The sequence below is a fragment of the Malaclemys terrapin genome, chromosome 14 (genome assembly GCF_027887155.1).
Source record: "Malaclemys terrapin pileata isolate rMalTer1 chromosome 14, rMalTer1.hap1, whole genome shotgun sequence".
NCBI lineage: Eukaryota > Metazoa > Chordata > Testudines > Emydidae > Malaclemys > Malaclemys terrapin.
The window spans coordinates 44,040,874-44,112,962 of NC_071518.1; the positions used below are offsets into that span (position 1 = coordinate 44,040,874).

The 72,089-nt window shown below is 48.0% G+C and overlaps 1 protein-coding gene and 1 pseudogene across 1 annotated transcript in view; both read left to right on the top strand.

The window, feature by feature from the left end:
- The first annotated feature begins 33,336 nt into the window (after positions 1-33,336).
- LOC128848982 (uncharacterized) lies at positions 33,337-60,534 on the top strand (annotated as a pseudogene).
- A 7,575-nt stretch (positions 60,535-68,109) lies between these two features.
- The window catches only part of LOC128848648 (C-factor-like), an 18,014-nt gene continuing 14,034 nt past the window's right edge, over positions 68,110-72,089 (top strand). Inside the window, exons 1-2 of the mRNA XM_054048690.1 lie at positions 68,110-68,445; positions 70,188-70,239. Coding sequence (XP_053904665.1) covers positions 68,299-68,445; positions 70,188-70,239 — 199 coding nt within the window. The 5' untranslated portion in view covers positions 68,110-68,298. The remainder of the gene's footprint in view (positions 68,446-70,187; positions 70,240-72,089) is intronic.

Here is a 72,089-nt window from a genome sequence, read left to right on the forward strand (position 1 = left end):
CAAACAAATTCCAGTTCAAGACACCTGAGAACTCCACAGCAGGGCAGCATCCCCAGAGCGCAGCAGGGCGGGGTTAGGGGGAGCAGTCGGTAGCAGCACCTGCCCCTTGTACGGCAGGAGCAAGAAGTGCCAGCCTCTCTGCACAGAGCAGCAGCGTTCAGCCTGGGCCAGACGTGCTGCGGTTATGGGTAAGAGTGGGCTGGGAGAGCCAGAGGGTCTCTGGGGCAGCGCTGGGCCCTTCTGCTCCGCACTAGGGCCGGGTGGGCGTGTTTAGCTGGGATTGGAACCCACCAGCACTTGTGGGTGCGAATGTGGGGCTGGAACGCAACGTGGGGCACTCCCACCTCGCCCGGGGGCGACTGGGGGGAAGGGCAGAGAGACACCTGGGCTGAGACCCCAGCTCCAGGGAGACAGTCACCCCAGCCCAGCTGGGTTAAATTGCCCAGCTGTGTGACAGCCCCCGCATCCCCGAGGGTCCCCCCTCCGGTATGTCACAGCAGGGTAATGTGCGTATTGAACGGCAGGGGTTGCCAGAGACTGGCTGGGAGAGGCCTTTGGGGATGGAGGAAGCAGCACTAAGGTACATGCCAACCTCCCTACAGAGGAGGGGCCGTGCCCCGCAGGTGTGGGGCAGGGAGCTGGGAAACTGCGCGGTGGGTCATTGTCTGGCCCAGGCTCTTCCTAGCCGGAGGCCGAGGCCGAGGCATTTCCTTCAGGTCACCTTCCGCTGCTGCTTGGCCACGGGCCCCCATAGCCACTAGCCCAGCCAGGGATCCCAAGTGGGGATTGTCACGGCTGGCTCCTCCCTGCCGCCAGCAGCTTTTCACTGCCAGGGAATTCCTGAAATCCTGTGTGCCCCTCCCCCACCCACCTCCTGGGGCTGTGAGTGCCCCCCCGGACAGCCCCCCCGAGCTCTGAGTGCCCCTGGCCAGTCCCTCCCCTCAGCCCCCCTCCCCCCACTTCCTTGGGCTCTGAGTGCCCTCAGCCAGTCCCCCTCCCACACCCCGGGGCTGAGTGACCTTGGCCAACCCCCGTTCCTTCAGGAGGAACTCCCAGTACCCACCCAGCCCTCACACCTCAGGGTTCCCCTCCCTGCGGCTCTGTGGCCATACCCCCACCAGGGCCGGCTTTAGGCCAATTCAACCAATTCCCCTGAATCGGGCCCTGGGCCCAAGCCCCGGTACGGTGTACCGGCAAGAGCCGGTGCGCTGTACCAGGGTGGCCCGGCTTCCCCAGGGGGCAATTTAAAGGACCTAGGGATCCCAGCAGGGGCTGGAGCCCCAGGCCTTTAAATTGCTACCAGACCCCCACTGCTGGAGCCCTGGGGTAGGGCTGCGGGGCTCTGGGGGCTATTTAAAAAGTCTGGGGCTCCTGCTGCCTCTACCGCCCCAGCCCTTTAAATAGCCACTGGAGCCCCGCTGCTTCCCCAGGGCTCCCGCGGCTATTTAAAGGGCCGGGACGGTAGAAGCAGGGCAGCCCTGGGCCCTTTAAATAGCCCCAGAGCCCTGGGATAGCGGGGGACTCGGGGGCTATTTAAAACTGCCTCTGCTGCACCCCGTCCCCGCACCAGCCCCGCCCCCCTGCCCTGCCTGCAGCCAGCCCTTCACCCCCTGCCCACAGCCAGCCTCTGCCGCACCCCCTGCCCTGTCTCCAGGCAACCCCTGCCGCACCCCCCTGTGGCCCTGCCCAAAGCCAGCCAGCCCCACACACCCCTGTCTCCAGCCAGCCCCGCACCCCTTGCCCTGCCTGCAGCCAGACCCTACCTCCAGTGAGACCCTGCCCTGCCTCCAGCCAGCCCCATGTCCACTGGTACCCTGCAGTTCCCAGGGCAGTAACCCTGCACACCTGCTTCAATGAGGGGGGCAGGGAGCAGCTGGGACCCACACATGTGCACACAACTAGGGTGACCAGACAGCAAGTGTGAAAAATCGGGACAGGGGGTGGGGGATAATAGGATCCTATAAGAAAAAGACCCAAAAATCGGGACTGTCCCTATAAAATCAGGACATCTGGTCACCCTAGCACACCCCCAGGGAGTGGCGGGGACCCACACACGTGAAACGGAGCTCATTAATAACCGATCAACAGCATATATGATGCAATGTACATAATATATAATTTTATTATTTATATAGTTATGGAAAGTAAATAATACATGGAAGAAATGAAAGGCTTGTTTTTACATTTTTTTTTTGTTAGTCATCCCTGCCGGGGCCCCGCCAAAAATGTTCGAATTGGGCCCCGCCCTTCCTAAAGCCGGCCCTGCAGGCGAGCCACATAAGGGCCAGGGCAGAAGCCAGAGTCTTGGAGAAGACCCTCCAAAAAGAAATGAAGAACTAAGGAGGACTTTCTGTGTGATGTTATGAAGCACTCTGCGGCTGAAAAACAAGAATTCAAGGAGTGGCGGGACAGCGAGAAGAGGGACCAAAAGGAGAACGCAGTGCACCAGAATGAAGCCAGAAAGCCAGGAAGCAGCTCTTATTCATAGATTATAGGACTGGAAGGGACCTCGAGAGGTCATCGAGTCCAGTCCCCTGCCCGCATGGCAGGACCAAATACTGTCTAGACCATCCTTGATAGACATTTATCTAACCTACTCTTAAATATCTCCAGAGACGGAGATTCCACAACCTCCCTAGGCAATTTGTTCCAGTGTTTAACCACCCTGACAGTTAGGAACTTTTTCCTAATGTCCAACCTAGACCTCCCTTGCTGCAGTTTAAACCCATTGTTTCTGGTTCTATCCTTAGAGGCTAAGGTGAACAAGTTCTCTCCCTCCTCCTTATGACACCCTTTTAGATACCTGAAAACTGCTATCATGTCCCCTCTCAGTCTTCTCTTTTCCAAACTAAACAAACCCAGTTCTTTCAGCCTTCCTTCATAGGTCATGTTCTCAAGACCTTTAATCATTCTTGTTGCTCTTCTTTGGACCCTTTCCAATTTCTCCACATCTTTTTTAAAATGCGGCGCCCAGAACTGGACACAATACTCCAGCTGAGGCCTAACCAGAGCAGAGTAGAGCGGAAGAATGACTTCTCGTGTCTTGCTCACAACACACCTGTTAATACATCCCAGAATCATGTTTGCTTTTTTTGCAACAGCATCACACTGTTGACTCATATTTAGCTTGTGGTCCACTATAACCCCTAGATCCCTTTCTGCCGTACTCCTTCCTAGACAGTCTTTTCCCATTCTGTATGTGTGAAATTGATTTTTCCTTCCTAAGTGGAGCACTTTGCATTTGTCTTTGTTAAACTTCATCCTGTTTAACTCAGACCATTTTTCCAATTTGTCCAGATCATTTTGAATTATGACCCTGTCCTCCAAAGTAGTTGCAATCCCTCCCAGTTTGGTATCTTAAACGTTATGGAGCGCTAAGCAGACTTTCCCACGCTGAAGTGGTTAGCAACTGATTGGTAGCAGTCTGGAGTAGCCAGCTTCCACAGTCAGGAGCGCCGCCAGCTTTTCTGCCACACTAGGCGGTGGAAGGTCCCGCCCTGAAATGCCGCCCCCCACAGAGGCAATGGAAGGTCCTGCCGCTGAAATACCGCCACGGTCACCGCCCCCAAATTGTAGCGCCCTAGGCGACCACCTAGGTCGCCTAATGGGTTGCGTTGGCCCTGTCCACAGTGCAATCACCATGCACTTCTCCAACGACAGGGCAGCTCTCATTCTCATGTCCTTGAACCCAGGGCTGGGGCGAGCTCATCACACAGTCCCATGAGTGTGGCTTTCCTCATCCAAAAGTTCTGCAGCCACTGCTCATCATCCTAGACATGCATGACGATCTGACCCCACCACTCAGTGCTTGTTTCCTGAGCCCAGAAGCAGCATTCCACTGTGGTCCGCACCTCCGTGAATGCTCTCATGTCGTAGCTACTACGCGTGGCGAGATCAATGTCGCATTCCTCTTGCCTTTGTAGTTTAAGGAATAACTCCACTGCCACTGGTGACGTGTTGGTCAGAGTGAGCAGTATACTAGTCAGCAGTTCAAGATCCATTCCTGCAGACTGAAGAGGCAGTTCATAAACCATTGAAAGATGGTGCCAAATGCAGATGGAAGACAGGGATTGCTGGGATGCGAAGCAATGCATGACGGGGTATTGGGACAGGATCCAGGATGTCCCGCGACCCCCTCTGCCTTCCCACAACTCTTAACCACAGAAGAGGAAGAGATACTCTGGGGGATAGCTGCCAGAGTGCACTGCTCCGAATACCACAGCAAGGGCCGCAGGTGAGAACATGCTACTGTGCAGGCAGCTGACAGTGCGAACACACAACAGCGGTTTCCCTTCAGCGCTCTCTGAGCGGCGCTGTGACTCTGCCGGTGTAGACATGTCCTAAATATCCACAGATAAATACAAAAATTGTTGAGTTAAAAGTGACTCAGGAAAACGGGATGCATTTTCATAAACTCTGATGAGTGATTCCCCGAGAGCCACTGTGGTTAAAGACTATCTTTAGAAATAACTGGCTCTGTGGATGAGGGGAAAGCAGTGGATGTGTTATTCCTTGACTTTAGCAAAGCTTTTGATACGGTCTCCCACAGTATTCTTGCCGCCAAGTTAAAGAAGTATGGGCTGGATGAATGGACTGTAAGGTGGATAGAAAGCTGGCTAGATCGTCGGGCTCAACGGGTAGTGATCAATGGCTCCATGTCTAGTTGGCAGCCGGTTTCAAGTGGAGTGACCCAAGGGTCGGTCCTGGGGCCGGTTTTGTTTAATGTCTTTATTAATGATCTGGAGGATGGTGTGGACTGCACTCTCAGCAAGTTTGCAGATGACACTAAACTGGGAGGCATGGTAGATACACTAGAGGCTAGCGATCGGATACAGAGGGACCTAGACAAATTAGAGGATTGGGCCAAAAAAAACCTGATGAGGTTCAACAAGGACAAGTGCAGAGTCCTGCACTTAGGACAGAAGAATCCCATGCACTGCTACAGACTAGGGACCGAATGGCTAGGCAGCAGTTCTGCAGAAAAGGACCTAGGGATTACAGTGGATGAGAAGCTGGATATGAGTCAACAGTGTGCCCTTGTTGCCAAGAAGGCTAACGGCATTTTGGGCTGTATAAGTACGGGCATTGCCAGCAGATCGAGGAACGTGATTGTTCCCCTTTATTCGACATTGGTGAGGCCTCATCTGGAGTACTGTGTCCAGTTTTGGGCCCCACACTACAAGAAGGATTTGGAAAAATTGGAAAGAGTCCAGCGGAGGGCAACAAAAATGATTAGGGGTCTGGAGCACATGACTTATGAGGACAGGCTGAGGGACCTGGGATTGTTTAGTCTCCAGAAGAGAAGAATGAGGGGGGATTTGATAGCTGCTTTCAACTACCTGAGGAGGGGTTCCAAAGAGGATGGAGCTCGGCTGTTCTCAGTGGTGGCAGATGACAGAATAAGGAGCAATGGTCTCAAGTTGCAGTGGGGGAGGTGTAGGTTGGATATTAGGAAACACTATTTGACTAGGAGGGTGGTGAAGCACTGGAATGCGTTACCTAGGGAGGTGGTAGAATCTCCTTTTTTAGAGGTTTTTAAGGCCCGGCTTGACAAAGTCCTGGCTGGGACGATTTAGTTGGGAATTGGTCCTGCTTTGAGCAGGGGGTTGGACTAGATGACCTCCTGAGGTCCCTTCCAACCCTGATATTCTATGATTCTATGATTCTATCTTCTGACTGGTTCAGCCAAGAAGGCACAATGTTTTTCACAAGGTCCCAGAACAGGGGATGTAACAGTCTGAGGTTTGAGATGCTTTTCTCTTCTCTCTGCTTTTTTCCCTTCCCTCCTGTTTTAAAACGTTCTTGGTCATCCCTGAAAGGTGTCTGTCCCCTGTAATAGGTAACTAGCTCTGAGACTGTAGTTTCTCACTCTACCACTAATATTTTGTGACCTCTGTGGAATTGTTTAATCACCTTTATTTAGAACTGCATAAAATTATTTTCCTAAAAAGGGATGATTAGGGTAGATTGGCTGAGGCCCTGGAGGTTTTTCGCCTTCCTCCGCAGCATGGGGCAGGGATCGCTAGCTGGAGGGTTCTCTGCCAATTGAAGTCACTAAAACACAGGATCTGGGGACTTCATCAGCAGAGTCAAGGAAAGGGTAGGGACGGTTATGTGGCCTGCAGCATGCAGGGGGTCAGACCAGATGATCATAATGGTCCCTTCTGACCTTAAAGTCTATGAGTCTTAACACTTCTTTATTCTGCAGTTACTAAGATTTTGTAAATTATTTAAATTTATTGAAAATGCACTAATTGTCTTTAAATTATTTTTCTCTAAAAATGCATGTTAACACTTCTCCTTTACTCTTCTGTCATTCAGACTTTGTATACCTGTTTACTGGACTTTATTTAGAAATGCATTAAACATATTTTCCTCTAAAAATGAGGAAAAGGCATGAAAGTTTTATTTAATCATATTGTTCTAAGGCACCCAATAAGTACCAATTAAATAAAAATTAAAAAAAAAAAAGATTTTTCAAAAAGGCTGAAGGACCGAAAAATGCAAGTGTCCAAGAAATGAGCCCTAGGAATGGGACATAAAGCAAAAAGGGAGAGTGGAAAACTGTTCAAATTTCTATGATGAGAAAAGTTATAGACATAAAACTACTCTGAAAGGTTCTAAAGGGAAGAAGCTGTTCTATTTGCTCTGTCTCTTTGGCCATTTTTCACCAGTTTAAGATGATGGAATGTCCTGCAAGAGTTGAATGAGTTGGAGAATGGGGGGATCCTGCCTGCCTGAACACAAGTTGTGGTGCAATCTAAGGGTATGTCTACACTACGAAATTAGGTCGAATTAATAGAAGCCGGTTTTATAGAAATCGGTTGTATACAGCCGATTTTGTGTGTCCCCACATAAAATGCTCTAAGTGCTCTAGTCGGCGGACCGCGTCCACAGTACCGAGGCTAGCGTCGACTTCCAGAGCATTGCACTAGGGGTAGTTCCTGCAGTCTCCGCCGCCCATTGGAATTCTGGGTTGAGATCCCAATGCCCGGATGATGCAAAACAGTGTCGCGGGAGGTTCTGGGTACATGTCGTCAGGCCCCTCCCCCTCCGTCAGAGCAACGGCAGACAATAGATTCGCGCCTTTTTACCTGGGTTACCTGTGCAGACAACATACCACGGCAAGCATGGAGCCCGCTCAGCTCACCATCACCATATGTCATCTGGGTGCTGGCAGACGTGGGACTGCATTGCTACACAGCAGCAGCAGCTAACTGCCTTTTGGCAGTAGACGGTGCAGCATAACTGGTAGCCTTCATCGGTGATCTGGGTGCTGGCAGCTGTGGGGCTGGCAGCCGTAGGGCTGCATTGCACCAGCCCCTTGCCTTTTGGCAGTAGATGGTGTATTACGATTGGTAACCGTCCTATTACAAGTTGGATCATCGCACATTAGCAGAGTCTTCCCTGAGCAGCAGATCATGCAATAGGCCTGAAGGCCATCGTAGTACACTAACTGCCAAGCGCCCAGTATTTGCTGCCAAGCACCCAGAAGATGCCGAGGGCTATCAGTCATGCTGCACCGTCGTCTTAAGATGTAAAAAATAGATTTGTTCTGTATTCATTTGCTTCCCCTCCCTCCGAGAAATCAACGGCCTGCTAAACCCAGGGTTTTCAGTTTAATCTTTGGGGGGACCATTCTGTGTGACAGTTGTTTGTGTTTCTCCCTGATGCACAGCCACCTTTCTTGATTTTAATTCCCTGTACCTGTACGCCATGTCGTCACTCGGCCCTCCCTCCCTCCCTCCCGCCCTCCTTCTTCTGGTCCTTCAGATACTAGTTTCGCCCCTTTTTTCAGACCAGGCCCCATAGCTAGCACTGGGATCATGGAGCCCGCTCAGATCAACGCGGCAATTATGAGCACTATGAACACCACGCGCATTGTCCTGGAGTATATGCAGAGCCAGGACATGCCAAGGCGAAACCCGGACCAGCCGAGGAGGCGATTGCAAAGAGAGTGATGAGGAAATTGACATGGACATAGACCTCTCACAAGTCTGAAAGACAAAAGAACAGAGGTCTACCCCTTCTGGGCAGTCAGTCATTGCTTAAAATATTTCCTTTATATACACATACTCTTGTTAACATAAAGGCTGCTCCATTAAGGGGAGGGGTCACTAGTAACTTTCACAGTCCCCCCTTCGGGCCTGACAAATTCAAAAATTGTCAGGCCCGTTATGCAATTTGCGATCAAGCTGGAGGGACAGATACTGGGTTTTCTTATGGACAGCAGAGCTTTTGATCATAGCATTACACAGGCATTTGGCACATTGTATCATTGTCCAAATAACACATAGAAAGAAAAGAATCCATTTAACAATTGTTTGAAAGAGCCCCGTAAACCATGACCCAAGGTCTGGAAGGAGGTCCTCAAAACTAAAGGTGTGATCAAGAGATAAAGCACAGAAAACAACAGCAGCATTCTTAATGGCTTGTAAATCCTGCTCAATTAAGCCAGAATGATTAACATAGAAACAACATTTTCCCCCGATGCGAGCACAAGTCCCCCCCTAATTGGTTCATATGCTTGGAAGGAGCATTGAGAATGTCCGCACTTCCACCCAGAAAGTTTTGTCAAAGTTAGACTCAGGACTCATAGTTTGTCAGACCACTCTGTTTTATTAGCACAGCGCTCTGCTAATACATTCAGATAATGTGAGCCCCCATGCAAGATTCAAACAGTCTTATTTATACAGATAAAAGGGTGCAAACTAAACAAAGGGACAGAGAGAGCAAAATTGTAAAATTTGCATAGGGCACAATATGCATATCCTGCTTCCTTATTAATTCTTATCGATCTAAGGCTAATGCTTCACCAATTGCCCTTAAGTGGGGCAATTCATTAAGCAGTTAATGTCTGCTTTCCTGCCCCCCTGGCTTGCAGCATTTCTCATTTCTACTTAAAGGTACATACAGCATTCTTTAATTCATTCTATTTCTTTAATATAATTCATTTCACTTTCACAATCCCTCCTTTTGGTCAAGCTTACGCAAAGACCAACAATTACTGGGTTCCACATATTAATCGTTCTTTATCTCTTCGTTCATCAGTGATATTTCGAAATCATATTAGCACTCTGTTTTGGGGCAGTCACTTAGGTGGCATACCTTACACAATTCTGGATACAACAGGAGATTAGCTGAAAGCATACAAAAATCATTAGGATTTCAAACAGGATAGTCAGGGCTCCCTGAAACAACCAGTTTCCTATGCCAGAGAAATTTAACAGGTTACTTAGCCACTTCCATAAAGAACTCGGCTCTTCATGGGGAAGATATGCGATTTGTTCTAAGTGACTAGCGCGATCTATTACTTCCTTGGGTTCATCAGGTATGAACACACAACATTCTTTTCCAATGGGAGCACAGGTCCCTCCTTTGGCCGCCAGCACAATGTCCAATGCCTGACGGTTTTGGAGGGCCATCTGTCAGATCGCCCCCGTTTCTTTGGCCAGGGTTTTTTAAACTCTCTCCGATTTCATTTGCCATTATTTCAACTACTGCTTGTAACCTCAGGAGCCTTTTTGCATGGTGTTGAAAGATTGTATTGTTTTCACTAAGGTTACTGTAGGGGGAACATGAAATTGATTTTTTTTCTGTTTGATCCTCAGGTCAAGAAAAAAATTCATATCCTCATACCCAGCCCGCCCCTTTTTAGTTTTGTTCGAATAATCCCACACACCATTGGCCACAATATGCTGAAGGCAACGGCTTTTTCCCAGATCCAGCCTTGTCCATTACACATTCAACACCAATGACCTTTTCCCTCCATCACACTTATCCATTTAGATACATTTATTCCCACTGCTTCCCAAGTGTCATTATTGTTCCGTGTTTTGTTAAACGGACGAGGTCCTCCAGTGAGGTCTGGGGAATTGAGTGGGATTGCCAGGACAGGAACACAAGCTTGAGAGGGGGCTGGGATGTGGCTGCAGATCCAGCAATTAGAAATATTAAGGGTCTGAGCTATCCACACTTGCTGCTGGATAAAAGAATTGTCATTGTGGACTCCCCAGACCTTAAGACACCAGCAGCAGAGGAACAGGCACCACCAGAGGCTCATGTTGGAGGCAAGGCCCTTCTGGTTCTGACAACCTCAACTGAGGGACCCACAGTCACGGTTTTACATCCACCAGGCAGCAGGCGCTAGGCTCACTACTGCTTCTTTTTGGGCCTTGCTTTAGGTCCTTGTCTGCTTCTGGCAACCCTTACGAGAGCGTAGATGGTAAGGTATTGCAGGCTGTTCCTCTACCTCATCTTCTGGAGTCAAAATTGACTCTGCGTGGTCCTGAGGTGATTGGTTTGCTGGGGGGGTGTGGGGGGGTGCCTTCTTACATTGCGATGCACGTATGCACGCTGTGATGCCAGACAGTTTAACAGCCATCTGGATAGTAAGCAGTACCTGATGATTCTTTGATGTCCTTTAAGTCTCTTTACTTCTTCTTCCTTGACTCTGGCTATAACAATGGCCTTCACACCTTATCTTTTCCTGATGCATACATTCCTTATTCACAGATTGAGAATACAAACAGTAGTATTTTATATGGAACAAAAAGGCATTGCAAATTAAACCTTGCTAAGTTTTACAATCAATAACCAAGACAATTTACATTGAGACCCAGGCCTTCAATGTTCCTCTAATCTACTTAACATAGACACAATAGAGAATCCTGTTTCTTACTTACTAAACCTTAAAACAAAGAAATGTATATTTAACTAGAGGCCTACTTTGTAATACATATAGGAAACCATAGTAGACATTATAACTTATTCTAAAACAAAAGGGTGACCATAATCAGTCATAAGGATTGTTCTGGTCTGTCATTCCTTTCTGCTATTCAAAAAGGGTGGCTGACAGGGATGAAATCAAATCATACATTAATTCTTATGGGACATTATAAAATCCTGCTCCTACATATCCCCCTTTTGACACTAAGATTATTAATCGCCAGTGTCACTTCTTATTTAGTCCACATAATAGAAAATACTGGGAGGTGATTTGGGCCTGTGGCTCTAGCTTTGCATACATTTGTTTTATCCAACAGCACATTTTAAACGTTACAATTAAACACATACAATTTAAAATAAAAAACAATTAGGGTTAGTAACATTAGTTCGCCAGTAGTTGTGGGAGACCATTCAGAAAATACATTATACCAATGGTAAGCTGTTATGTCTTTCTGCAGTGGCAATTCTTAACATGTTGCTATTTGCATGTATAATATGAATGGTTCGGTTTCCCACATTGCCTTTTTGTTTGTTTTAGGAACTATGTTACCTTTTTACCTTTTGTAAACACATTACTTACGTTACATTTACATTTGTCTATTGGAAGGTTGCTAACACTTCCATTCTTTTAAAAACACTTTCCCCCCCAAGAATTAACACATACACATAGCCCATTATACAGTACTTGGGTCTCATTATTCATTTTATCCCACATACAGGATCCTAGTGAGATGTCTTTACTACAGGGCTTTGGAGCAACAGGCATGGATAAGCATACCCACTTTTATTTGTTTCTTATTAGGTTGTCCTGTAGCTGATATTAGCTTTTTCTGAAAGACAAAAATAACATTTTTCTACCCCTTTTGGGGTGGCATTCATTATTGCTTAAAATATTCCTTTCTTTTACAAATACCCTTGCTGATTGCAGGCAAAACAAGAGGAATTACCTCCATATTTTCCTGTGTTTTTGTTCTATAGGCAGGCCAGGTTTTAATGGCTTCTATCTTTTAAGAGTTATGGGGAAATTATCCCACTGTTCAGTCATTAAATCCATGAGGTGGTGTACCTCAGTTTTCCCTTTACAGCAGACCAAGGTTACAATGTCTTTCCTGCTGTGTTAAGCTTTAAGTTTGTTCACAGGTAACAGCTGAAAAGCATCATTACCATAAAGGATTTTTTCCCCCCAAAAATCATACACACTATACATTGTTACAGGGGTACTTATTAACATTACATTTATTTTAATTAAAGGTATCTTGTTATCCCGTGCCTTTTATTTAGACAATTTGTTTGCTGACCAGGTATGTTCTTTATCTGCAACTTCTTTGTGCTGGCAGTTCTCTCACTTCCTTTATCAGTTAGATAATTTGCATCAACACAGGCTTGGCTTTTGGATTCAAAACCATTAGCAGAGCTCAGAGACTCTGTCTTAAAAGGAACACAAGTAACTTTTACCAGAGTTTTGATTACTTTTAACTCTTGCTTCCAAAACACACACAGATCTGAAAAAGAAAACACAGTCTATTGTGGCTCCTTTGGAGCCCTAATAGGATTTTAATTAAGTAGCATGTTTCGTTTGCATTTCTTTTACCCCCTCTATAATATACACTGCACACGTCTGCACATTCCTTCTATACTTTAACTTTTAAACCATTCGCCATATTAATTTTTACATAAGGTGTAACTGTTTCTTTTGTTCTTACAGAGTTTTATGTACCCTTATCAAAGTGACAGTCTGATTACACGGAGCCATTTTAAGGCTCAGTGTTTCTAACATTGCTTCTTTTTGTTTTGTGCACCTCACCCCTGCTGTTGCTTCAGAGGGCCACTGTCTTTATTCTTTTCCTACAGCTTTCATTTGCTATTTTGTTACAAAAACAAACAAAATCCAGAATCTCTCCCTATTTTTCTGATTTTGACTGTCCTGCTGCAGTCATGACTTGGTCTTTATTTGAAAACATTTAAATTTTGTAAAGAATCAAGTTACCCCTTAAGGGTTAAATACCAAATCTCAAAGCCAACCAACACTGATTACCTGTGTCTGGCAAAAAGGTCTGTCAGTTTTGCAACTTTGAATTAAAGAGTCAAATGGATTTTTAGTGGCATTATTTATCTTAAACTTACAAAACAGGAGTTTTACAAACCTCACATATTCCCACAGACAGACAGATACATACACATTTTCTCTCCCTTAACATCCCTCTTACACTGCTTTGTTTTTACATAGCTGTACATAGATTACATTCCCTTTATACATTTGGGGCAGTTAAGTTCCAACAGAACCCCCCCTATGTTCTTTTAGCAAATTTGACTCAATTGTTCATAGTCAAATGATTTTAATTAGATAGTCTCTTTACCTGGATTATTTACAGACATTCCTCTGGGAAAGGGCCCATTTTTCCTTTAGAATGGCTGCAAAGAAACCAAGAATTCTTTTAACAAGATCCTTTTTAACATTTTCACAAAGTTTAACTGTTTAATTCTCTCCAGCCTCTGTAGAGTTAACTTTTCACTCTCTTTCCTTAAATCACTTGTTTATTTCCCAAAATGACACCGTTATCAACTCAGATTTCACCCTTTTAAGTATTGTTCCAGGGGTTCATACTTGCACTTACTCCTGACACTATGCCCTTAGGGCTTCCAACCGTTTTTTTTTTTTTTTTTTTTAGTTTCTTTATCTGTTGCTTGCCTGCTTGTCTGGGCCCAATCCTGCTTTTTCCAATGAACCATTTTTGTGAGTGATATTGTTGAGTCTGAACTTTTGATGAGCTTAAACTTAACCCAGACTTGATTCAGAGTAACAGCCGTGTTAGTCTGTATCCGCAAAAAGAAGAACAGGAGTACTTGTGGCACCTTAGAGACTAACAAATTTATTAGAGCATAAGCTTTCGTGGACTACAGCCCACTTCTTCGGATGCATATAGCCAGACTTGATGTCTCTGTCTGAACTTTTAACCGAAGCTCTGACCTGCGAACTACTCATGACACCCCCTCCCCTTAAGTAGCCATCTCCCCTTATCTCTTTTTGAATTTACATTTTAACCTGTTTTATCCTGTAGAATCTTGATTGATTATGCATGACCATTATAATCTGTTAATCACTTTGTTTACTTCTGTGTATAAATATTGATGCTCACCCCTAATAAACTTGCCACACTTACTCTGAAGCCTTTCCAGCTAAGGACAGTGTGAGCCCGTTGATCAACGAATTGGTGTCTGGTTTCTGACAGATTGTGAGCCCATACCAACTCCGCAAGAACTTGGGTGCTGGAGAGGTGAGTAAGGACTTGCTTTTTTACCTAACAATTTGGGGGCTCGTCCGGGATTTCCTTCTGGTGCGGTGCCTCTGTCCAGTGGTCAGACCACTCATATACGAATTGGCAGGCGCCACGGGAGATTTCTCCCAGCCAATTCAATATTGAGGGGTCGTGTACTGGACAGCAGGGTAAACGCCAGTTGGAGGGCTCCTGTCAGACACCATGGGTCAAGGGACTAGTGTGCCTCTTGAGAGTCCGTTGGGGATTGTAAATAAGTTATGGAACCAAGGGAAACTCCCAGTACAGACAGGAATGTCTAGGAGAAAGTTGTACACACTGTGTGTAAGGAATTGGACTGGGTATACCGCGGTATTGGCCAACCCGGAGATGAGGTGGCCTTCGTATGGCTCTTTCGAACAGGCTGCCTTAAGAGGAGTAAGGAGCCAGATCAAAAAAGACCATCTGGGACAGTTATGTTACTGGTTTTGTTGGGACACAGCAGCAGAGCTGTGGAGATCTTTAAAAATTATGGCAGTCAGGTATTCTCCCGAGAGTGAACCCCCTCCATGTTATTTCAATGAAGGGTGTAAACCACGGCGTGTTTTGACTCGTCAGTTGGTCCCCACTGCACCTGCCCCTATTCCTCCGCAGGGGGACTCTCTCCAGGGCGCAGAGGGGAATCTGCAGGACTCCAGATCGGAATCTCTGCAGAGGGATGAGGGGGAAATGGAAGGGCACACCTCGGGAGGAGTAATTACTAAGCAAATGACCAAGCAGATGCAGCAGGCTGCATACCCCTCCCCTGAGAATAGCCCAGAGGCTGCCTCCGCCAAACCTTTTGTGAGTGATAAAGGTGACAGTAGAGTAATGCCTTTACAGGTGCACGACCAACCTTTTGTGGGCAATGATGGCCAGTTACAACATACTAATATTGTGGAATATAAAGGATGGCTAGAATGGGACTTGAAAGAGTGGGGACGGTTGTCAGGGTCCTTTGGGGAAAATCCCCGAAAGATCACAGAACTTTTAGAAAGATTGTTTTCAAGTCATAATCCTACTTATACGGATGTAGATCAGTTGTTAAGTAGAGTTTTGACCGGAGAGGAACGTAGTAGATTGTGGATGGCAGAAAGGACATGGGGGGATAGTGATGCGGTTAATATTACTTGGATGGATAGGCGGGATCAAGCTGCTGGCTGGAATCCCCTAGACTGGAGTCAGCCAAGGCTGACTCATCTGCGAATAGATCGAGAGCGATTGTTAGAAAGACTCAAAGAAATGGCTCGCCGCTCGCCTAATCAGGCTAAGTTCATGCAGATTCGGCAGGAATCTGATGAGCCACCCAGAAAGTTCTGGTCGAGGCTATTGGAGGGGGCCCGAATGTTCACTCAGATGGATCCTGAGAGAGAAGCAGACCACCCTACTCTTATTTCGTTTTTTGTGAATCAGTCAGTGCCCCCTGTAAGGGATTATTTCTTAAAGTTTCGCCCTGGTTGGGGAGGTGAGTCAGTCACTTCAGTGTTGGACGTAGCTGATTTTGCATGAGAGAGAAAGGGAAAGTAGTAAAAAGAAAGAGAAAAAGGAAGACTATAAGTTGATGGCTTTAGCTTTTCACGGCGGTGTTCGAGGCAGAGGCCGTGGCCGTGGGAGGGGATTTCAGGGTGCTCGGGGAAGAGGGTCCTGGCAACCCCAGCCACCAGGAAATTGTTTTCAGTGCGGACAGCCTGGTCACTTTAAACGTGAATGCCCCTGGGGACGCCCAGAGGGTCCGGTCGCATCCGCAGATACTTACACCAGGGACGAATACATCCCTGCACCACCAGCTCAGCCCGTTCCCCAGGCCTGGATCAACTACGGGCAACAGCAGCAGCTGCAGCAAACTCAGCCTCCTCAATGACGGTACCCCGGGGGCGAAGGCAAACAATGTGATGGTCTTATTTCCTTAATGTCTTTAGCCGGCTCCTTCCTCACTTTCTCCCCTCCCAGCAAAGAGCCTCGTCTAACCCTTTCAGTCCAAGGACTGCCTGTCTCCTTCCTCATTGATACTGGAGCTACTTTCTCTCTTTTAAATCATGCCCCCTCTCCCTGGCTATCCTCTGAGGTTAAAACTGCAACTGGGGTGGAGGGCAACCCACAGTCTCTGGGACTCACTTTGCCTCTAAATGTTATTTATGCTGATAAATGTTTTTCTCGCCGTTTTCTTTTTTCCCCAGCTTGTCTGATCCCTTTGATGGGCCGGGATTTACTCTGTAAGCTTGAGGCTACTTTAACCTGCACTCCTGAAGGGGTAGGATTATTGATGACAGTGTTAGGAGATTCGGCCCCAACTAAGGGTAATTGGGAAACGCCCCCCTCTCTCTCCCCTGACCTCACTGACTTGCCTTTAACCCTCTGGGGAATTTCTGACACTGATGTTGGCCTGTTCCTTTCAGCAGAGCCAGTAAGGATTCAAGTGAAGCCCTCCTTAACCCCCCCGTCAGTCCCTCAATACCCCCTGTCGTTGGAAGCCCGGGAAGGCATCCGCCCCATTATCGAGGGATTCATTGCACAAAAGCTAGTCCGCCCTCAGCGCACCCCCTGTAACACCCCTATACTGCCTGTCAAAAAGCCTCCTAAAAAGGACGGAGACCCTATTCGTTGGCGCTTTGTACAGGATCTATGGGTTGTTAATCAGTATGTGGTCCCTCTTCATGCAGTAGTTCCTGATCCAGCTACTATCATCAGCCAAATCCCCTGGGATGCTGAGTGGTTCACTGTTATTGATTTAAAATCAGCTTTTTTCAGCATTCCTGTGCACCCAGACTCTCAGTATCTCTTTGGTTTCACCTGGGAGGGACAAAGTTATGTCTGGCAACGACTTCCTCAAGGCTACAGAGACAGCCCCACGATTTTCAGCCAATGCCTCCTGGCCACGACTTGGAAGGCTTCACCAGTCCGCAGGGATCCACATTAGTCCTATACGTAGATGACATCCTATTAGGTAATCGCGAAGAAGCTGCCCTCCGCATCGATGGTAAGGCACTTTTATTATACCTACACACCAGAGGCCACAAGGTAGACCCTAACAAGATTCAGTGGGTCTCACAGAAGGTCCGATATCTGGGCTTCCTGTTAACCCCAGAGGGAAGACAAATGGACCCAGTCCGCATAAAGACTATCCAAAACTGCCCTCTGCCAAACACCAAGAAACAACTTCGAGGTTTCTTAGGATTAATTGGCTTCTGTCGCCCCTGGTTACCGTCCTGCGGGGAGTTAAGCAAACCGCTCCACCGACTCACTGCTAACCTTGCTCCTGACCCTTTGCAGTGGTCCCCGGACACAATCCAAGCCTTTCAGTTACTCAAGGACAGTGTGGCCTCCTCCATGTCTCTCCGCCCCCCCAATTACAGCAACCCTTTCACCTTTTTGTCCACGAGAGGGGCAGAATTGCTAGTGGCGTCCTTACCCAGCTGAGCGGGCCCCACCATTTCCCGCTTGCTTTTTACTCTCAGCAGATCGACCCTGTCGCTCAGGGAACCCCATCCTGCACCCGGACTCTGGCAGCAGCTGCCCTGCTGATCACAAAGGCAAAGAGCCTGACCCTGGGTCATTTTACCACGGTTTGGACCTCTCATGCCTTGTCAGCCCTTCTGCGTAGGGGCACAACCCAAGTCTTTTCGGCCCATCGTCAGCAACAGCTAGAGGCCGAACTCTTAGAAGACACTAACCTAATTTTTGAAAGGTGTGGGCCCCTTAATCCAGCTACCTTGCTTCCTGACCTGCCAGTCCTCCAGGATCAGCACGACTGTGTGGAAGTAGTTTATAGCATCTTACAGATAAGGGACAACCTGTTTGACGTGCCACTGGACAACCCTGATTGCATCCTCTTCTCGGACGGAAGCTCCTTCTATGTTGATGGCAAGCGTTTCACCGGTTATGCAGTCACCTCTGAATGGGACATTCAAGAGGCCACCTCACTGCCAGGCAACTGGGGAGCCCAAGCCGCCGAACTCTATGCCCTGGCCCGAGCTTGCCAGTTGGCCGCTGGTAAGACCGTTACTATTTTTACTGATAGCAAGTATGCTTTTGGAGTTGTACATTGTCACATCCACCTCTGGAAGTTTCGAGGTTTCCAGACAGCTGCCGGTAAACCCATTCAGCACCTCCCCCTCATCCACAAGCTTTTGGACGCCCTCCAAGAACCCTCGGTCCTGGCTGTAGTTCACTGCCGGGCCCATACTAAAGATGATAGCCCCGTCACCCGTGGGAATGCCCTGGCTGACGCCTCCGCCAAGACGGCTGCCGTCTTACCCTTAGCCATGCCCATGTTGGCTATTGCAGCCTCCTCCTTTACTCCACCGTACCCCGTACCAGTACCCGCTGCTGAACTACAGTCGTGGGAGAGCCTCGGAGCCACTCTGGTCAAAGGGACCTGGCTTATGCCGGATGGCTGAGCCTGCCTCCCTCGCCCAACATACCCCGTGGCAGTTCGCTGGCACCATGATAAGGGGGGTCACTACGGCACGCATGCCCTTGTGGACACCATCGCTCGCTTTTGGTATGCTCCAGGCATTCAACCCTACTGCCTGTCAATAGTGAAAGCATGCAGCACATGTCAGCGTAATGGACCTGCTCCGCCTCTTAAAAAAATTAAGGGTGGAAGACCTCCGCCTGCTGCTCCATTTCAACATCTTCAAATTGACTTTGCAGATATGCCAAAGGCTTTTGGGAAAAAGCACCTCCTTGTTTTGGTTTGCCCTCTGACTTCCTGGGTCGAAGCTTTTCCTACGGCTAATTGTACTGCTGCCACAGTGGCGAAGATTCTCCTTAGAGACATTGTACCCCGTTTTGGCATCCCTCTCGTGCTTGACTCAGATCGCGGACCTCACTTTACTGGTCATGTCCTTGGCCATTTAGAACAAGGACTGGGCATTTCACACTCCTTTCATACACCCTACCACCCTCAGTCTAGCGGGAAAGTTGAGCGTATGAATAGGGAGCTTAAGTTTACATTGGCTAAATACTGTCAGGAAACAGGATTAAAGTGGCCTCAGGTACTTCCCTTGGTCCTGTTTCACCTTTGTACTCGCCCAACCCGTGTATTGGGATTATCCCCCTTTGAACTACTCTATGGACACCCCCCTTTCAAAGGCGGGGCGCTACCACGTGCTGATGTTTCACTATTGGGAGGGGATCATATGACCGCGTGCCAGTTTCTCTCCCTACAGGCTCGCCTCCGTACCCTTTGGAAAGCCTCGCAGTTTTCCCAGACCGTGCCGCTGGAAGAACAGATCCACCCGTTCCAACCAGGGGACTTCGTCTGGGCCAAAAAGTTCGTTCGTGGCGACACCCTCCAGCCGAGGTTTACTGGACCCCACCAGGTTCTTTTAACAACCCAGACTGCAGTGTTCCTGGAAGGACGCAAATCCTGGATCCACCACTCCCACGTCAAGCCAGCCGTAGTGGACCACAGTGACGGACTAGCAGCTCTTGCCACCACTGAGGACACTGCCTCCGACCAGTGGACCAGCTTACCTCTTTCAGACATCAGACTTAAATTGACTCAGAAAAAATGAGAGGACCTTTTATTCTGACAACTGTATGTTTTTTATTGTGCCTTTTTCGTTTATGTTCTGCTTATGAAGATAATGCTTTTATTAGATATTCCCACGAGGTTAAAACTCGTATTTTAGGAAATAGAAGTAATTGCTGAGTATGTACTCAATTTCCAGTAAATGTAGAACAGGGACTCCCCTTCACACCCATTCCCCTGACCACTGCTAATATGACTTGGATGCCACCGGCTAAAGTAAAAGATCCAGTCCAACACAATCTTACATAGGACAAAAAAGGAGTGCCAATTAACAGATATCTCAGGGTAACCAATCAGACAGGATCACTGTGTTTTGTTAAAGAAAAGGGGTCAACTTTTGTGGGAACAAGTAAATGCAACATGTATTTTAATGGCACCGCTTTTAGTAAAAATCTTGGCGTCAAGCCTTGCGCATCCCACTTATCCCACATGTGGATCCCTCACCCCAATCCAACTTTTTCATAGGTGGGCAGGCCTTCAGAGTCAGCTTTTAAGAAGCCCTGCTCAGATCACAAGGGTGTCCAACTAATTGCTAAGAGACGTACGATTGCCTTCTACAACTGCTCAAGCAGTACTACCCTGCCCTTTGAAAACACCACTACCAAATTGTGCCTCTGCAGTTCGCACAACGACCCCTCTGCGTTACCAGGAGAACAGTGGTCCAACGGGTGGTGGGTTACCTCCTACTTTGAGAAATGGAATACCCGAAACGCATTGTATGGAACATACTGGGTGTGCGGGCCCAAAGCTTATTACTTTCTCTCCCCTGATTGGGCAGGGTCATGTTATTTGGCATGGCTAACACCGCCTTCTCGCATCTCCCTCACTCCCCCTCATTTTCCCCACGTTCGTAACATCCGTGAAACCTTCAGAAATATTAATATCCGTAATGGTTTGTCGTGGCAACGGTGGGCTGGTCTCATTAGCTTGAGGAGTGAGGTCATCCGTCTACAGGGACTACTAGAATCTTTAACCAATGAAACTGCGACCCTATTTGAAAATCAGGCCAGGGAAATGTCCCAGCTGCGTCAGTTAGCTTTGCAAAACCGAATGGCTTTAGACATAATGTTAGCAGCCCAGGAAGAAACTTGCGCCCTCATAAATGAAGAATGCTGTGTTTTTGTAAATGACACCTACTCTGACACTTTTCAACGTACCAAACATCTAAAAAAAATAGCTAAGAACTACTCCTCTGGCCAGCCACTGGAATAGGCTGCCTGGATTTGAGTGAGTTAAAAAAACTCTTGGTGGGTATTGTTGGGGCCATAGTAATCCTTATAATACTGTGTTGCTGTATTCAGTGTGTCCCCTCCCTCATAAACTCATGTAGGTCAGTTTATTCTTTTTCTACTTCAGCCAAGGGCCTTACTCTCTTCGAGTTGGCCCAGGCTGAAATTGCCAAGTGGCCCTTGGCTCCTTTAAATGGGGTGTAGCTTTTGGTAAATAGTTATCCCAAAGCTACAAATGGAGAAAAGCCTAATGAGCGGAGACATTATCAGAGCTGTTCATGTGAGCAACACTTGGCCAAGGGGATTTGATCTGGATCACATTAAATGTCTGAGTCTATCCAGTTTTTTCCTCGAGCAAACTTGTCTTGGTATCAGCAGCAAAGCAATGACACTCTGGTCTGAGCGAATGGCAATAGATGCAATGAGTGATAGTGCCTAACCCCAACCACCATCTCACCCTCACGCTGCCAGGAGACTCTGGGCACATCTCTGGAAAGTCATTAGCTGCTGTACCTTGGCAGTTCCCAGCTCTGTTTTCACCCAGCCCGGATGCAGCGCAGTGCACAGGATCCCGTCTTCCTTGTATCTCACCGACTGGCACCTCGTGAGCATGTTCAGAGCAGTCTGGATGTGAAGCACGTCCAGAGCAGAGGCAGAGTCACGAGGGAAGAGAATTAAATTTATGAGTTCCAGAAGTGGCACTTGGACGCTCCTTCAACTGCACATAATTGACTTGTGCTGCTGAGAAACCTGCATAACTTGTAGGCAGCACAGGCCAACTAGCTTTGCCCCTTTTCCTTTCTCCTCCCTTCATAAAACAGGAAAATTAAATGCAAACTAAGGCGAATTAAAGCACTAGATCAGGTCCTGACCAGTGAGGACGGTCCCAAAGCTACAGGTTACTCTGCTACATTAACTCAGCTGGGTCTCCTCGGGGTTATAGTTTTTATTCCTCTCCTCCTTGTTAACTGTGATCATGTGCATATTCCACTCCTTAAGGGAAGCAATTGGTTTGATTCCTAAATTTTGGAGCCAGAGGCCTGAGGTCCCTGAAAGCCACATCCTTCTTCCCCCAAGGTCTGGTGCCAACACTAGGTTTGTCTTCACTGCAGACTTAACTCGTGTGTTGCCCCTAACCAGGGTCCTGTCAACACACTCACAGACCCTTCACTCAAGTGTGGGGAAGCTGTTAATGCTGGATGCCTGGCCCCTCATGGGGCATAGACCAAACCTCAAGTGAGCACGACTCATCAGCTGTTAACGTGCCAGTTCTGCAGCTCGAGTGCTGCTATGCCACCAATGCCTTCCAATAGTTTCCCCAGTATGCCAGCAAGGACAGACACTATCTCCCACAATCTCCTGGGCAAGTTCATAGAGCAGCGCGGCTTACGCAGCACAAGGATGCACGGGCTATGCCCTCAGACATCTTAGAGCAGAGGTCCCCAAACTGTGGGGAATGCCTGCCTAGGGGGGTATGGGGAAATGTTCCAGAGAGTATGGTGGGGCCCGCACCAGCCACCAGTTCTGCTCCTGCCCCGCCCCCAGCTATGTCCCCAGCTTCTGGCCCCGTGCCTAGCCCTGTCTCCAGCCTTGGCGCGGCTTCGCTCCCGGCCCTGTGCCAGCTTCCAGCCTCAGCCCCTGGCCTCAGCCCTGCTCCTGGCCCCATACCCACCCCCCAACTAGGGTTGCCAACTCTGACTGAAGCTATTCTGGGAGATTTTTTTTCCCAACATGCCATAATGTCATTGTCTTAAAATAGCCTATTAAAATCTCCCGGATTGCTTTCAATAGTCACTGGGAGATTGGGGACCACTGTCTGAGAGCCACACACGAGTGAGGGCAGCACCACTGGGGACACAGCAGCTTGAGTGTCACAGTTATTTTGCAGTGTGGCCATTCTCACTCGAGCTGGGCTAACTTGAGAGAAGTCACTTGAGTGCAGCTAACTCATGTCAATGGGGCAGTGAGGACAGACCCCCTCTGGTGCAGAACTGCCCAGTCTCGTGGTTTGTAATGGGCTGAGAACGATCCCTGGTATGTTATCAAGGAAAGAGAGGGGGAGTTTTATGGACACCTTAGCTACCTTTTACATCCCACGCCAGGGAGACAGCCAAACACACGCTGCCAGTGGAGGGCTCATTTCTGTCCCCTGCTCTTTGTGGGATGCTCTGAGTGCACATAGAGAATCCCCTGTAAAAGTGGCTCTAAATTGGACTCAGATCCCTTTATTGGGGCAGGGGGCAGAAATTAAGAGTATTTGGCTGTAAGGATAGTCAGGGCTTAAGTCTTTTATGAAGGGGAACACGCTCCGTCTGGGGGCAAAATGGGCATAGATAGTTCAGAATGATTTCCCCATGTTAAGTATCCTCACACCTTTTTGTCAACTGTCTGAAATGGGCCATCTTGATTCTCACTACAAAAGTTTTTTTTTCTCCTGCTGACAATAGCTCATCTTATTTAATTAGCCTCTTAGAGTTGGTATGGCAACTTCCAACCTTTTCATGTTTTCTGTATGTATATATATTTTCTTACTCTATGTTCCATGCTATGCATCTGATGAAGTGGGCTGTAGCCCACGAAAGCTTATGCTCAAATAAATTTGTTAGGCTCTACGGTGCCACAAGTACTCCTGTTCTTTTTGCGGATACAGACTAACACGGCTACCACTCTGAAACCTTCCCTTTCCTGGTGCATGAATCAGCACAGGACACACCATCAGGGCATGTTTTGTTTCGGGGTAACTGCAGAATTATCAGATAGGACATGCACCCCACCACCCCCGGATCCCATGACTTGTTAGCAGATGGGCTAACAGCTCCTTGCTGCAGCGTTAGGAGACGACTGGAAAGGTGGCCATGCTGGGGGTGTTCCCGATGGAGCCCCCTATAGTGGACACGTTGATAATGGCCGCCTTGCTGCAGCTGAGCCCTGTCTGGGTGCTCTCCTGCGCAGCCTTCTTCAACAAGGGCAGGAACGCCTGGAGGGAGACAGACTGTGTCCGTTTGTCCTTGCTAATAAATCTGGCCCAGCGTAGCTGCTACAGCATAGCCGGGCTACCTGTGTGAGGTGCTGGGCCTCAAAACCTGCATACTCCTGGCCTCTCCTCCTCCCCAGTGTCACCCCAGAGACGTCCTCCATGGCATGTACAGTGTTGGGCCCCCCACAGCAGTTCGCCGGGGGGGGGGGGGCAGGCATCGGAATCACTTCTTCCTTGTCCCATCCTAGCTTCTCTTCCTCACTGAGGCTCCACTCCTGCCTCTGGCTCAAACCTAATCTTGCTGCAAACCTGTCCCACTTCCTGCGCTCCACCCTCCTGCTTGCCCTTTTTTTCCCTCCACCCCGTCTCTATTTCCTACCTGCCTTCACTGCACCCCATCTGCTAGGAACAGCTTCCCAATTCGCTCTCTCCCATCGCCATCCCTCTCCTCCTTCAACCCACTTCTCAACCACCACCTGCTCTGCTCCACCTACCAGCTCTAATGTCCCAATGACATCTGAACCAGTTTGTGCCTTCAGACTACAATGCTCAGACCCACAAAAGTACCTAGGTACCTAAGTCCCAGTTGCTATCCATCAAACTCCCGCTGAACCCTGTAGGCACCTAAGTTTCTGCCTCTGGGCATGCGCATGGCTGCCTCACTCTAGGCATCAAAAAACCTATCTCCACCTAAGCCTCTCAGCATTTCATGAATTGGGGGAAGATAGGTGTTCATCTGCCTAGAGCACTTGCCAGGCCTGACCTGGTAGTCATGCTCAGAGGCTGCCTACTAGATTAGTCCTCTTCATAGTGGTTAGCATACACACCTGGGATGTGGGAGACCAGGGTGCAATTCCCACATCTGCCAGAGGGGGAGACAGGATTTAAACAGGGTCTGTCACTTCCAAGGCAAATGCTCTAACCACTGAGCTATGGGAGGGTTCTGATGAGACATTCTTCCCTGGTGAAGCTGTTCCACTGGGGCTAAATAATAAAAGAGTGATTGGAGAAGGGCAACCGGACCCTCAGGCTCCCACGTGGGTGCCCTAATCACTAGACAACACAGCCGTTCTCTCTCTTCTCTCTCGCTGGCCACTGTGGATAAATACTCAAATAGCCATTGGGCCAGAGTGAGAGGGAGTGCATTTTATTCTCTGTATTGTGAAAGTTACTAGTGACCCCCCCTTAACAGAGCAGCCTTTATGTCAACCAGTGGCCATTAGGGGGAAGCAGACACTTCAAGTACACAGAAGCCTGAACTTTTCAACTGTCTTCCCTTCAAGACCTTAAGGTAGTTGGAGCTGGTCCCAAGCCGGTTTTCACTGACCAGATAGCAAAAGCACGGGTCTGACAACCACCAATCAAGTGTTAACACTGCAAGGACCTTTGTCTGAATGTGTATAAAGGATCGGTAAAATGTGTGTAAGACAGAGTTTTTGTACTAAGGTGCAAAGCTCTCCTTTCTTCTGCAGAATAAAGCAGCTCTTCCTTATCCCTGTCTGGCTGTTATTGGCTCTCGGCTAGGTGGACCCGATATTTCGGTAACAGTTTCTAGCGACTCCGCCGGGACTCTCCTAGCTCGGACATTGGACTCCGGATGGCTGTGGCAAATTGGGAACGGCGCCAATGGGGTGTTTCGCCCCTTTTCTCTGCTTCACCGCAGCCCCTGGGGTTCGTGTTCTGATAAGGTGAGTCCTAATAGGATAAGGAGACACTATCTGGTTCTGGTCTGGTTAACCGGTTAATGAATTTCTGTCTTATACATTTGGGCGTTAGGTGTGTGGAAGGAACTGAGCCTCTCATTCGTAATTCCTCAGAGTAGAAGCCATCGCGTGCGATGAAGCTCTGAGGTCGAATTGGGATCCTTCTGTCCCGTCCCCTGTAGCGGTCAGTATTAGTAGAAATTCCTGTAATAGGATCCTATTAGGCCATAATTCCCTCTGTTCTCTGTGTAATTCTCTGTTAGAGTATCAGCAGGCAGATGGGTGGGTCTCTGGTAAAACCCTCTGAGGATAGCCCTTTAAATTATATGTTAAGTAAATGGTCTTTACCCGGTGTTTAAAAAGAAATAGTTACACCTTGTGTAGAAATTGATGTGGCTAGTGTTGTGGAAATTGAATTGTGGAGAGGATGTGCATTTTCCCCAGAACATGTGCAGTGTATATTGTAGCAGAGGTAAAAGAAATGCAAACCTACCAATATAGGTTGTGTTGTCTTTTTCAGATCACTGGGTGTTTGAAAGCAGGAGTTAGAAGTAAAAGGCAATCAAAAGTCTGGGAAAGTTAATTGTGTCCTTTTTTTTAAGTAAGAATCTTTAAGCTGTGGATAGCTTTGGATCTGGAAGCAAGCCAGAAAGCATCTGTATTAATGTAATTTTCTAACGAATAAAGTAGAAGCCACTGAAACCTGGGCTGCCTATGAAATAAATACAAGGAAATATGGGGTAATTCTGTTTTGCCTAAAATCAACAAGAGTATGTGTATATAAAGGAAATATTTTAAGCAATGACTGACTGCCCAGAAGGGGTAGACCTCTGTTCTTTTGTCTTTCAGATCATCAGAGAAAACGGATGCCAGCTGAATAGCATTCAACGTACCATGCATTTACTGGCACAATAGGAATTATTTTTGTGTTCTATGGCCAAAATTGTTGTTAAAATGTGCATACCAACAGTCTTTGGAAGCAAGGACATGGAAGGTTAACCCATTCCCCATATTGCCGATGGGATCCTTCTGGCTACCTCAGATTTCTAGCCAGAGGGCTGGGAAGGGAGGAAAGCTATTGGACACCAGAGGTTGTACCGAGTGGACTCCTCAAAGGTGGGTGTGCTTGTCCTGGTTTGTTGCTCCAAAGCTCTGTAATAAAGTTATTTTACTGGAAGGGTGTACATGGCATACATTGAGTAATAAGACTAATGTACGTATAATGGCAATTGTGTATGTGTTCATTGTTGGGAAAAGGTGTATGAGTGAAGAGTGGAAGTTTCCTTTGTAGGTTAAAAGAAGCCAAGAAGGGAAGAAGGAAAAAGAACAGAACGAGTTAACTGAAAAAAAATAGCTAGCAAGCTCAGTCCAAAGATAAGATGCTGGCCCCATCCAAGGACACTGCCCACAGCTAAGACTTGGCTGACAGCCAAGAAAAGGGGGGCCTGAATGTGCCCAAGCAATTATGAGATCTGCAAAGCACTGCCAGGCATTAATGAAATGTGTTAGGTTTCTTTTCTCACAGATAAAAGAACTGCTACCCAAAGACCCTAGCAGCCCTGCCATTCATTGAAACAAGGAGACTGAGTCTATGTAAAGTCCATCTACAAAAGACTGCTTTGGCTCCCCACTGGAAAGGCCCTTTCCAAGTGCTGTTAACCACCAACACCGCTGTGAAGTGCTAAGGACTACCTGCCTGGACCCATGCTTCTCACTGTAAAAAGACCCCTCCACCTCGGGAGGACTCTCCGGCTGATAAGCCTATTTCTCCTTCTAGCTCTGCTGTGCCTCCTGGACAGCAGGAAAAAGGAAAAAAGACAAGGTGAAGTGCTAGTAACATCTCCCTTGTCCACTGACAGACCTACTGTGCCTTTGGATTTTTCTAGAAGAAGCAAAACCATTACAGGGTGATGTGCTAGTAACCTCTCCCCTGTATGATGCTAAACCACACTGTTTCAGGAAAAGAGAAGAAGGAACACTTGCTTCATTGGAACCACCAAAGTCCAGGGACTCCTGACTACAAGAGACATTAAGAACTGACCCTGGTGAAGAAACAAAGAATTATATACTGGCAGGAAGAAAAGCATGTGGGACCCATGCTTGGGAATGTGGTATAGTACTACACCAAAAAGAAATGTATTAGGATATCAATGAACTGTGATTAACACTACACTAGGGACTGTTAAATTTTCATTACCCTTATTCAGTTTCCAGATCACCTCTACATACCCAAATTGCTCACAGGGGGCTGCCATTAGATTAGCACAACAGAGGGCTTGGGTTATTTCCTCTAGAAAGAAAAGTGACTTGACCGGATCCCTATGGGATGGGGCCAATAGTGCAGCAGCAGTTTGGAATATTTTTAAGAACCAAAACATGATGAGAAATTGGGGCACAGCTAACCCAGGTACAGGCTGGAATTGGTGAGTTACATGTTATCTCCGCCCTTAGTTCAATGACCCAGAAGTTGCTGACAGAGATGGTATTGAATATCACTGAGGCTGGGAAGGCATTGCAGTGGGATCTAGCATGTTCAGAAATTCAGGATTTCCTGAATGACCAGCTAATGGCCATTTGGAATGATCTAGAGCATCAGGCTTGGCCCACTGCCCTTACAGACACATCAGGAGTACCATCTGATCTGTGGCCATGGAGACATACTTGGAAACTTTCTGGGTGGAAGTGCGGACGTTCTCAATGCTCCTTCCAAGCATATGAACCAATTAGGGGGGGACTTGTGCTCGCATCGGGGAAAAATGTTGTTTCTATGTTAATCATTCTGGCTTAATTGAGCAGGATTTACAAGCCATTAAGAATGCTGCTGTTGTTTTCTGTGCTTTATCTCTTGATCACACCTTTAGTTTTGAGGACCTCCTTCCAGACCTTGGGTCATGGTTTACGGGGCTCTTTCAAACAATTGTTAAATGGAGTCTTTTCTTTCTATGTGTTATTTGGACAATGATACAATGTGCCAAATGCCTGTGTAATGCTATGATCAAAAGCTCTGCTGTCCATAAGAAAACCCAGTATCTGTCCCTCCAGCTTGATCGCAAATTGCATAACGGGCCTGACAATTTTTGAATTTGTCAGGCCCGAAGGGGGGACTGTGAAAGTTACTAGTGACCCCTCCCCTTAACAGAGCAGCCTTTATGTTAACCAAGTGGCCATTAGGGGGAAGCAGACACTTCAAGTACACAGTAGCCTGAACTTTTCAACTGTCTTCCCTTCAAGGCCTTAAGGTAGTTGGAGCTGGTCCCAAGCCAGTTTTCACTGACCAGATAGCAAAAGCACGGGTCTGACAACCACCAATCAAGTGTTAACACTGCAAAGACCTTTGTCTGAATGTGTATAAAGGATCTGTAAAATGTGTGTAAGACAGAGTTTTTGTACTAAGGTGCAAAGCTCTCCTTTCTTCTGCAGAATAAAGCAACTCTTCCTTATCCCTGTCTGGCTGTTATTGGCTCTCAGCTAGCTGGACCCGATGTTTTGGTAACAGTATGTTCCCACCTGCAAAGTGCTGGGGCCATCTGTAATGCTGCATAAGCACCAATAAAAGTTAGGAAACATCTGGATGAGTGTGTAATGCCCGGGTAGCCAACATCATCAAAGAACCTTGGGCTAAATTCTGTTCTCTGCTACACAAGTGCCATTCAATTAATGTCACGGATATGGCACAGGTGTAACTAAGGCAAGATCGGGTCCCTTTGACTTAGAACAGAGATGAGTGAAATTCTAGATCTCGTCAGCTGCTTTTCTTCCCTGCAAACCGAAGTAGAAGCTACAAATTCTCAGCTGAAGCCCTGTGTCAGGCAGACTCTTACCTGGGTCACCAACATTGGTCCCACAACGTTGATTTTATACACGGCCAACATATCTGCAGCAGTCGCTGACTCCAGAGTGCTCTCTGGCATAACGCCAGCATTATTTATCAGCAAATTCAGGCCAGATCCTCCCAGATGGGCCTCAGCTGTCTTTGCAGGGGCCTGGATGCTCGTGGGGTCTGTAGCTTCTGGAGAGAATGATGATGGTATTTATTATGAGCATGGGTTGGTTCCATTCCTGATACTGTGTGAAATAAATATGGCCGAGGTTACGGTGGTTTGTGTTGAGGAGAGAGAGATGTCATCCCTTACCAGCCGAGCTCTCGGGAGATACTTGTAGAGATGTGGCTGGTTCCTTCAAGCTATCGCATTCAAAAAACTGCATACAAACAAAGTTATTTAGGTTGCAAAGTCAAGCCCTCAAAAGTAAGATTTGCAGTTTTACAATTGTCTGCACAACCTTATTTCTTTTCCCTTGCCCATCCAGCTGTGCACTGAAGGAGTCAGGCAGCCTGTGGAAAAAACACACTGTGATCATGTAACTAAAGACTGCATCATAATGTGTAAACACAAGGGGGCCAAACGGAGGTTGCACAGGTAATCTCTAATTCTGGCATCTCCTGACTTTCCACTAGCTGGTTTTGCAATCTAATTAACATTCCTTTAATGTAGTTTTTTTAATCTGTAATTTCCCAGGTTGCTTTTTTTTTTTTAAAAGGAAAAAGCTAAAAAAAACCAAACCCCATTATTTGCACTTGTAACCACCCCACTTCATGATCATCAGGAGGCTTTGAACTGTGAATCTTCAGCATGAACGTCTACCACTTGGGCTACAAGACTAAATACATTTGCTAGCAGCAGGAGACGGTTGTTATACTGGAAAGGGATGAGTTGGTGTCACCACATTCTAGGGCCACAGAGTGGCCCAGGAAGCCTGGTTTGCTTTCTCTCCTCCCCCCACCCCCCGAAAGTGTGGGGCTCTTGCCACATGTGGTGTCCCCAGAGAGGGAGCTGCGCTGGTGCTATGTATCAGATCAGAGGGATGGTCAGACAGGGAGCCCAGCTGGCTCCCTCCTATCCCCTCCCCACCTCACCCTGCTACAGCAGCTCAGGCATCTCCTGGTCATTTGGCTGTGAATCCTCACAGAGGGGAGATTGGGGCTGACTCGGAGAAGGGAATCCCACCCCCGAATGCCCTGGCTGATAGCCACAAGACGTGAGTGGAAGCTTTGACTCAGGGGACAGATTCCAGGAGTCAGACTGGGGCTGGAACCTGCCGCTAATGGGCAGTTCTTTGTGACTCCAGGAGCTGCAGTCAGCTGTGTCCCCTTGATCAGCAGAGGGGGGAAGCAGAGAACATGCCCTGGGCTGGTTGTAAGGGGAGAGATGTAACAGGCTGGGCTTTGCCCCAAATGCTCCATTCTTTCACCAGGTGGCACTTTTCTGCTGGCAAAGGGAGACGTAGGATTTGCTGACTCCCTGGTGCAGCTGGCGTTTGCCCTGCCCAGAACCCCTAGCCCAGGCTCAGCCATGGTACAAAGGCTCTGTTAAAAAGAAGCAGCCATACGTGTAACCAGTGGCAGGTGTGCTGCCAGAGTCCCTTTCTGAGAGCTGGGTGGGGACCACAAATCCGGCCAGGGAGATGCCAGTTACTTGTGAAAAGTTAATGAGGGTCAGATCTTCAGCTAATGTAAAGTGTCACTGTTCCACGGCAGTTGCTAGAGCTATGGCAATGTACCCCACCTGAGGATCTGCCCCATACGGCATCCCAAGAGAAATGTCAGGCAAGCGATCCTACTCTATTATCGTTGGACTGTTTCCGCAGACGCTAGGCTTGTGTGAGATTTAGTTTGTCTTCTCCTCTCACAGCAGTTCTCACAAAGCTGAGCATAAGCCACTCCTCCTTCCATTGGGCCCTGCGGCAGAACTCCCCTTTGACAGAAAGGCAGCAGAATCTGGGCACAGATTACCAGACTAGGCAGGCAGCCTCTGCGACTGAGCCTACCTTGGTATCCCTAGACCTTTGCCTCTTTCACCCATCAAGTGGCAGGGCAGCAGGGCTGTGGTTTGACAGATGGGTGCGCAGGAAATGCCGAGGGCCCGTGAGCAAGAACCATGTGGAAAGGGGATAAAAGTAGTACATGACAAAGTTCTGCCCTAGCTTGGGCTGTTACTGTGGGGACATTTGTAGATTTACTGGGGCTATAGCCTCTGCACCATGCCCATGTGGGTAGACAGAGAAAGGGCCATTGTCCCAGTGGACTCAGGGAGGGACATTGGTGCAGAGAACTGGTCTGAGCTGAGCTCCTTCAGGGGATGGAGTTTGCCCAGGTCCCCTGCATGCACAGGGGCTGTGAATCCCCACAGGGGGGCTGACTCTGAGGAGAGAGCCCCACCCCTGAGATCCAGGTCGATAGCCACAAGACGTGAGTGGAAGCTCTGACTCTAGGGACAGATTCAAGATGTCAGACTGGGGCTGGGACCTGCTGCTAATCAGCTGTGTCCCCTTGATCAGCAGAGGGGGGAAGCAGAGAACATGCCCTGGGCTGGTTGTAAGGGGAGGGAGGTAACAGGCTGGGCTTCGCCCCAGATTCTCCATTCTTTCAGCAGGTGGCACTTTTCTGCCGGCAAAGGGCGCTGTGGGATTTGCTGACTCACTGGTGCAGCTGGCGGTTTGCCCTGCCCATTGCTCACAGCCTGCCTCAGCCAGGTACAAAGGCACCTTTCAGTGATAACAGACAAGCCTGGACCTAGCACCATCTCTGGGCTGCATAACTCTGGGGCTTGGTACAATCAGGGGGAGTTTACCGTTGCCACCTACGTGCAAAGCCAGAATCAGGTGCGATCACTTACTCTGCAGGGCTTTGTATTCGCTGCTGCACAAATAACAGCTGCTGACAGCAGGGATTAGCACTGGGTGCAGCTGAACTGGACTGGGCTCTGACTCAGCTGCAAGCATAGGAAAGGAAAACTGTTCTGCCCCAGGTCAGATATTTTTGGGGGGACAGTGCAGGTTTAGATGCAAGATAAGAACGGTTCCCCTGGAAAGAGAACAAAAGAGGGAAGGGTTGGAGTGAAACTGTGCAGTGGCCACATGGGGGAGTCACAGCACAACACCTGGGTGTGCTCAGCTGCACAGTCTGTAGTTTGAACTGCTGAGCCATGTAGACATAGAATCACAAAGGGCCAAATTCCCTGCTGGTGGAAATTGGTTGATGTAAAAGCTCAACAGAGCTGAGTCACTTTACCCCAGCAGAGAATTGGGCAAAAGGACTGTCAAGGAGAGTTAGAATGTAGGGCATTTCCAGGATGTTTGGAGAGGGAGACGTAGAAAGAACACACCTTGCCATGGTGGCCCCCCCCACTCTCCCTGCTTGACAGGACTTGCTCTACCCCCCACCCCCTGTCCCCTGGTGGAGACTCTGGGGATCACACAGTGCATTTTCAACTGTAGGGAGGGGTATTGGGTCCCCGGGCAGCCATGCAGAGGAGAATTGGCCCCGTGTATGCACTGCTTCTTCTGTTCTGCTTCACTCCAGCCCTTGCTTCTGGTGGGGGGGAGGGGAAGGGCTCGTGGGGTGTTGGCCATGCAGAATGATCCGACCAGCCCCTTCCCCCCCATCACTTGGGGCAAGGCAGCAAGAATCGGGGTGTAGGTAGCAGGAGTGTCCTCCCGCAGGCCTAGGAGGGACATCCTGCCCTGATGGAGGCACCGAGAGCAGTGGCCTTGGAGGTGGGTGAGGACTCCTTCAGGCAGTTTTGCCAGAGGATTGTGGGCTCCAGAGCACAGCCCCATGGGGAAAGATGTGCCCTGTCTTCACAGGACTGGAGATCAGGCGTGGACCACCAGCCTGCAACAGGCACAGAGGGGAGCAGCTGGGCAGGAGCTGGGGCCTCAGAGTGGGGACTGTTCATTTGGCAGATGGGGTGAGTCTGAGTGCATTCCTCCCACTGGGACCTAGAGCCCCTCATACAGGAGGTGCCCAGGGTGGATTAAGGATCTGAGTTTGAGGATAGTGAGGGTCCAAGCCTCGCTGAGGTGGATGAAGATGAGGAGAGGGTGAGTGGCCCTGGGCCTGGGCCTCCCATAACCTGCCAGGAGTCCAGCAGACATCCTCAGGAAGAAGTGGTGGGGCTCGTCAGCAGCCCTCAGACATTGAAGGAGGGTCTCAGGGGTGAGGGTGCCAGCCCAAGTCCTTCTTCCTTCGGACTCCCCCACCCACGGGATATAGGGGTGTGATGCATTGGATCTCAAAGTAGCGGCTTGTAAACCCCATATTCATCATTTGTATATGGCTGTCATATTTCATACAAAAATGCCATGTAACAGGAGTGGCCAAACTTGCTGACTCTCTGAGCCACATATGACAACCTTCAGAAATTCGAGACCCAGGGCACACCTGCTGGAGCTCGGGGCTTCAGCCCCGTGGGAGGCACCTGACGGAGCTTGGGGCTTCAGCCCAGCTCCTGCTGAAGCCCTGAGCCCCAGCAGGTGTACCCCGCAGGGCTGAAACCCCAAGACTCCCCTCCCCACTGGGCAGAAGCCTCTACCCCACCACCCTGTTGCAAGTCAGAGGTCCCAAACTCCCGCCCACCAAGTCTGAAGGTGAAGAATGGGTTGGAGTGGGGGGGGAGGGGGCTCTGCGAGGCACACTTTAATGGTAGAAGACAGTTTGGTCACCCCTGCCAGGTCAGAGACCATATGGAAGATCCTGATCTGCTGAAACTCATTGTTCTGTCAAAATATGGATATCGTTAGTGTCTATGAAATTATGATATTTTGCTATATGGTTGTTATTGAAATATCTTGTGAGTTTGGGAGATGCCCGCAGCTAGCTCTCCAGTGATTAAGAGGATGGTGACCCACACCCAGGTGGGTGTTTAGGAACCATTGATTAGCAGGGGAATTGTAAACGAGAGATTTACAATTCTATAAGAGACAGCTGTGCAAGCACCACACAATGAGGATTGCTCAACTCTGTGACTCAGCAAGGCCCACCAGGACATGCCTGGGACAGTATCTTTCCAGGGACACGGAAAATATAAAATAAAGGACACATCATGAGATGAGCAGGTCCTCAAGGAATCAATTCTGATGCACTTCCACTTATAATCACTTAAAGTCAGCCCCAGGGCAGCAGGGGAAGAGACAACCGTTGGGGGTCCTGTGGGGTCAACCACAGAGTCCTGCACTGGGAACATAATAAATAAATGGCGCTATCCCATCTCCTAGAACTAACCTTGAAAGGTCATTGAGTCCAGCCCCCTGCCTTCACTAGAAGGACCAAGTACTGATTTTGCCCCAGATCCCTAAGTGGTCCCCTTAAGGATTGAACTCACAACCCTGGGTTTAGCAGGCCAATGCGCAAACCACTGAGCTATCCCTCCCATCATCTCCTAGGCAGGTGAAAGGAAGGGAGGGGTTGAAACCCCCCCCCATCACCTTGGCAACCCTCAACCAATGGAAGGAGAAGAGACAACAGCAGCCAATTAAGGGAACAGAAGACTCAGCATTGGGTCCAGTTCAGGTAGAGATTTTTATTCATGATGCACGCACAGAGAGGTGCCAGAGTGCTCCGCAGATGCTGCCGCTTGATTCCTTCCTCCTGCATGCCAGGTTCTCACCAGGGCAGGGTGTTTCCTTCCCAGCTCATCAGGACACCATGGTGTTTCTCAGAGAGTTCACAAATCACCTTAATGAGCCCGCTCACGCTCTCGTCCACCGTCAGGTCTGCCTGCAACATTCATGTCAGAGTGTGAGATGGAATACAGCTGCACTTTCCTCTCCAAGCACAAAGTACCCAAGGCTGGCTGGAAGTTCTCAGCCTCTTCCATATGGTGACCCCATGTTCCAACAGAAAGAAATCCAGGGTATCTGGCCATCTAGGATGGGAGGGTGGTTGTGACCCTCTGAAACTGGTTTGGATCTTCCTCGCCTGAAGGGGTCTGAGAACTTCTGCCCTAAAGAATCTTCTTTTCCATGTCTAATGTCCATGTGTATATAGGTTGCTGTCCAGGAAGGCCTGACCCATGCCCACAGTCTGTAATTTGGCCCTTTTCTATGAGCTTCAGCTTTGACTTCCACATAAAACTAGTGCCACTCATCAGCGAATTATGTTACGTGCCTATACACAAATGCAAGAAGCCTGGGAAACAAGCAGGGAGAACTGGAAGTCCTGGCACAGTCAAGGAATTATGATGTGATTGGAATAACACCAGAGACCTGGTGGGATAAATCACATGACTGGAGTACTGCCATGGATGAATATAAACTGTTCAGGAAGGACAGGCAGGGCAGAAAAGGTGGAGGAGATGCATTGTATGTAAGAAAGCAGTATGACTGCTTAGAGCTCCAGTATGAAACTGCAGAAAACCTGAGAGTCTCTGGATTAAGTTTAGAAGTGCGCGCAACAAGGGTGATGTCATGGTAGGAGTCTGCTAGACTATTTGAAGCCAGCTATCGTATCCCCCCTTAATCTCCTCTTCTCCAAACTAAATATACCCAGTTCCTTCAGCCTTTGCTCATATGGCTTGCATCTTTGTCACTCACCTCTGGATCCTTTCAAGTTTCCCTACATCCTTTCTTTACAACAGTGACCAAAATTGGACACAGTACTGTAGCTGAGGCCTAATCCATGCTGAGTGGAGCGGTTCTGTCACCTCCCGTGACTTGCATGCTATGCTTCTGTTAATGCAACCTATAATTGCATTTGATTTTTTTGCAACAGCCTTGCATTGGTGACTCATGTTGTGATTGTGATCCACCACAACTCCCAGATCCTTCTCAGCAGTGCTGCTGCCATGTCAGTTAACTCCCATTCTGTATTTGTGCGTTTGGTTTTTCTTCCCTAACAGTAGCACCTTCCATTTGTCTTTGTTGAATTTCATTTTGTTGTCTATAGCCCAGTTCTCTAATTTATCAAGAGTTAAAGCACAGCACTTTGGTTTGCACTGCTACTCATACTCCCATAGTCTGAACAGCTAGGCTGTGTAGACATAGCTTCACAGAAGGCCAAATTCCTTGTTGGTGGAAATTGGTTGGTGTAAAAGCTCAATAGAGCTGAGTCAATTTACACCAGTGAAGAATTTAACACAAAAAATTGTAGAGGATAGCTAGAATTTAGGGCGTTTCCAGGAGAGGGAGTTGCAGAGAGAAGATACCTAGCTGCAGTATCACAGTTGATGAGTGGAAGCCAAATTCTTACATTCCTGGAAGGTGAAAGATACTACATTATAGAACCAAAGTGACAAACATGGTCAAAATATAAGGGAAAGTTTACAAAAACTCTGCTCAGGTGCCTGCAGATTTTGGGGAGCCAGGAAGGGGTGCAGAGGAAACTACTGGGCTGACACATTATTGCCAGGAGGAGGAAGCAGCTAGCCCAACTGTTTGCCCCCCTCTGATGGAAATGGTGTCACCTCTCCCCACTATCCCTGCTAAGCTCTTCAGTGGGCTCCTGGAGGGGGGAGCAGCAGGCTGATAGCCCCAGGCTCTGCAGGGTCATTCTTCTCTTGTGGGGAGAGACACTTCCCAGGGCTTTTTGCCTGGGGACCCAGACCCAAACTCAGTAGCCCCTCTCCCCGTGTGTCAGAATGTTCCCACCCCACCTTTCCTATATCTGTTAGGGGAGCCCAGGACCCTCCGCTCTTCTCTGGGTTCCAGACCAGGGATCCTGTGCCCAGCAGCTAAGCTCTGCTCCCTCAGACTCCCTGGACTTCTTCCCACCTTGGCCTTCCTTCAGGCCCTTTCCCACAGCCCCTCCCTGGCCTGACTGTACATCTGTCTCTCTCGAGGCCTTTCCTTCCCTCTCAAGCAACCAGAGGGACAGCCCCTCCTCAGCTGGGCTTCTGCTCTCAATGCCCCACCCAGCTCCTGCCACAGCTGGAAGCAAAGGGTTACATATAAAACAAAATCATCAAACACATTCTAGAGCCTAAACTTAACTCACAGGACAGTCCCATCTCTGACAAGCTAGCTTGCCCGAACTCCTTTTCTCAGCATTTTCCACCAGATTGGCCAAGATACCCCTTTCATTAGATCAGGACGGCTGGCAGCTTGTTTTCACAGACAGAACAAGGCCAGAGTGTGTCTCTGCACCACAAATATACCAGAACAGACCTTTGATGTTCATCTGAAAATGGTACCCCCTGTCTACCTCTCCCTGCTAGTTTCCTTCTGAAATCTCCGCTAGCCCTTCACTAGGATCTGACTTAGTGTATGTCTACACTACGAAATTAGGTCGAATTTATAGAAGTCGATTTTTTAGAAATTGATTTTATACATTGATTGTGTGTGTCCCCACTTAAGACCATTAAGACCATTAACGTGGTGGAGTGCGTCCACAGTACCAAGGCTAGCGTCGACTTCCGGAGCGTTGCACTGTGGTAGCTATCCCACAGTTCCCGCAGTCTCTGCCGCCCATTGGAATTCTGGGTTGACATCCCAATGCCTGATGGGTCAAAAACATTGCCGCAGGTGGTTCTGGGTACATGTCGTCAGGCACCCCCATCCGTGAAAGCAACGGCAGACAATCGTTTCGAGCCTTTTTTCCTGGGTTACTCATGCAGACGCCATACCACTGCAAGCATGGAGCCCGCTCAGCTCACCGTCACCGTATGTCTCCTGGGTGCTGGCAGACATGGTACTGCATTGCTACACAGTAGCAGCTCATTGCCTTTTGGCAGCAGACGGTGCATTACAACTGGTAGCCATCGGCGTCATCTCCTGGGTGTCTTTTAGCCGACCTCAGTAAGGTCGGTCAGGGGCGCCTGGACATAAATGGGAGTGACTTCAGGTCATTCTCTTTTTAAGTTTCGTCTCCTGGAGATTCAGTCCTGCCTGCAGTCGTACTGCACCATCTTCTGGCGAGCAGCCAGGAGACGACGATGGCTAGCAGTCGTACTGCACCGTCTGCTGCCAGCCTAATATGTATAAGAGAGATGGAGTGGATCAAAACAAGAAAGAGACCAGATTTATTTTGTATACATTTGTATTTATTTGCTCCCCCTCTCCCTCCCTCCCTCCATGAATAATGGGGGGAGGGCTAGCTCAGTGGTTTGAGCATTGACCTGTTAAACCCAGCGTTTTGAGCTCAATCCTTGAGGGGGCTATTCTGTGTGACAGTTGTGTGTGTTTCTCCTTGATGCAAACCCACCCCCTTTGTTGATTTTAATTCCCTGTAAGCCATGTCATCAGTTGCCCCTCCCTCCATCAGAGCAACGGCTGACAATCGTTTCGTTCCTTTTTTTCAGCGCAGATGCCATAGCACGGCAAGCATGGAGCCCACTCAGATCACCGTGGCAATTATGAGAACTGTAAACACCACGCACATTATCCTGCAGTATATGCAGAACCAGAACCTGCAAAAGCAAAACCAGGCGAGGAGGCGACGGCAACGCGGTGACGAGAGTGATGAGGACATGGACAAAGACTTCTCTCAAAGTACGGGCCCCGGCAATGTGCACATCATGGTGTTAATGGGGCAGGTTCATGCTGTGGAACGCCGATTCTGGGCCCGGGAAACAAGCACAGACTGGTGGGACTGCATAGTGTTGCATGTCTGGGACAATTCCCTGTGGCTGCGAAACTTTCGCATGCGTAAGGGCACTTTCATGGAACTTTGTGACTTGCTTTCCCCTGCCCTGAAGCGTAAGAATACCAAGATGAGAGCAGCCCTCACAGTTCACAAGCGAGTGGTGATAGCCTTGTGGAAGCTTGCAACGCCAGACAGCTACCGGTCGGTTGGGCATCAATTTGGAGTGGGCAAATCTACTGTGATCCAAGTAGCCAATGCAATCAAAGAGCTGCTGCTATCAAGGGTAGAGACTCTGGGAAATGTGCAGGCCATAGTGGATGGCTTTGCAGCAATGGGATTCCCTAACTGTGGTGGGGCGATAGATGGAACCCATATCCTTATCTTGGGACCGGAGCACCAAGGCAGCCAGTACATAAACCGCAAGGGGTACTTTTCAATGGTGCTGCAAGCACTGGTGGATTACAAGGGACGTTTCTCCGACATCAACGTGGGACAGCTGGGAAAGGTACATGATGCTTGCGTCTTCAGGAACTCTGGTCTGTCTGAACGGCTGCAGCAAGGGACTTTCTTCCCAGACCAGAAAATAACTGTTGGGGATGTTGAAATGCCTATAGTTATCCTTGGGGACCCAGCCTACCCCTTAATGCCATGGCTCATGAAGCCATACACAGGCAGCCTGGACAGTAGTCAGGAGCTGTTCAACTACAGGCTGAGCAAGTGCAGAATGGTGGTAGAATGTGCATTTAGACGTTTAAAAGAGCGCTGGTACAGTTTACTGACTCGGATAGACCTCAGCGAAACAGTATTCCCATTGTTATTACTGCTTGCTGTGCGCTCCACAATATCTGTGAGAGTAAGGGGAAGACATTTATGGTGGGGTGGGAGGTTGAGGCAAATAGTCTGGCCGCTGATTATGCGCAGCCGGACACCAGGGCGGTTAGCAGAATACAGGAGGGCATGGTGCACATCAGAGATGCTTTGAAAACCAGCTTCATGACTGGCCAGACTACAGTGTGAACGTTATGTTTGTTTCTCCTTGATGAAACCCCCATCCCCTTTGGTTCACTCTACTTCCCTGTAAGCTAACCACCCTCCCCTCCCCCTTCGATCACCGCTTGCAGAGGCAATAAAGTCATTGTTGCTTCACATTCATGCATTCTTTATTAATTCATCACACAAATAGGGGGATAACTGCCAAGGTAGCCCAGGAGGGGTGGGGAAGAAGGGAAGCACTGGGTGGGGGAGGAGGGGAAGAGGGAAGGACAAAGCCACACTGCACTTTAAAACTTGTTGAATGCCAGCTTTCTGTTGCTTGGGCAGTCCTCTGGGGTGGAGTGGTTGGTTGCCCGGAGGGCCCCTCAGCATGTTCTTGGGTGAAGAGGCTATGGAACTTGGGGAGGAAGGCGGTTGGTTACACAGGGGCTGTAGCGGTGGTCTGTGCTCATGCTGCCTTTCCTGAACCTCAACCATACGCCAGAGCATATCAGTTTGTTCCTCCAGTAGCCTCAGCATTGCCTCCTGCCTCCTCTCATCATGCTGACGTCACCTATCATCTTTAGCCCGCCACTTATTATCTTCAGCCCGCCACCTGTCCTTGCGTTCATATTGTGCTTTTCTGGACTCTGACATTGTCTGCCTCCATGAATTCTGCTGGGCTCTTTCAGTGTGAGAGAACTGCATGAGCTCAAAGAACATTTCATCGTGAGTGCATTTTTTTCGCCTTCTAATCTTCGCTAGCCTGTGGGAAGGAGAAGATAGTGTGAGTGTTGAAACATTTGCAGCTGGTGGAGGGGGGAAAAGGGAGCGTGGTAGTTAAAAAGACACATTTTAGAGAACAATGGGTAGACTCTTTCATGGTAAACTTTGCTGTTAACATTACATAGCACATGTGCTTTTGGTACAAGGTCGCATTTTGCCTCTTATTGAAGGTATGCCAGTTTGGTGTGAGAGATCCCTCACGCAGGGCAGGGCAACAGAATTTGGCTTGCAGGCAACCATGGTAAGACACAGTCTTTTGGCTTCTTTAACCTTCATAAAATGTGGGAACGGTTTCATACAGCAGCGCCCTCATTTTCCATACCACGCAGCCGTTGGGTTGGCCATTTAAAATGGATTGGCAATTTAAAAGGAGGGGCTGTGGTTTTCGGGTTAACATGCAGCACAAACCCAACTAACCCCCCCCACACACACACCCAATTCTCTGGGATGATCGCTTCACCTCTCCCCCCACCACGTGGCTAACAGCGGGGAACATTTCTGTTCAGCCACTTGCAAACAGCCCAGCAGGAACGGGTACCTCTGAATGTCCCCTTAATAAAATCACCCTATTTCAACCAGGTGACCATGAATTATATCACTCTCCTGAGGATAACACAGAGAGATAAAGAACGGATGTTGTTTGAATGCCAGCAAACACTGGGACCATATGCTGTGTTATGTAATGATTCCAGACTACGTGCTACTGGCCTGGCATAGAATCATAGAATATCAGAGTTGGAAGGGACCTCAAGAGGTCATCTAGTCCAACCCCCTGCTCAAAGCAGGACCAATTCCCAGCTAAATCATCCCAGCCAGGGCTTTGTCAAGCCGGGCCTTAAAAACCTCCAAGGAAGGAGACTCCACCACCTCCCTAGGTAACGCATTCCAGTGTTTCACCACCCTCCTAGTGAAATAGTTTTTCCTGATATCCAACCTGGACCTCCCCCACTGCAACTTGAGACCATTGCTCCTTGTTCTGTCATCTGCCACCACTGAGAACAGCCGAGCTCCATCCTCTTTGGAACCCCCCTTCAGGTAGTTGAAGGCTGCTATCAAATCCCCCCTCATTCTTCTCTTCTGGAGACTAAACAATCCCAGTTCTCTCAGCCTCTCCTCATAAGTCATGTGCTCCAGACCCCTAATCATTTTTGTTGCCCTCCGCTGGACTCTTTCCAATTTTTCCACATCCTTCTTGTAGTGTGGGGACCAAAACTGGACACAGTATTCCAGATGAGGCCTCACCAATGTCGAATAAAGGGGAACGATCACGTTCCTCGATCTGCTGGCAATGCCCCTACTTATACAGCCCAAAATGCCGTTAGCCTTCTTGGCAACAAGAGCACACTGTTGACTCATATCCAGCTTCTCGTCCACTGTGACCCCTAGGTCCTTTTCAGCAGAACTGCTACCTAGCCATTCGGTCCCTAGTCTGTAGCAGTGCAAAAGTAAAGTGGCATGGTAAAGTGTCCTACCATGGAGGAGGGAATAAGGCTGCCCTCCCCAGAAACTTTTTGCAAACGCTTTGGGAGTACATCCAGGAGAGCTTTATGGAGATGTCCCTGGAGGATTTCTGCTCCATCCCCAGACACGGTAACAGCCTTTTCCAGTAGCTGTACTGGCCGCAAATGCCAGGGCAAATTAATCATGAAACCCGCTTGCTTTTAAACCATGTATAATATTTACAACGGTACACTCACCAGAGGTTCCTTCTTTGCCTGGCGGGTCCGGGAGGCAGCCTTGGGTGGGTTCGGGGGGGTACTGACTCCAGGTCCAGGGTGAGAAACAGTTCCTGGCTGTCGGGGAGAATGGTTTCTCCGCTTGCTTGCTGTGAGCTATCTTCAACCTCCTCCTCATCATCTTCCTTGTCCCCAAAACCCGCATCCCTGTTGCGTGCTACTCCATTGACAGAGTCAAAGCACAGGGTTGGGGTAGTGGTAGCTGCACCTCCTAGAATGGCATGCAGCTCATCCTAGAATCGGCATGTCTGGGGCTCTGACCCGGAGTGGCCGTTTGCCTCTCTGGTTTTGTGGTAGGCTTGCCTCAGCTCCTTAAGTTTCACGTGGCACTGCTGCGTGTCCCTGTTATAACCTCTGTCCTTCATGCCCTTGGAGATTTTTTCAAATGTTTGGGAATTTTGTCTTTTCGAACGGAGTTCTGATAGCACGTATTCGTCTCCCCATACAGCAATCAGATCCCGTACCTCCCGTTCGGTCCACGCTGGAGCTCTTTTGCGATTCTGGGACTCCATGGTCACCTTTGCTGTTGAGATCTGCACTCACCTGCAGATTGCTACGCTGGCCAAACAGGAAATGAGATTAAAAATTCGCAGGCCTTTTCCTGTCTACCTGGCCAGAGTTGAGAGCGCTGTCCAGAGCGGTCACAATGGAGCACTCTGGGATAGCTCCCTGAGGCCAGTACCGTCGAATTGTGACCACACTACCCCAAATTCGACCTGGCAATGTCGATTTCAGCGCTAATCCCTGCGTCGGGGGAGGAGTACAGAAATAGATGTTTAGAGCCCTTTAAGTCGAAAAAAACGGCTTCATCGTGTGGACGGGTGCAGGATTAAATCGATGTAACGCTGCTAAATTCGACCTAAACTCGTAGTGTAGACCTATGCGAATGACTTCTGTTGTATGATACACAATGGTCCACTGGGGGCAGGTGCAGAGAAGGCAGGTCTGCTCACTCAGGGTGACTCAGCACATAGCTAACATTTATAAAGAGAGCTAGCAAGTCAGTGGAGGGCTGGAGCCAGCAGCTGGGTGAAGATAGCAGGACTGACAGCTCACAGCGTGCTGGTGACTGGGTCCACTTGGGGAATTGGCCTGGGACTGGTTAAACATTTCCTGGGGAAGCCAAACCCACCGGAATGGATCTTTGCGGCCTGCCAGGACCCAGAGGGTGCACGAGCACAGGTGAGAAACTAGGGAGAAATGATCCCAACAGATTGAATGAAGCCTTGTTTGTACTGCTTCCAGCCTCCACTGTATTGCACCAGTGCAGTGTACCCCAGTTTCCAGGTGTACTGGAGCACATAATGGCTTTACCTGTCTACACTAGGGATTTGCACTAGTGCAGTTAGAGTTACCATATGTTTGAGTTTCCCTGCACTGAGCCTCTTTTTTAAGCCTGCTTTCTCTGTCCTAGCAGGGTTTTCAAATAACAGCAAATGTGTGGGGTTTTGCAGAGCAGACAAGCTGCAGCTCAGAAAGAGCTCTGATTGGTTTGCTTCCTGATGGTCCATTCCCCTGCATCCACAGCTGATTGGTTCACATCCACAGGTGCCGGATCCCTCCCCCTCCAGCTGGTCCTTACCACTCAGCAGGCACCAGAAGATGAGGCTGCCCAGGGCACACAAGCTGCAGGGCGTGCCCATAGGGCTGGGGGGGCCCACCAGGGATCGCACTCCGCCCGCCCCTCCTGATCCTGGCTCAGTGTCCGTCCGCCCATCCATCCATGTCCTTCTCTTGCCGGCACCACGCGCTGCCGGGCCTCCAGCCCCAGCGCTAGCCCTGCCCAGACTCACCCCCTCGAGACACCCACCCCACCGGGGATGACTCATCCCTTCCCAGCCTGTGGATTCAGGGGGCTCCGGCCCCAAGATTTGGGTGGGCCTGGATGTGATTGGAATAACAGAGACTTGGTGGGATAACTCACATAACTGGAGTACTGTCATGGATGGATATAAACTGTTCAGGAAGGACAGAAAAGGTGGGGGAGTTGCGTTGTATGTAGGAGCGGAGTATGACTGCTCAGAGCTCAGGTATGAAACTGCAGAAAAACCTGAGAGTCTCTGGATAAAGTTGAGAAGTGTGAGCAACAAGGGGGATGTCGTGGTCGGAGTCTGCTATAGACCACCAGACCAAGGGGATGAGGTGGACGAGGCTTTCTTCCAACAACTAAGGGTATGTCTATACTTACTTCCTGGTCCGGATGTAAGCGATCGATCTTCTGGGATCGATCCCGGAAGTGCTTGCCGTCGATGCCGGTACTCCAGCTCAGCGAGAGGAGTACGTGGCATCGACGGGGGAGCCTCCCTGCCACATCTGGACCCGCAGTAAGTTTGGACTAAGGTACTTCGAATTCAGCTACATTATTAACGTAGCTGAATTTGCGTACCTTAGTCCGAAGTGGGGGGTTAGTGTGGACCAGGCCTAACAGAAGTTGCTAGATCGCAGGCCCTGGTTCTCATGGGAGACTTTAATCATCCTGATATCTGCTGGGAGAGCAATATAGCGGTGCACAGACAATCCAGGAAGTTTTTGGAAAGTGTAGGGGACAATTTCCTGGTGCAAGTGCTGGAGGAACCAACTAGGGGCAGAGCTTTTCTTGACCTACTGCTCACAAACAGGGAAGAATTAGTAGGGGAAGCAAAAGTGGATAGGAACCTGGGAGGCAGTGACCTTGAGATGGTTGAGTTCAGGATCCTGATACAAGGAAGAAAGGAGAGCAGCAGAATACTGACCCTGGACTTCAGAAAAGCAGACTTTGACTCCCTCAGGGAACTGATGGGCAGGATCCCCTGGGAGAATAACATGAAGGGCAAAGGGGTCCAGGAGAGCTGGCTGTATTTTAAATAATCCTTATTGCGGTTGCAGGAACAAACCATCCTGACGTGTAGAAAGAATAGTACATATGGCAGGTGACCAGCTTGGCTTAACAGTGAAATCCTTGCTGACCTTAAATGCAAAAAAGAAGCTTACAAGAAGTGGAAGATTGGACAAATGACCAGGGAGGAGTATAAAAATATCGCTCAGGCATGCAAGAGTGTAATCAGGAAGGCCAAATCGCACTTGGAGTTGCAGCTAGCAAGAGATGTTAAGAGTAACAAGAAGGGTTTCTTCAGGTATGTTAGCAAGAAGAAGAAAGTCAAGGAAAGTGTGGGCCCCTTACTGAATGAGGGAGGCAACCTAGTGACAGAGGATGTGGAAAAAGCTAATGTACTTTTTTTGCCTCTGTCTTCACGAACAAGGTCAGCTCCCAGACTGCTGGACTGGGCAGCACAGTATGAGGAGGAGGTGACCAGCCCTCCGTGGAGAAAGAAGTGGTTCGGGACTATTTAAAAAAACTGGATGAGCACAAATCCATGGGGCCGGATGTGCTGCATCTGAGGGTGCTAAAGGAGTTGGCGGATGTGATTGCAGAGCCATTGGCCATCATCTTTGAAAACTCATGGCGATTGGGGGAGGTCCCGGATGACTGGAAAAAGGCTAATGTAGTGCCTTTCTTTAAAAAAGGGAAGAAGAAGGATCCGGGGAACTACAGGCCAGTCAGCCTCACCTCAGTCCCTGGAAAAATCATGGAGCAGGTCCTCAAGGAATCAATTATGAAACACTTAGAGGAGAGGAAAGTGATCAGAAACAGTCAGCATGGATTCACCAAGGGGAAGTCGTGCCTGACTAACCTAATTGCCTTCTATGACAAGATAACTGGCTCTGTGGATGAGGGGAAAGCAGTGGATGTGTTATTCCTTGACTTTAGCAAAGATTTTGATACCATCTCCCACAGTATTCTTGCCACCAAGTTAAAGAAGTATGAGCTGGATGAATGGACTGTAAGGTGGATAGAAAGCTGGCTAGATCGTCGGGCTCAATGGGTAGTGATCAATGGCTCCATGTCTAGTTGGCAGCCAGTTTCAAGCGGAGTGCTCCAAGGGTCGGTCCTGGGACAGGTTTTGTTTAATATCTTTATTAATGATCTGGAGGATGGCGTGGACTGCACTCTCAGCAAGTTTGCAGATGACACTAAACTGGGAGGCATGGTAGATACACTGGAGGGTAGGGATCGGATACAGAGGGACCTAGACAAATTAGAGGATTGGGCCAAAAAAAACCTGATGAGGTTCAACAAGGACAAGTGCAGAGTCCTGCACTTAGGACAGAAGAATCCTATGCACTGCTACAGACTAGGGACCGAATGGCTAGGTAACAGTTCTGCAGAAAAGGACGTAGGGGTCACAGTGGATGAGAAGCTGGATATGAGTCAACAGTGTGCTCTTGTTGCCAAGAAGGCTAACGGCATTTTGGGCTGTATATGTAGGGGCATTGCCAGCAGATCGAGGAACGTGATCGTTCCCCTTTATTCGACATTGGTGAGGCCTTATCTGGAGTACTGTGTCCAGTTTTGGGCCCCACACTACAAGAAGAATGTGGAAAAATTGGAAAGAGTCCAGCGGAGGACAACAAAAATGATTAGGGGGCTGGAGCACATGACTTATGAGGACAGGCTGAGGGAACTGGGATTGTTTAGTCTCCAGAAGAGAAGAATGAGGGGGGATTTGATAGCTGCTTTCAACTACCTGAAGGGGGGTTCCAAAGAGGATGGAGCTCAGCTGTTCTCAGTGGTGGCAGATGACAGAACAGGGAGCAATGGTCTCAAGTTGCAGTGGGGGAGGTGTAGGTTGGATATTAGGAAACACTATTTGACTAGGAGGGTGGTGAAGCACTGGAATGCGTTACCTAGGGAGGTGGTGGAATCTCCTTCCTTGGAGGTTTTTAAGGCCCGGCTTGATAAAGCCCTGGCTGGGATGATTTAGTTGGGAATTGGTCCTGCTTTGAGCAGGGGGTTGGACTAGATGACCTCCTGAGGTCCCTTCCAACCCTGATATTCTATGATTCTATGATTCTAAGTGGGTGGACGGCAGCGTACCCAGGCCCACACGTGGCTACGCCCCTGCTTCAGATGAATTGCCCATTGATCGCAAGGGCAGCTTTGCAAGAATAAAGATTGCAAGATCAGGTCTCCAAAGTTAATGAAAGTAACAGAAACATTCTTGTTCTGCACATTCCCTAACATGTAGTTGCCATGGGGCTGATAATGGCTTCGCACCTGGTCAGGGGAGAGAATGGAACGCTGGGGGCCTGAGCCAGCTCACTCATCAAGGGACTCACATCACACGCTGCATCCCTGAATGTTTGTTCCAATAATGGGCCTAATCCTCACCCAGACTCCTATGGGAAAGCACTGGGGGTGACAGGATGGCCAGCCCCTGCTCCCCCTACCCCCGACTCATGCTTCTGGCACAAGAGTTGCATTCATCGGCACTCCTCACACTTCTGTGTGGGGCATGTGGCTCAGGGGCAGGGAGAAGGCAGGACCATGGGCCTGTACCGCTTTCCTGCATCAGATAGCAGAGCTGGCCAGCTGCAGAGGGCAGCTCACTCTGGGTGAGGCAGAATGTTTCCCAGAGCTGCCAGGGGGAAGGCAGTTCTGACCCATCCTCAATGCAGGCCTGTGCCTTGAAGCCATAGCTTGGCTCTGAGCAAGCACAGCAGTGTTTTAGCTCAGTGTCACTCGGGATACATCACAGTAGTCTTATAATATACAGTGCACGCAAGCAGTGTGGAGGGGAAGCAGGGGTCTGGAAGTCCCTGCTCTGCCAGACTTCCTTTGTGACCTTAGGTCAGTCACTCAGGCTATGCCTATGCTGGAGGTAGCGGGGTAATTTCCAGCATGGGTAGACAGACCCACGCCAGCTCTGATCAAGTAAGCATGCTAAAAATAGAAGTATAGCCACCATGGAGCCAATAGCAGGAGAGGCTAGCTGACCCGATACATGCCTAGGGTTTCAGACAGGACTGCACAGGAGCGTAGCTAGCCTGTCCCATGGCTACATGGCTACTTTTCGTGCAGTAGCTCAATCAGAGCTAGCGTGGCTTGGTCTACTCAAGCTGCAAAGTGCACCTCCAGCTCCAGTATAGACATACCCTCAGTCTCTCTGCGCCTCAGTTCCCCCTCTGTGTAATGGAGGTACTAGCACTCCTGTGATAAATGAAAGGGGTGGGAGGGTAGCTCCCTTTTATGGACACCCAGCCAGCCAGTTAGCTATAAGCCCTCTCTTAGTAGTTGTTCTCTACTTGCTTTACCTGTAAAGGGTTAAAAAGTCTCCCTGCTGAGTAAAAGGAAGGAAGTGGACACCGGACCAAAAAAGCCAATGGGAAGGCTAGAACTTTTTAAAAATGGGAAAAAACGTCCCCTTTGTCTGTCGGAGTTGGGTTCTCCGGAGAGGGGGAACAGAGCAGCGATGCTGTAAAAAGCTTTGGACCAGGTATGAAAAATCATCAGATCATACCTAGAAACTACTCCTTTGAAACTTTCATATGTAAGTAGATCCGGGAATGTTTAGGAAGACGCGATTAGGCTTATCTCTTTTTATTTCTTTATGTCTTGTGAATTCCTCTGTGCTAACCCCAGGTGCTTTTGTTATGCTTAGTAATCTTTAAGCTGGACCTCAAGAGAGCTATCTTGATGCTTAATCCTTGTAATTGTTTTTTAAATCTAGCAAAAAGCCTAAGTTCCAGATGTATTTTCTTTCTTTTGTTTCTAATAAAAGTTACCTTTTTTAAGAACAGGATTGGATTTTTGTCTCCAATTAGGTTTGTGCACATGTTGTTTAATTAGCTGGAGGCAACAGCTGATTTCCTTTGTTTTCTTGCTTAGCTCTTCCAAGGAGGGGGGGTGAAAGGGCTTGAGGGTACCCCACAAGAAGAAGTGCATCCGAAGAAGTGGGCTGTAGTCCACGAAAGCTTATGCTCTAATAAATTTGTTAGTCTCTAAGGTGTCACAAGTACTCCTGTTCTTCTTCCCACAAGAAGGAATTCTCAAGTGTGCCTTCCTGGGTTCTCAAAGGGGTTTTTGCATTTGGGTGGTGGCAGCATTTACCAAGCCAAGGTCAGAGAAAAACTGTAACCTTGGGAGTTTAATACAAGCCTGGAGTGGCCAGTATTAATTTTTAAACTCTTTGCGGGCCCCCACTTTCTGCACTCAAAGCGCCAGAGTGGGGAATCAGCCTTGACAACTTCCAAACCTCACAGGTGCGTTGTGAGGATAAATATGACATATTGTGAAGTGCTTAGTGTCACGGAGTATTGGGGAACTCAGGGCCCTGCACCCCCGGCTTCCTGCGATTCACCATGACTCTCAGCCAGCCATTAAAGCAGAAGGTTTATTTGGATGACAGGAATACAGTCCAAGACAGGTCTTGCAGGCACAGACAACAGGGCCCCCCTCAGTTAGGTCCAGCTTGGGGTCCCAGGGCATCCCAGCCCCCTCCCCTTTGGGGGGGGTCAGAGCCATCTCTGCCTCCCAGCCATCTCTCCAGCCCGCTTCCAACACTCTGCCTTCAGCGACCCCTCCCACAGCCTTTTTCAGTTTCCCCGGGCCAAGGTGTCACCTGGCCTCCACCCCCTGCCTGGGTTCTCATGTTACACGCTCAGGTATTCGCCTTCGGGCAGACTCCCATCCCCCAATGCAGACTATCCTAGCCACACTCCCCTGTCAGCATTCACACACCACAGTAAGAACAGTCCCAGTTCGTCACACTTAGACATGATGGTGATGGGGCCAGAGAAGTAGATAAAGGCTGGGAATACACAGTGCACATTGCCTTGTTACTGCATCAGGCCTCCTCAGCGCTTTTCAGTGTTACTTCCAGAATTAGTTCAAAAATTTTTATCATATTTATACCAGTTTGATCATTATGGCTGCAAATGCTGCATAAGCTCCTCAGCAACCCAGCCTTTAGCCTTATATTTCTAACAGTTTTTTTAAATGTTTCTATTTCCAGGAAATTAAGAATCTTGCTGCAAAACATCCAAACCTTGTGCTGGTGCCACTGGGTATTCATTTTGCATAATCTCCCACTATAAACAATCTCTTGGAAATCTGATCTTTTCTACTTCTGGTTCCTATTATTTCCTTTGAAATTCAAGGTCTGTCTCCAGTTTCCATGCTCCTGTCTTCATTTGGAAATAATGTGCAACACTCATTCCAGCAAAATGACTATTTTGAACTATTGAACCATTGCAGGTCAGCATGGAGAGCAGCCCATCAGAAATGGCTCAGATCCCAAATTCCTTTATAAAACATCTGTTGTCAGTGTAAAAACATGCAGACAAGAAGTTTGGGCTTTGGGGTTGTTTCAGGCCAGGAGCGGAACGTTGGGGCTGTGTTCAGGGTTAATCCCTGAAACAGTTTTGCTTTATTTGCCTTATCAATGTGTCTGAGTGCTTCGTAGCTGAAGGTCCACTTGCCCACAAGGGCACAATGACCTTTAGTTACCTGTTCCCCACTTCAGGAAGGTTTTCCTGAATCCAGTAAAGCTTGTAAAGACCCCAGATTACAGGCTTCAGCACAGCACCTGTGTCACAGAGCTGGCTGGAGTCCCACTCACCAGATTGCTGTGAGGGAACCCAGCTTCTCGATCCCCAGGTGGTTTAAGCTTCTCTGGGTCTCAGCAGGTGCAGCTCTGGTTCCTCCCTTAACCTTTCTGGCACTGCTCCTGGCCTCCCACTCTGTCTGCTACCCCTTCATGGAAATAAAAAGAAGAACAGGAGTACTTGTGGCACCTTAGAGACTAACAAATTTATTAGAGCATAAGCTTTCGTGGACTACAGCCCACTTCTTCGGATGCATATAGAATGGCTTCTATGGAAATGGAGCCCCTCAGCTCATCTGCCTTGGGCACCCAGGAGCAGTACTGATCTCCCCAGATATCCTGTAGATTAACCACACCATCTCCCAGAATCCCTCCAAGGGTGTGAATCTCCTGGGTTACAGTTTATCTCACCCAGGAGACACATGGTAGGTATAGCATAGAACTCGCACAGGGTTCTAGGATGCTGTTGCTCTTTACTTAATCACATGAGACATACACAAATAATAAACCCTACATGCATTTTCCCTCACTCTAGCCCCCCTTTCCCAGGGCAGTCCTTGGGGGACCGTCTATATTCAGGTAGACAGGGTCCCAAGCACCTCCCACCTCAACTGCAGTAGCTTCCATCATCAGCTGGTGAAAAATGGTCAGAGAGAGAGCAAATAGAGCAGCTTCTACCTTGTTATAACCTTCCAGTCTCCTCTGTCAGGTGACCACAGAGTCTTGCCAGGTGCCTTCATTAGGAGGGGACTTCTCCCACTAAATCAGTTCCTCAGGTTGGGAGCCAGTCTTTTGTGTAGAGCAACTACATTTCAGTGGTCAGGCACTTTATGTCAACAACCCTCTTTTGGTATCCCTCTGTTCCCCGCTTTTGGAATTTCAGTCCAACATGGAGGTAACAGGACAACAAAGAAGGTAAAGAATCCCACGTCTAAATGGAGTCTGCAATCCAGTGGAGATAGATACAGAGACTTCATAATCGTACACAGAGTTCACATACTGTACAGACAGACCCCCAAATCCAGTCTTGCCAATCTCAAGGGATCAACATTCACGAGTTAAATGCCCCCCAGTTTATGAGCTTGGCCCAACAAATCATGAGATTTTCTTTTTTTTTTAAAGGATTATATTGTGGGGTTTTGGTCTGTCTTTTGATTGTTGACTTCCCCCTGCGCCCCGCGCCTGTGCGTATGCGTGTGTTTATCTGTGACAGTTAGTGTTGTCCATTCTCCTAAATTTGTTGGTAAGGAGATTTTGGCCCATGATTCAGATCCACATCTCTGTCCCCTGCCCAGCCAATTCATTCTGTCCCCAGTCTCCCCAACAGTTCTACCACCCCAGAGCTCCAGTTCAGCTCACCACCTCATCTCTGCTTTTCTGGGGTCTTCACCCCCTCTCTCCCAGGCCTAGGGGCTGCAGCAAGGTCCCTTCACCACTGGGGGCCAGTTCTAAGGGCTCTTCACCCCCCATCCTGCACCCAATTCTTCCAAAGGAAGAAGGAGAAGGGAGAAGGAGGTTAGTTAAACAGAAATTAAAGGGTACAGTGCCAAAAGTGAAATCTCTGCAAGTTGCATGGAAACTTTTTTAAAACACCATAATAGAGGCTCAACTTAAATGTATACCCCAAATTTAAAAAACACAGTAAGAGAACCAAAAAAGAGCCACCATGGCTAGACAACAAAGTAAAAGAAGCAGTGAGAGACAGAAAGACATCCTTTAAAAAGTGGAAGTTAAATCCCAGTGAGGAAAATAGAAAGGAGCATAAACACTGGCAAATGAAGTATAATGAAAGCCAAAAAAGAATTTGAGGAACAGTAAGCCAAATCATAGAATATCAGAGTTGGAAGGGACCTCAGGAGATCATCTAATCTAACCCCCTGCAGGACCCATCCCCAGACAGATTTTTGCCCCAGATCCCTAAATGGCCCCCTTAAGGATTGAATTCACAACCCTGGATTTAGCAAGCCAATGCTCAAACCCCTAAAGACTCAAAAAAACATAGCAATTTTTTTAAGTACATCAGAAGCAGGAAGCCTGCTAAACAACCAGTGGGACCACTGAACAATCGAGGTGCTAAAGGAGCACTCAAGGATGATATGGCCATTGCAGAGAAACTAAATGAATTCTTTGCATTGGTCTTCACGGCTGAGGATGTGAGGGAGATTCTCAAACCTAAGCCATTCTTTTTACATGACAGATCTGAGGAACTGTCCCAGATTGAGGTATCATTAGAGGAGGATTTGGAATAAATTGATAAATTAAACAGCAATAAGTCACCAGAACCAGATGGTATTCACTCAAGAGTTCTGAAGGAATTAAAATGTGAAATTGCAGAACTACTAACTGTAGTCTGTAACCTATAATTTAAATCAGCTTCTGTACCAGATGACTGGAGGATAGCTAATGTGATGCCAATTTTTAAAAAGGGTTCCAGAGTTGATCCCAGCAATTACAGGCCTGTAAGCCTCACTTCAGTACTATAATAAAGAATAATATTGTCAGACATATAGATGAACATAATTTGTTGAGGAAGAATCAACATGGTTTTAGTAAAGGGAAATCATGCCTCAACAATCTACTAGAATTCTTGAGAGGGTCAACAAGCATGTGGACCAAGGGGACCCAGTGGATATAGTGTACTTAGATTTTCAGAAAGCCTTTGACAAGGTCCCTCACCAAAGGCTCTTATGCAAAGTAAGCTGCCACGAGATAAGAGGGAAGGTGCTCTCATGGATTGGTAACTGGTTAAAAGATCGGAAACAAAGGGTAGGTATAAATGGTCAGTTTTCAGTTTTCAGGAGAGAGGTAAATAGTGGTGTCCCCCAGGGGTCTGTTCTGGGACCAGTTCTATTCAACATATTCATAAATGATCTGGAAAAAAGGGTAAACAGTGATGTGGCAAAATTTGCAGATGATACAAAATTACTGAAGATAGTTAAGACCCAGGCAGAGTGCGAAGAGCTACAAAAGGATTTCTCAAAACTGGGTGACTGGGCAACAAAATGGCAGATGAAATTTAATGTTGATAAATGCAAAGTAATGCACATTGGAAAGCATAATCCCAATTATACATATAAAATGATGGGGTCTAAATTAGCTGTTACCACTCAAGAAAAAGATCTTGGAGTCATTGATAGTTCTCTGAAACATCCACTCAATGTGCAGCGGCCGTCAAAAAAGCGAACAGAATGCTGGAAATAATTAAGACTGAGATAGATAATAGGACAGAAAATATCATGTTGCCTCTATATAAATCCATGGTATGCCCACATCTTGAATACTGTGTGCAGATGTGGTTACCCCATCTCAAAATTCCCATTGGAATTGGAAAAGGTTCAGAAAAGGACAACAAAAATGATTAGGGGTATGGAATGTCTTTGGTATGAGGAGAGATTAATAAAACTGGGACTTTTCAGCTTGGAAAAGAGATGGCTAAGGGGAGATATGATTGAGGTCTATAAAATCATGACTGGTGTGGACAAAATAGATAAGGAAATGTTGTTTACTCCTTCTCATAACACAAGAACTAGGGGTCACCAAATGAAATTAATAGGCAGCAGGTTTAAAACAAATAAAAGGAAGTATTTCTTCACACAGTGCATAGTCAACCTGTGGAACTCCTTGCCAAAGGATGTTGTGAAGGCCAAGACCATAACAGGGTTCAAAAAAGAACTAGCTAAATTCCTGGTCCATCAATGGCTATTAGCCAGGATGGGTGTCCCCAGTCTCTGTTTGCCAGAAGCTGGTAGTGAGCAACAGGGAATGGATCACTTGATAATTACCTGTTTTGTTCATTCCCTCTGGGGCACCTGGCACTGGCCACTGTTGGAAGACAGGATACTGGGCTAGAGGACCTTTGGTCTGACCCAGTAGGATCATTCTTATGTTCTTATGATGCACCATCCTGGTGCCATTGCTCACAGGAGCGGGGGGAGGAGGGAGGAAAGTTGTGCTGAGCTGTTGGGGTCTCTGCTTTTCCCTCCCTTCCCTCCTGTGAGAATAGCAAGCAGAGGGGAGAGACTCCAGCAGGTTTCCAGCAGGGCTGAGCTTCGAGAGGCAACGGAGCTTCTTGCATCACCAACAGATGAGCTCCAGCACCCTCTGAAATCCCCTCATTTGTGAAAAAATTATGCAAGTTGGGAATACTGCAGATTGTGGCAAACTGCCACCCTTCATCCATCCATCTCACAGCCCCAGAGACCCATGAGAGTACCACCATCATGCAAGCAGAGTCCATGTGCACCCATGTTTTCCCCCCTTCCTAGACCCAGTGCTGAGTGTTGGTTCTGTTACAACTTGAGTTCAGAACACCAGTCACAGCTCCCTGAGGGCACCACGTGGACTTTAAGGGTGAAAGACCTATGTTAAGAATTAACCCCTCCATTTCATAGATGGGAACTGAGGCCCACAGGGGATAAGTGACTTGTATACAATCACACAAGCTGTGGCAGAGTCAAGAACAGAACCCAGCTCACCTGAGGCCCAGCTGACCACATGACCATCCCATCTCACGGAAGCACCATATTATCTTGCTTTTAGAAGTTACTGATACAACAAGTGTCAAGGCAGCTGCAAAGAAAGTTGGGGACCATTTGAAAAGTTCTGGGCTGAATCTGCTAATCAACAATGCAGGCATGACCGAGGCCCATATGGTGGACTCTGCAAATCCTGAAGATGTGCTAGCGGTGTATAACACAAACTTGATTGGGCCCATGTTAGTGACTAAGGTAAGCATTCACCTAACATTGGGTGCTAAGGTCCTGGAGTTACACAGACATAAAACTGGAAAGAGTTTTTGATTTTTGTGGGATTTTCTGTATACCAGAAATCTAGCAGAAATACACAAAAACACAACTAGGCTTTTCCCATTCTATGGCACTTATCTGGCCCCATCACTATAGTATCATCAGAGCAGCTCACACTCCAATAGAGTCATCCTCACACACCCCTGTGAGGTAAGGCAGCATTACAAGGAAAGGCAGTTTTGGCTCAAGCAGTAGAATAGGGCTCGGAAGTGCTGGGTTCTATTCCTGGCTGTGCCAATGGCCTGTAGGCTGACCTTACACAAGTCATATAACCTCTCAGTTTCCTCATCTATAAAATGATGCTGATCTTTACTGTTATTGAAAGAAGTTCTGAGCATTTCCAAATAAGTTACAGTAGGAATGTTAAGTTTAAAATCTATGGTCCAGTGATTAATGTCACATACTGGGAGTCAAGAGATATGGCTCCTATTCACGAATCTGCTGTCAGCTCATTCTGAGACCCTGGGCAAAGCCCATCCGTAATATGGGGCCAATAGTCCTCCCCTACCTTTGAAAGCACTTTGAGATGTTCAGATGAAAAGTACTAGAGAAGTGCAAAGCGTCCCTGATGTTATACCCAGAGTTCAATGGAACTGTTTTGCTAGGAAAGGGCTGATGATAATGGTTTGCTGAAATGGCTAGATCACGTTTCCACTCACAAGGTGAGCTGGATTGTCCCTGCTACCCACCACTACAGCCTACATCAGTAACACATGTAACTTGTATTACACTGAGCTCGGGTTTTCTTTTCATGTACAATGCTCACTAGAGATTGCTCACCCCAGCGCGGTTCTGTTTTCCCTAACATGTCACTGTTTGCTCTCCCCAGGCGTTCCTGCTCTTGCTGAAGAAGACTGCCCAGGGAAGCAAGCAGAAAGGGATGAGCTGCAGCAAGGCGGCTGTCATTAACATTTCCAGTGCATTAGAGTCACTTGAGAAAGTGCATGAAATGTTCTTTTTATGAATGATTGCCTACCGCTGCAGCAAGGTACGGGCCATTGTGGACTGCACTTTGCAGAGACTGAATGAAAGCCTGGGGGGGGCAGATTTCCTCCTGTGATACAGCCCCTTTGTGATGCATTGGTGGTGCAAAGGGGCCAGAAAGCTGGGAGATCTTTTCAAGTGGGAATCCTGTGGTTATGGAGAACTGGCATAGCCAGCTCCTGTGCCGCCCTCATCATAGGGATCATGGGTAGAGGCTCCTGCACTCTGGGTATGCTCAGCTGTCAAGCTGGCCCTTAGGGGCAAAAGCTAGTCAGCATCCTCTGTATCTTTATTCTAAATTGATATTGCAGCTTGGGCATCCCCCACTAGTATGTTATCAGCTTGGTTGCAGAGAGGCCTCCCTTAGTCCCCATTGCCATGCTGATCTATGGCTCCGCTGCTCCTATACCTTACCCACATCCTCTGTCTGAGCACCACCAGCTCAGGCACCAAAAGCCCCCAAACTGCCGGCAAACCACACCCTGTCCTACAATCATGCCCCATCTGATCCCCACAGGCCAGCTGCATTGCTAATTTCTGACTGTGAGTGCTCACCATCCATGCTAATGTGAGCAGAAAGGAGTCTGGTCTCAGCTGGGAATTCTAGGGGGCCAAGGATGCTGGGCATTGCCTCAGCAGAACTGTGCGTTCCCCTTCCCACCGCCCCATCTGTCAGTGCTGTGGGATCTGGGTTCATTTCCACTAGGGGAGATCCCCTTTCCTCACATGCTGCTGTCTCTGCTCATGGTGTCTTGCCCGCAGGCTGCTCTGAACATGCTCACCAGGTGCCAGTCCTTGGATTACAAAGAAGATGGGATTCTGTTTGCTGCCCTCTGCCCTGGCTGGGTGAAAACAGATGCAACTAGCGATGAAGTGAATGGCCTGGATCCTGTTAGAGTTAGGGGTTGGGATGGGAGCCTCACTGGCTGTCTTGAGGACTGAAGTTCTGCCTACAAAAAAGAGCAGAGCATTGGCAGCAGCCACAAAGCACTGCCGCGCTGGCCCTACCTCCCCCTCTCGCGTCCCTCCATGGCAAACATGCACCATGCTGGAGCTGCTGGTGCCACCTCTGGAGGTGAGACGATACCTTAGCCCTCGCTCCCGTCTGCCTTTGGGGATACGGTACCTTAGCCCTCTCTCCTGAGGTTGCCAACCAAATACCGGTTAAGACTGTGGGCTTTGGGGATGTGAATATCTGTGGCCAGATACTCTGCTAGTGTAAACTGATGTAGCGTTGCTGAAGTCAGCTGAGCTACAGTGATTTGCACCAGCTGAGCATTTAGCCTCTTGTCTAATAGGAATTAGCCTGAGACCACAAACCTGTTTCACAGAGATCATGAGTAGCCCAGACAAGTGGTTCTCAACCAGGGGTCTAGGGCCCCCTGGGGGGCAGTGAGCAGGTTTCAGGGCCAGTGTTAGATTAGCTGGGGCCCAGGGCAGAAAGCCTAAGCCCTACCACGCAAAGCTGAAGCCCAGGGCCCTGAGCCCCGCCACCTGGGGCCAAAGCAGAACCCTGAGCAACTTAGCTTCATGGGGGCCCTTGTGATTTGGGGTCCCAGGTAATTGCCCTGCTTACTACCCCCTAATGCTGGCCCTGGGTTTTATATGCAGAAAACAGTTGTTGTGGCACATGTGGGCCATGGACATGTTGGGGGGGGGAAGGGGCTCAGAAAGAAAAAGGTTGAGAACCCCTGGCCTAGACTAACAAGGTTGCTACTGCTTTGCTTGATGTTTTAAGCATTCTGATTATAGGCCACACAAAAATCCAACTAGAAATGCTGTCAGCTTAAGCATAAAACCAGGGCAGTCCCTGGAAACACAAGCCTGCCGCTTCTATGAAAATAAATGAGAAGGTAGGTATGTCTCTACTGCAAATTGAGGTGTGGTTGCAGCATGTGTAGATATGCTCACATCAATTTTAATCTAGGTAGCACAGGGAAAAACTGTAGTGAAGACACATCGACACTAGAACTGCTATTATTACCCACACTAGCATGATTAAAGCTAGTACAGATATGCCTCCCAGCACTACAGTTATACCTCCATTTTCAGTGTAGACGTAGCCTAACTCTGGAGACAGAACTGTGCAGAAGAGCAGTGTGAGAGCTCCTAGGCCGGAGATTGCTGATTTCCAAGACGGTGAGATGAGAATGGCTGCTCTGCTCTCTCAACTCTTTGGGATCTTCTTTCCTTTCCTCAATAGAAGTTCAACATTTTGCTAGGGAAACCCAAGTGAGCTATTCCTGAGTCTTCGCTACACAGAGAATATCTTTTTATTTATATGTGAAGTTAAATTACTCTCTGAAGCATTCCCATGCCTTGAGCCTTCTTCTTTGTTTTTCATGTTGTAAGACTCGTGTTATTAGGAAGTTATTACAGAGGGGTGGGCTGGGAGGAAACTAGATATTTTGCTCTAACATTTCGAGTTGTGAGTAACCAGCTCATGGTTGGGTGGTAGGGTCATGCCATCAGATGTAGAATTCAGCCAATCAGCAGCTCATGTTGGTTTGCTTGTTTCAGTACAGTCTTGAGCACTCAGAAGAGCTGGCTGAGGAGCTCCCTGGGCCATGAATGTTGATTTTCAATAAGTCTTGGAACACTAGGGCAGTTCCAGAAGACTTGAAGAAAACTAATGTTGTGCCAATAATGGAAAAGGGTAAATGGGATGGCCTATGTAATTATAGGCCTGTCAGTCTGATATCAATCCTGAGCAAGGTAATGAAGCGGTTGATACAAGACTCCATTGGAATCATAGAATTTTTGAATATTAGGGTTGGAAGAGACCTCAGGAGGTCATCTAGTTCTAGTCCAATCCCCTGCTCAAAGCAGGACCAACACCAACTAAATCATCCCAGCCAGGGCTTTGTCAAGCCGGGCCTTAAAAACCACTAAGGATGAAGATTCCACCACCTCCCTAACTAACCTATTAGGTAACCCTAGGTAACCCACCTCCCTAGGTAACTCCTAGGTAATCCAATAAAGAATTAAAGGGGGATAATATAATTAATGCCAATCAACATGTTTTTATGGAAATAAACTTGATTTTTTGATGAGATTACAAGTTAGGTTGATAAAGGTAATAGGGCTGATGTAATATACTTAGACTTCTGTAGGGCATTTGTCTTGGTAGTGCACAAGATTTTAATTAAAAAACTAGAATGAGATAAATTAATGTGGCACACATTGCATGGATTAAAAGCTGGATAACTGACAGGTCTCAAAATCTAACTGTAAATGGGGAATCATCATCAAATGGGTGTGCTTCTAATGAGGTCCCCCGTGGATGTGGTTTTGGCCCTGCACTATTTAACTCTTTTATTAGTCATGCAGAGGAAAACAAACTCATAATTGATAAATTTTGCAGATGACCACAGAAGGTAGGGGCGTGGTACGTATTTAATCTGATCCTCGCCATGTCACACATAAGAAAAGCCACGTCAGGAAAAGCAGCCATGTTAGCCAGCTAAATGGTCACATTATAGTGGGTGCATTTCAGGCAACTGCCATTCAATTCACTGGCAAGATTGTTTTAAATGGGAGTTGGATTGGCTTGTGCTCAGCTCGTTCTGCAGAGCCAATACACTGCAATGGTGATTTTAGTCCCTTTTCCTGCAGCAGAGGCATCAGAGCAAGTTACTTCAGCAGCCTTAATGGAACCATGCCTCCCCTGCTCCTAAGCCCATCTGTAAGAGCTGAGTTGGGGGGAGAAAGCATGGTCCTGTGTAGACAGCAGCAGCAGCATAACTGTCTCTAACTTGGCATGAGCAGCTACCATCCCATGACTCTTACTCCCTCTAGAGACAAGAGCAGTTTTATCTTCTCCTTTAAAATGGTTTGAATTTTGCAGGCCCCCTGACTGTGGATCAGAACGTAAGCGGGATACTGCAGGTGCTGTCCATGCTCTCAGAGACACAAGATGGGACCTTTGTGAATTCGGAAGGAAAAGTAGTTCCTTGGTGAGGGAGGCAGCAACACGCCAGACTCAGCCTGAGCATTTCCCCGAGTCATCAACATGGATACAGCATCCCTTGCATACATCATTAATAAAGTTTGATTTGAACCATATCTCAGTGCTTCTCTGCAGAGAACCAACCACTAGATGCTGTGGCAAAAAGGAATAAAATGATCCTTGGATGTATGAATAGGGGAATAGAGAGGTGATTTTACCTCTGTATATGCCATTTGTGAGATTGATACTGCAGCCAGTTCTCATGTCCACATTTTTAAAAGGATGTTGAATAACTGGTGGGTGCAGACAGGAGACACAAAATGATTTGAGGGCTAGAGAAAATGCCTCACAGTGAGAGACAAAAGGGGCTCAATCTCTTTAGCTTATCAGAAAGATCAAGAGGTGATTTGATTCCGGTGTATTAATCCTTCATTGGGAAAAAAATACTGGCTCTTTAATCTAGGGGGGAAAGAAGAAGAACTAATGGCTTGAAATTAAGGCCAGACCATTTCAAACAATAAATAAGGCACAATTTTTTAACAATCAGGATGATTGAACTCTGGACCAAACTACCTAGGGAAGTAGTGGATTCTCCATCTCTTGATGTCTTCACATCAAGACGGGCTGGCTTTTTCAATTATATGCTTTAGTTAAACACAAGTTACTGGCTCAACAGAGCAATAACTGGATGAAATTCTCTGGCCTGGGCTACACAGGAGTTCAGCCTGGATTATGTAAAGGTCCCTTCTGACCTGAATATCTGTGAATCCACAAATATTCAAACCACTCTCATGTCACCTATAAAGAACAGATTCCAAGCTGAGCTGAGCAAGATACCTGACACCCTCTCGGGCTCCGTTTTGGGATTGATGTGTTGGCTCTGACCAAGTTCTTCTACAGTTTGTAGATATGGGCTAAAGTTGTTTAAAGGGCTGCATCCTGCCGATTCTGGACAGACTCCATCCATGCCCCTCCCATGGCTGCCTCCTGCACTCCCATGAGTCCTAGATTCAGAGGGTAAGGCCAGAAAGGATCATTATAATCCTCTAGACTGACTTCCTGCAGAACCCAGGCTGTGGAATTTCATCTGGTGATTCCCACATTGAATCCAAGAACTTGAAGTTAAACTAGTGCAAAGTCCAGGGTCTCCCACCCCTGGAGCATGTCAGGATCCCAACAAGGGACAGTCATGACCCAGGGTCAGAGGAGGGGCAAACCTGTGGTTAGGAGTGGTGGAGGAGTTCATAGGTTCCAGACCTGGGTTGATACCAAAGATCACAGTCCAAATAAGGTTTTGGGGTCTGGGGCAGGAGACAAAGGCCAAGGTCAAAGCCAGGAGTTCAGAAGCAATGAGTAGAAATCGTTGTTGCAGCTACAAAAGACCCATAGTGTTGCCTAGATACTTCCTGGAATGCCTCTTGGGTTTATAGAGGGTGAGAAGCCAATCAGGAACATGAGGCTGCTGCCTGTCAGATGCCTTGAGGCGGGACTTCCCATGGTTTATGTCCACAGCAGATTGTAGGGTCATGGAGCACAAGCAGGGTGTGGCAGCCTGGAGATGCTGTCAGCTCTGCTGGCCTGGGGACTAGACCCCGGGGTCTTACAGGGTTTCCCTTGGAGTTCAGTGAAATCAAACCTCCAGCTTAGTCCACAGGGTTTGGTTCAAACCCAACCCACAGTGCTCCATTCACAAATTCATCGTGAGCCAAACCCTGAAACACTGGCCCAGACCTAGATTCAGCATTCCACAAGGAGGGTGACCAGCAATAAATCCCCTCCCTCTTGTTGTTCTAGTCAGACGCAAACCATGCTCCCAGTCCCAGCTGATGCTATAGACGGGTCCAGTCAAACTTTAGAGATGACCCAGTCATCTGAGAAAACCCTACAGACCAGCCCAAAATTTCACCCATGCACAAACTGCAGGCTTTGTTCAGGTTCAGCTGAGCCCTGCTATCCTGCTCCCAGAACCTGGTACCCCTGCATTCTTACCGCCACAGCTGGCAGAGTATTGGGGAACAGGGGTTGAGCTGTTTGAAGAGGGGGAGGAGTGGGGAGGTGACTAGTTGTGGAGAACTTGCTGGAGGTTGTGGGTTAGGGCATTCCAAAGACCTTTCCCGGATGGGACTGGTAGGGAGGGGAGACATCAGAGAGTTCACAGTAGCTTTGGACTGGCAGCTGACATGTTTGGCACTTCTTGAAAGCCAACAGGAACTGCAAACCTTTGATATTTGCATTTGGGTACCATAAAGCTACTGCCCTCAAGTGCTTAGAGCACCTCACTGGGAGTCAGGACTCCTGGGTTCTCCCACAGACTTTCTGTGGGACCTGGGGCAAGGTTACTCATCCTCTCCCTGCCTTACTTTGCCCTCTGTAAGATGGTGATAACATTTAAGGATTGTCTATGTAGGAGAGTTATACCAGAATAACCTGAGTTTAAACCAATACAGTTATAGTTACAGTGTGGACATTCTAATTCTGGTAGGAGAGTGGCTTTTTCAGTTTAACCTGTGTTGCTGGAGAAGGGGTTTGAGCTAACCCAGAAAAAGCCAAGCTTATTCCAGAATGAGTGCACCCACCCAGGGGGCTATAGTGCTATGACTATACCAGTAAAACTAGGAACACTTTCCCATTTAGACTTGACCTTTGCTATCTCCAAGGGGAATTCTGAGGATTAATTACCTATCACTTTTAAAGCACTTTGTGATCTTTAGATAAATGGGCTACATAAATGCAAACTTTTGTCTTATGCTGATGAGCTACTTTCTCCTGCAGCTGAAAACTCAGTCACCAACATTCAGGGACGTTTAAACTGATTTATTTACTTAACCCCTGAAGCCCTGAGTCACTGGACTCAAAGCCTTACCAAATGCACTGACAGGCACACCCTAGAAATCTACAGAAACAAACCAAACAAACCCAGCAGTGGGGGGAGGGTTCTTGGCAGAGGATCTGATAGGCAGGACTATGGATTGTAGAGAAAACAAACAAATGTTCCAGTGATGCCAACTTTCTTCTACACTCACTGTGCAACCCACTAAAGTCCCCGCCCCTTCCCCACAAGAAGCACACCGGTGCTTACTACTGAGCAGGAAAGGCCACATGTGTTGTACGCAAATCAAACATGTGCAATTGCTCACTGGCACAAGCTCTTTAACCTTCTCCAAAGTTAATGGAGTTGCTCCTAATTTACACCTGCACAAGTAACAGCAGAATCAGATCCCGTCTCTTTGAGCTTCCTGACTCTTAGCTCTGGTCTACACTACGAGTTTAGGTTGAATTTAGCAGCCTTCGATCGATTTAACCCTGCACCCGTCCACACAACGAAACCATTTTTGTCGACTTAAAGGGTGCTTAAAATCAATTTCTGTACTCCTCTCCGATGAGGGGATTAGCGCTGAAATCAACATCGCCGGGTCGAATTTGGGGTAGTGTGGACGCAATTTGACGGTATTGGCCTCCAGGAGCTATCCCAGAGTGTTCCATTGTGACCACTCTGGACAGCACTTTCAACTCAGATGCACTGGCCAGGTACACAGGAAAAGCCCCGGGAACTTTTGAATTTCATTTCCTGTTTGGTCAGCATGGCAAGCTGATCAGCACAGGTGACCGTTTAGATCTCATCAGCAGAGGTGACCATGGAGTCCCAGAATCACAAAAGGGCTCCTACATGGACCGAACGGAAGGTACTGGATCTGATTGCTGTATGGGGAGACGAATCCGTGCTATCCGAACTCCGTTCCAAAAGACAATATGCCAAAATATTTGAAAAAATCTCCCAGGGCATGAAAGACAGAGGCTATAACAGGGACTTGCAGCAGTGCCACGTGAAACTTAAGGAGCTGAGGCAAGCCTACCAAAGAACCAAAGAGGCAAACAGCCGTTCCGGGTCAGACCCCCCAGACATGCTGATTCTATGATGAGCCGCATGCAATTCTAGGGGGTGCCCCCACTCCTGCAAGGGGGGAGTCTCACGCAACAGGGATGAGGATTTTGGGGATGAGGATGATGATGAGGAGGTTGAAGATAGTGCACAGCAAGCAAGCGGAGAAACCATTCTCCCCGACAGCCAGGAACTGTTTATCACCCTGGAGATAATACCCTCCCAAGGCGGGCTCGCGGACCTTGAATGCGGAGAAGGGACCTCTGGTGAGTGTACCTCTGTAAATATAATACATGATTTAAAAGCAAGCGTGTTTAATGATTAATTTGACCTGAAGACTTAAAGAAGTCAAAAGACTGTGGCTTACCATGGCTGTCTGCAAGCCAAATTCTGTTGCCCGGCCCTGTGTGTGTGATCTCTCACACCAAACTGGCAGGCCCTCAATATAAGAGGTAAAATAAGATCTTGTACTCTAAAATGTGTCTTTTTAAATACTACTCTCCCTTTTTTTTCCTACCACAGCTGCAAATGTTTCAACGCTCCCGCTATCATCTCCATCCCAGAGGCTAGCGCAGATAAGAAGGCGAAAAAAATGCACTCACGATGAAATGTTCTCTGAGTTCATGCAGTCCTCCCGCCCTGAAAGAGCCCAGCAAAATCCGTGGAGGCAGACAATATCAGAGTCCAGGAAAACACAAAATGAACGTGAGGACAGGAGGGACGCACGAGAGGATAGATGGCTGGAGCAAGAGGAGGGGGGTGGCAGCGTGATGAGAGGAGGCAGGAGGCAATGCTGAGGCTACTGGAGGATCAAACTGATATGCTCTGGTGTATGGTTGAGCTGCAGGAGAGGCAGTAGGAGTACAGACTGCCGCTTCAGCTCCTGTGTAACCGACTGCCCTCCTCCCCAAGTTCCATAACCTCCTCACCCAGACGCCCAAAAATGCGGGGAGTGGGGCTCCAGGCACCCAACCACTCCTCCTCAGAGGACTGCCCGAGCCACAGAAGGCTGGCATTCAATAAGTTGTGAAGTGCAGTGTGGCCTTGTCCTTCCATCCTCCCCTCCTCTCCCACCCCACCCGGTTCTTCCCAACTCCCCCACCCCTCCCGAGCTACCTTGGCAGTATCCCCCTATTTGTGTGATGAATTAATAAAGAATGCATGAATTTGAAACAACAATGATTTTATTGCCCCTGCAAGCGGTGATCGAAGGGGGGAGGGGAGGACGGTTGTTTTACAGGGAAGTAGAGTGAACCAAGGGGGTGGGTCTTCATCAAGGAGAAACAAACAGAACTTTCACACCGTAGTCTGGCCAGTCACAAAACTGGTTTTCAAAGCTTCCATGCTGTGCTCTTCTAACCGCCCTGGTGTCTGGCTGCGCGTAATCAGCAGCCAGGCGATTTGCCTCAACCTCCCACCCTGCCATAAATATCTCCCCCTTACTCTCACAGATATTGTGGAGTGCACAGCAAGCAGTAATAACAATGGGAATATTGGTTTCGCTGAGGTCTAACCGAGTCAGTAAACTGCACCAGCGAGCTTTTAAACGTCCAAATGCACATTCTACCACCATTCTGCACTTGCTCAGCCTATAGTTGAACAGCTCCTGACTACTGTCCAGGCTGCCTGTGTATGACTTCATGAGCCATGGCATTAAGGTGTAGGCTGGATCCCCAAGGATAACTATAGGCATTTCAACATCCCCAACAGTTATTTTCTACTCTGGAAAGTAAGTCCCTTGCTGCAGCCATTCAGATAGACCAGAGTTCCTGAAGACGTGAGCGCCATGTACCTTTCCCGGCCATCCCATGTTTATGTTGGTGAAACGTCCCTTGTGATCCACCAGTGCTTGCAGCACCATTGAAAAGTACCCCTTTCAGTTTATGTACTAGCTGCCTTGGTGCTCCGGTCCCAAGATAAGGATATGGGTTCCGTCTATCACCCCACTGCAGTTAGGGAATCCCATTGCAGCAAAGCCATCCACTATGGCCTGTACATTTCCCAGAGTCACTACCCTTGATAGCAGCAGCTCTTTGATTGCGTTGCCTACTTGGATCACAGCAGCCCCCAAAGTAGATTTGCCCACTCCAAATTGATTCCCGACTGACCGGTAGCTGTCTGGCGTTGCAAGTTTCCAGAGGGCTATCGCCACTCGCTTGGGAACTGTGAGGGCTGCTCTCATCTTGGTATTCTTGCACTTCAGGGCAAGGGAAAACAAGTCACAAAGATCCATGAAAGTGCCCTTACGCATGCGAAAGTTTCGCAGCCACTGGGATTCATCCCAGACCTGCAACACTATGCGGTCTCACCAGTCTGTGCTTGTTTCCCGGGCCCAGAATTGGCGTTCCACGGCATGAACCTGCCCCATTACCACCATGTTGTGCACATTGTCAGGGCCCATGCTTTAAGAGAAGTCTGTGTCCTCATCACTCTCGTCACCGCGCTGCCGTCGCCTCCTCGCCTGGTTTTGCTTTTGCAGGTTCTGGTTCTGCATATACTGCAGGATAACATGCGAGGTGTTTACAACGGTGATAACTGCCATGGTGATCTGAGCGGGCTCCATGCTTGCCATGGTATGGTGTCTGCAGGAGAGCAGAGTTGCAGCAGAAGCGGTGGATGACAGAATGGATATTTATAGAGAGATGCCACAAGAATAGATATTTATAGAGAACGACGAGAGGACCTGCGAGGTGAATTCATGAGAGCAGGAGAGCAGAGTTGCAGCAGAAGCGGGAGCCCATGACAGCCAACATGGAGAAATTCGCTATCGATCGAGACAGGAGAGCAGAGTGGCAGCGGAAGCGGTGGTTGGAATGCCAGTTTTTCCGACCAATTGCACCGTCTGCGGCCAGAGCAGGAAAGTAGAGTGGCAGTGGAAGCAGTCGTTCGATGACGACAGTTAGCAGTACTGCTGCACCGTCTGCTGAAAGCAATATGGCGCCCCCATGGAAAAAAGGCACAAAACGATTGTCTGCCATTGCTTTCATGGAGGGAGTGGCAACTGACGACATGTACCCAAAACCACCTGCGACAATGTTTTTGCCCCATCAGCCATTGTGAGCTCAACCCAGAATTCCAATGGGTGGCGGAGACTGCAGGAACTGTGGGATAGCTACCCACAGTGCAACGCTCCGGAAGTCGACGCTAGCCACGGTACTGTGGACACACTCCGCCAACTTAATGCACTTAGTGGGGACACACACAATCGACTGTATAGAATTGCTTCCTAAAAAATCGACTTCTATAAATTCAACCTAATTTTGTAGTGCAGACATACCCTTACACATTTCAGCCACAATGTTTGACGGACTCAAACCAAAGCCATGACCTGTACTCTGGGATGCTTAGAATGGACCTGGCTATTGTGACTTAATCCCTTCTCTAGCTAACGCTACCCTAGGGCAGTTTTTTTCAGACTCTCCTTTCCAGTTCTCTGATCAATGTTTTCTTTAACTAACTTTGCTCCGTTTCCCCTCATACCCTTTCTAGATCTAGCAACTGGAGATCTGCTGAGACATGTAGAAGACTAAATCTGCATCTTCAGGGAAATTATGCCAATTTACACTAACACAGCTGAAACTAGAGGTAGCCCCATGAACAAGTTAGTAATGAAAGAAAAGGCTTCAGGGCAGTTTAAGAGCTTGTGGTAAGAAAAAAATCAGGCATTCTCTGTCACAGTGACTTGCAGGAGCTGTTCAGATAGAGGACTTGTGTTTCACTGTCATTCCACCAACTTAGCTCCTGTTTATTCCAGAGATGCATCAACTGAGTCATTTTATCAAACATGACATAAACTTTTGTAACAAACATAAGCCTCCAGGGAAAGTAGCAAAAAAGTAGGCGGGGATTCATCACAGCAAAATCAGTTCAGAGGAAATGACACAGCAGATGTTAAATTGACTTTACAGAGACAGAGACTAGAGGCAGCTGTGAAGAGACCATGGCAGGATTTCATGTCCGTAGTGTCCTGGTAACTGGATCCAATCGGGGAATTGGCCTGGAGCTGATCAAGCGTTTTATTGGGAAACCGAACCCACCAGAAGTGATCTTTGCCACCTGCCGGGACCCAGAGGGAGTGCGAGCGCAGGTGAGGAGCAGCTTTTTTACTTAGCTGAACTTTGTTTTAGAAAATGTTCTCCAAAAGGGCCTGGAATAAAAGCAGGTTTAGATGGCAGATCCCATGACTGAGTCTGTAACACGGTTTCCCAGCTGTATGTTCCCCTCCACCCCTGAAACCTCCTGCCCTCTTAAAACAGGGAACCTTGCAAGTTTCAGTAGGAGGCCTGATTTGGACTGACCCCAATTTTACCCAACCCTAACACTACTGGGCCAGATCCTCCACTGCCCTGCACCTTGTGCAGAGTGGGTGTGAGGTGCTGCCATTCTGTTAGCTCCCCCCAACACACACACAGACATTCTGTCCGCCTCTGCCCTCCCTCTGCACCCAGATCACCCCCAGTCATTGCTGCTCAGACATTGCTCCTACATTCCCCTTGACACTTATGCAACTCTACTGCTGCACCTTAACTATACGCAGCTCTAGTGCGCGTTGTATCACTCGCTTGTCCCCATTATCATGTAAAGTATTGGCCCCTCGCAGAGCTAGAATGTCACAGTTATGTTACCCTGTAATGATGGCAGGGAGCCTGGCACATTGCCCAATCAGATACCCGATTTGTTACACATCCATAGGCCTGTTATGCCAGGGGTCCAAGGCAGACCTGGCTGATGTTCAGGCTTGGCGTGGGGAAGGATTTCTGCCAGACCACCTCACCTCCTCTGAGACCCCAGCCCTCCTTCCCCAACAGTGCTGGGACCACCCGTTAACCCTTGATGTAGCTGTGGGGGAAGTGAGATTTGCCTGGTGTCCCATAATCCTTCCTATAGTGGGAGCTCTCCCTGTGATGCTTCTTCCTTTCTGGCTCCTTAGAGGGCATCAGATCAGCTATCTTGAGGGAGGTGCCCAGTATGATCCTGCCTCCCCAAATCTGCAAGAGGCTTTTCCTGGAGGGGCAGGCCAGCAGCCAATATCTATGGCTCAGTGAAGAATGGACATTTTGGTTTGCAGGCAATTCCTAAACCAAACCAAACTAAATAAATTGTTTTGGATCAAACCAAAAATAATTTCAATTTTCTTTCTAGTAAATGAGAAGAAAAACACTGAAGATCAAATGAAATATTTTGGTTGACCTGAAACAAAATATTTTGATTCTTGGCATTTTTCAGTAGTTTTGAGGGTTTTTTTTAAAAAAAATTAAAGGACATTTCTAAATAAAAGTAGTTTTTGAACTGAAAAAATGAAATATTTTTATTTTTTTCTAGATTCAACAAAACCAACACAAATTCAAAAAAATGTTTTGGTGTCACTGAATATGCATTTTAGCAACAAAAAAAACAGTTTTGGCCTTTTCCCCCCCAGCTCTTCCAATATCCCCAACCTGACCCCGGATCCCCATATGGCAGCAGCAGGGCAAGAAAGTGTGGTAGAGGTTCTGGGGAGGGGAAAATTTTGGTCTTCATATCCACCCACTCTGATTTTTTGGTTCCATGATGACTCATGCTGTTCCCACGGACTTCACTCAGAGCAGTGTCCTGGAGCTCCCAGGCATTACTGACTGCCAGCCACAGGGTCAGCTTCTGCTCTCTGTTAAGCTCATATACTCTCATTGAAATGAATGGGATTGTGTTGTGTGACAGCAGAATCTGTGCCATAGGGCTGTGTGTGTTCTCGATGCCAGGGCTTTGTCTGATGGGGTGATGCAGCATTTGTGCCTGTGTTTTCACTTAGGTTCCATAATGCAATTTTTTTTATTTTATTTTTGCTTCCAGGAACTAAAAAATTTGGCTTCCAAGCACCCAAACGTAGTGATTCTGCAGCTAGGTACGTCCTTAGTGCATCTCTCCTGCCAACCAGCATGCTGCAGACACTGCATGGCCAGCTCTCCGTTAGCTGCTTTCTGATTCGCAGTCTCGGCTCTATGTTCTCTATGACCCTTTCCACATCCATTCTTTTCCAGATTCCTAGCGCCTGACTAGATCATAATCACTAGTGCAGCTAAACAGACCACAACTTGTTAGTGCACTGCTAGTGTCAGTGGATCGTAGTTCCTCATTGCTGAACAATGCATAATGCATAAGAGGTGTTCTGCCGTTCATTCCAGCACGGGAGCAGGACTGGATCATGCTCACCTTTGTGAGAACTGCAGTGAGAGAAGATGACAAACTAAATCTCAGCCAAGCCTAGCGTCTGCGAGAACAGTCTAGATTGACATTAATAGGGTAGAATATGCCTGAATGTTCCTTATACAACATGCCCTAAGGTGGAGTGAGGCTGTCATAGCAACAGAACTCATCTACTAATCCATGACCGTACAATAGACCAAGGTGTTGAATATATTATGGAATTACTAAATAGAGATTAGGCGATTATGCTTGTCAGACCCATTCCAGTCTTAGTGCAGTTTCCCCGTCTTTTAATCTTCTCAAAAATAAATCTCCTTTGGCCTGAATATTCTCAACATTGGTCTCCATGCAGAAGTGGTTTGATTTTTTTGGTCTGTTGTTCATCTTCATGCACATACGGATTTGTTTTTAGGTTGTGGCCTGGGTTGAAAAAATGTCTTTGGCTAAAATGGTTCTGAATTTCAAAGAGGCCACTTGGAGTCACTGAAAGCCTGCTCAGGAGAGGAGCTGAGCACCTACATCTATTGGTGACTTTAACTAGAGTTCTCAGCACCTCTGAAAATCAGGCCCAATGGTGTCTCAAGAGAGGCACCCAAAATTAGTGGACGCTTTTGGCCAATATCATACAGGAAGTCTAAGGCAGTGTTGGGATCCTGACCACCTGGTTCCTAACCCAGTGTTTTAACCACAGGCCATCAATTCTAAACGAATGCTGCAGCTACAGGCTAGCTTTTTCAAACCCTAACATTTTGCTCCTAAATCCATATTTAGGCACCTGAATAGACATGATCTGGCTTTCAGTAATCGATCAAGCTATTAATATTCAGGTGCCAAAATATGTCTGTAGGAGCCTAACTTTAGCCACTCAAGTTTGACCATATGTAGCATAAAACTGAAACACAAGAACACTTGGAAGTTCTCAGCTGAGGTTGTCCATGATTAACATTCATGAACTTACAGTTCATTTGTAAATTAACACAAAGCTAGTTCTGAAAAACAGCTTCAAGTTGGCCAAGAGTCAACAGCAACCCTTTTCATCTCGCCTGCACAAAGCACCATCACATCCTCAGTTATAGAATGTGTAATAATATAATGCAGAGTTAATGAGGATAGATGCAGCCATGAAAGCAGACACTCCAAATCTTCCCTTTTCCCTTCTCTTCCCAGAAGATCCTTCCTTAGCTTGCATCCAGATCTGCACTGTTAGATGTAAGTGGCATTATCTGACTCTAACTTTGCACTTAAGATCTACTCAATAAACTCTTATTGCACTGAAGTCCCCAGTTCAGTAACCTAGTTATGTTGCCAGGAAGGCACAGGTCAGGACTGGCTTGTTGTCAGTTAAAAGAGCCTTGGCACTAGAAAGATGACCTTCCTGGAAATACTTTATGAACTTTTCACCAGCAACAGGAAATCCCTGGCAGGATTTGTGCTCCCTGCGTCACCTCAGCAATGGAGGGCACATTCTAACAGTAAGGTGGCTAAAATTGGGCTTCAGGTTCTAGGCGATCCATCAGTGTTAGGAGTGAGCCAGGCCTCTGCTCAACA